At 44.3% G+C, this 72,089-nt stretch overlaps 3 non-coding genes across 3 annotated transcripts; all 3 read right to left on the minus strand.

The window, feature by feature from the left end:
• Positions 1-30,208: 30,208 nt before the first annotated feature.
• On the minus strand, positions 30,209-30,281 carry TRNAE-CUC (transfer RNA glutamic acid (anticodon CUC)). The gene has a single exon. It is a non-coding gene; the product is annotated as a tRNA-Glu (tRNA).
• A 28,513-nt stretch (positions 30,282-58,794) lies between these two features.
• Positions 58,795-58,867, minus strand: TRNAG-UCC (transfer RNA glycine (anticodon UCC)). Its single transcript has one exon. It is a non-coding gene; the product is annotated as a tRNA-Gly (tRNA).
• Positions 58,868-69,019: 10,152 nt separating this feature from the next.
• On the minus strand, positions 69,020-69,092 carry TRNAG-CCC (transfer RNA glycine (anticodon CCC)). Its single transcript has one exon. It is a non-coding gene; the product is annotated as a tRNA-Gly (tRNA).
• Positions 69,093-72,089: the final 2,997 nt, after the last annotated feature.

Here is a 72,089-nt window from a genome sequence, read left to right on the forward strand (position 1 = left end):
AAGTATATCCTGAAACTAGGCATTCATTCCTCTTTATTCCAGAATCTTATCCATGGTTATTTAGGCCAAGGTTTACCACAAAAGATTGATTTTCTGTTTATTCCTTTGGCTTTTATATTGATTGTACATTTGTCCTGTTGTACCAAATATGGTTACTTATATATATGTACATGAATAAAATATGTTTAATAAGCATGCATAAAATATATGAGCTTGAAAACTGTTCCCTGGTGGGACATTAGTGTCTTGGTTGAAATATCTAAGTGACTTCCAGAAGAAATCATTAGTTCCACTCTGGTGTACTTTGTTCCCGTGTAGGAGTTCATACTCGATACAACAATGATGCTTAATTTTTTGTCGTGTGGTTTTACAAGTCCCCTGAGGATTCTAGTGACTCTTATGTACAGGACAGAGTATGTGCTCAGTTGCTCAGTCATGTCCGACTCTCTGCAACCCCTTGGACTGTAGCCTGCCAGGCTCCTTCATCCATGGGGTTTTCCAAGCAAGAATACTGAAGTGGGTTGTCATTCCCTTCTCTAGGAAAGGATAGAATGGATTAAAACAAAAACAAAATCAGCTGTTGGGTTGGTTCCTGTCCTTTGATTCGATTCCATTATTATGGTGGAGGACCTTTACAATGAAGAAATAGTTCTGGGGGTAGATTGCAAAAAGGCTCCCTATTACCCACCTCTCTCTGTGTCTTCACCCCTTGTAAAGTGACTTGGCAACTCCTCTTGTTGAGAGATGAAGTCCCTTTCCCCATCTCTGAATTTGGACTGGCCTCATCACTCACTTTGCCTGTGCAATTTGGTAGAAATAATGGTTGTCAGTTTTGAACCATTAGGTCTCAAGAGTTCTTGGACTGTCAGCTATTCCTCTTTGGATTCTGTCTTCCACCCATGTAGTCAAGCCCAGACTAGCTTGCTGGAGGATGCAAAAGAGCATGGACTAGAACCAAGTCAGTCTGAACATTTCAGATGAGGCCACCAAAGATCAACAAAACTTTCCTCAGCGGCCAGCTATAGATACATGGGTGAGTGTAGCTAAGTTCTGATAAGCCAGACTCAGATCTGCAGAACCATTAACCTATAGACTCATGAACAATAGTAAATACGCATTGTTTTGAACAACTAAGTTTGGGGATATTTTGTTGTGCGGTGATAGCTAGCTGATACAGATAGAACCACAAAAAAGTGAGATTTTTGAGGGAAAGACTCATGTCTGATTCTCTAGTTATTATGTGCTTCTTGCATTCTATTATTAAATGTTCATTAAATTTGTGAATACAATGTGATTAATCAGATTTCCTGGGTTGGAGGTCTTTCTAGTGGCACAGTAGAGGGATGGCCATTTCCCTCACAAACCATGTGATTTCTATGGGAGAGGAATGGATTCTGTAGCGGAGGTGCTAGTTTTTTCATAACATCTGCCCCTCCTTTCTTAGTTCTAGGCCCTTAGTTTTCAGTTGGACATATGACTTCCTTAAATAAAGATTACATTTTCTGGCCTCTATCACAGATATCTGTATGACTAAGTTCTGGCCAATGGGATGTAAGTGAAAGAGAAGGGGCATGCTTTGTATTTCCTTCCCTCATTCCTGTCAGATGGGATGCAGATGTGTCAGCTGGCATAGGGCAACCATAGTGGAAATTGAGGAAGAAATATATGCTGAGGGTACAACGCAGCAAATATAAGGATGTTGAGTCTATGATCAGTGTTCTTGATTCCTGCCTCCCTCTTCCTTGTAGGAGAGAGAGCTCTTCATTCCCATTCAGTTATCTATGTCTGAATCAGGTGCATGTATATCCATGGACTTATTTCACATTTCCAGATAAGAATGGATAGGGGTGATGGCAGGCTAGGATGGACTCTTTCAATTCTCATTTCATTTTACATGGACTACCTGCTGTTTGCCTAGTTCTATTGTCCAAGGTACTAAGTTGAAAAAACAATGAGTCATGTTCTCTCTGGATATTAGAGATAAGATGTGTGCGTGTGGCCCAGGTAGTTAACGATGTAAGAGGTATAAGCCAAGTGGCAAAATGAACTCTCCTGGGCACTCCACATTCCCTAGGTCCAAGGGAAGGTGCGGAGTGGACTGCAGCCTCATGAATGAGGTAGACAGGTGTCCTGGATCTTGGGCTCCACCCTAGCTCTTGCCGTCTGCCCAACATGACTTTGTCTTGGTGGGAGAGGGCATCCTGCCAAAGAACAAGGGACTTCTGCAAGGCCGGTGGGGATGTACAGAAGGGACCTGCTGAACAGTAGTGAGGCCAACATGGGCAGGGGAGGTAAGATGGGCCCAGAGAGGAGTCCCTTCAGCACTAAGTTGAGGACTTTGAACCGGAACCCGTGGGTCTGGCCCTAGGGGTTTTAGAGGACAGCTGCAATCTAAGAACCTTATATTTTAGTGAGACTAGTTATGTGACTCTGTGAAGGAACTAGAATCAAGTGGGGCCGAAGGAGGAGGACAGAGACTTAGGTACCACAGGTAGGGGTGATGATGGTTCCAGCAACATGGCATTCTTATGAGATGGGGAGATGAGGAGGGATGGATTTTGCAAAGAAAGCTGCAAAACAGACCTGGTGCCTGGACATCAGGGCTTAAAAAGATGTAAGAGCTCAACTTGCCTTCTTTCTTTTGCTTTGTTCTTATTTTCTTTTCCTTTCTATTGGAGTATACTTGATTTACAATGTTGTGTTAGCATCTGCTGTACAGCAAAGTGAATCAGCTACACATATACATATAGCCACTCTTTTTTAGATTCTTTTCTCATACAGGCCATTACAGAGTATTAAGTACAGTTTGCTGTGCTATACAGTAGGTCCTTATGAAGTAGATGACTGATAAGGACCAACTTGCCTTCTTTTCACGCATGGAAATGGGAAGATTGGCATTGCCAATGACAGAAATGGGCCAGAGAGGCAGGATCCAGTCTGACGAGGATTGGGACTGATGTCTTTAGTCTAGAGACTCTTGTCTGTGCATCGCGACCTGACCATCCTCAGGGGATCTGTTCAGTGGGCGGTTGGCAGTGGAGGGTGGGGATGAAGCTGAGCATGGAAGTGGAGAGAGCTCCCTGACTGCTCAGCAGAGGCAAATGTACTGGCACCTGGATCATCTCTCCCTAGAATTAGACGGCCAAGTGATGGAATGCAATCAACAAGGGTAAAGACATGTTTATCTGCAAATCTTTTTGTTCACTGCTGATTATGTGGTACCAGGTGTGGAATAGCTGCCAGGCAGTATTCATCTCTGTCCTCACCCTACAGGGCAGCACACCCCAAAGAAAGACGGATGAAGAGAGGGAAAGCTTCAAAGTGGAGCATGCTCCGGCAAGGATGGGGTTGAACGGTTGAGAGGACCAGCTCTGTGACCTCGGGCAGCCACCGGAACATCTCTGAGGTTCTGTTTGCTCCACATAAAATAGATAAGAGTAGTGATAAATAAGGGTTTCCCTGGTAGCTCAGATGGTAAAGAATCTGCCTGCAATGCAGATCCGGGTTCTATCCCTCAGTTGGGAAGATCCCCTGGAGAAGGGAATGGCTACTCACTCCAATATTCTTGCCTGGAGAATCCCATGAACAGAGGAACCTGGCAGGCTACAGTCCATGGGGTCGCAAAGAGTCAGATACAACTGAGAGACTAACACTTCCACTTCCAGTGGTAAATAATAGTAGAATCATAAAAAAAATGGAAGTGGTATGATAGTAATTTCTATGCTCTGTATCTATCATGGCATGCATTACTTACAGCTTAATGTCTTAAAAGGCCGATGCTCATTTGTTGTATTTGTGAATCTGCAGTTTGGGCTGGGTCGGGGGCGGACAACGTGGCTCTGCTCCAGAAGATCCGAGTCCTGTGTTGGGTTGGCTGGAGAGGCTGGGTGGGTTGGGCACCCCTCTGCTTGGGGTCTGGGGGCCTGCCTGTGTGCTCCGTCCATCATGGCCCCTCAGAGGTCCAAGAGTGAGAGTTCCAGGAGACAGAAAGCAGAGGCTGCCGGTCTATTAAGGTCAAGGGCTGAGAGCTGGCATAGCTGTACTCCCACTGGGTTCAATCGGCCAAAGTAGCTCTTGATTCAGGGGAAGGAGACATACCCTTACCTCTCAACGGAGTGTCCCTCTTTTGTAGTTTTTTGTTTTTGTTTTTTTTTTAAATTTTTGGCTGCACCAGGTCTTCATTGTTGCATGTGGGACTTGTGCAAGCAGAGTTTACTCTCTAGTTATGGTGCTTGGGCTTCCCCTGTTGTGGAGCACGGCCTGTGGAGCACGGCCTGCAGAGCACGGGCTCAGTAGTTGCGGTGCACGGGCTTAGTTCCCGGACCAGGGATCGAGCTCGTGTCCCCTGCGTTGGCAGGTAGATTCTTAACCACTGGACCACCAGGAGTGTCCTGAAGTCCTCTTTAATTGTTGAAGAGTAAATACTTTAATGAACACGGAAGGCTTAACATCCCATGGAGAACATAAGAGCTCAGTAAACAGTGGCTATTGTCGTGACTCGAGGTCGTGTCAGGATTATCAGAGAGTTTCAGGATTGAGTAGAGGTGCTGGATCCAACGGCCAGGAGGCCACTGAATGAGCAAGATGGCCTTGCTTTCCTGGATGTGGCGGGAGTGGGGGGGTGGCCACGGTGCGGTGGTAAGGAGCGAGTTGGTGGCAACTCCAGAAAGGCAGCACATGGGTTGAGAAGTTGAGTTGCAGAAGGACAGGGAGAAACTGGAGAGTTGCTGTGGATGAGCAGGGGCAGGGTGGCCAGGCGTCCGGAGGATGCTTCTTCCATGGCTCAGGGACAGGGTGGCGCAGAGTGGGAGGCAGGCATGTGGGGAGGATGAGAAGAAGGAGAGGGAAGAGGAAGAGGGGAGAGGCAGAGGGACTGAGAAAAAGTGTGAATATCTGTGTGTTTTAAAGGCCAAGTTTATTCTAGGCAAGCTATTTATTTAAGATTTGCATGCAAATGAAAACAGCCAGGATATAAGCTCCTGAGAGGAGGGAGTCTGAGCGGAAGAAGGGTTTACAATTCTCATTTCAGGCTGGTAGATAGGCAGCTGTCTGGGCCAGGCTAAAGGCAAAGCTTCAGCTGGGAGGGCATCTCTTAGGGCAGATGGAGAAGTATTAAGCTTTTTGTTATTGGAAGCAGAGGGCGTGGGTTTGATCCCCGGTTGGGGAACTAAGATCCTGCATGCCACTTGGCGAGTCCTAAAATTAAAATAACATAGTCAGTAGTTGGGGACGTCAATTTTATACCTAAAAGTGAAAGATGACATACAATCCTCCACTCTTAAGAGTTAATATGAAACGAAGGCCATCTCAAGAGTCATTTTGGATACCCTAAGAGCCAAAATGTGTATGATTTTTCTTCTACTTAACTGAATAAAAAGAAAAAAAAAATTAAATTATAAAGTTAGTGTTAAGAAGTCAAGCCAAGTTCTGCCTTTCCACATGACCCTTAATGCTCCTTGTAAAATAGAAGCTGTGAATGTTTTAAAGAATGAAGTGTTGGCATCCTTGCTTTGTGTGAGCCTTAAGCCTGGACTTGGCTAGCCTGGAGGGCAGCCTGGTGTGGTGGGCTAGGCCCCGTGTCCTGAATGCTGGCCCCAGTGGGCGACACTGGTCCTGAAATTTCTCCATCACAGACTCAGCTTTTTGGATAAGGGTTCCTCCCAACACGCAGCCACCTTGGACAGACCTGGATCTTGCCTAGCTGCCTGCTGTCCTATTTGAATATCCCTGAGGGTTTCTCCCTGGGAATTAACCGTGTCTCTGACGCAGGCTTTTGTATGGTGGAGAATTTTTTGATTAGTTTGTTCCTTACTGTGTCCCCAGAGGCTGGCCAGGAGCTGGCACTGGATCATTTGTTGCACGAATGTAAGAGCGAAGCGGGAGGGACTTCCCTGTGGTACCGTGGTTAGGAGTGTGTGCTTCCAATGCAGGGGGTGCAGGGTTGATCCCTGGTTGGGGGACTGAGATCCCACCTGCCACATCGTGAGGCCTCTCAAATTAAAATAACATAAAAAGGTTAACACTGAAAAAAAATAAAGAGGAGAGGAGTTTCTTAAAAAAAAAAAAAAACAAAAAAACCCAGAAACAATGAAGGGGCATCATAAGGGGGCTAGGTGTGGAAGGGGAGCTCTGGGAGCAAATCCTGGGCATTTCACAGGCTTGTGGCAGCCTCTGTGGGGGTGCCTGTCTCAGGCTTCCCAGGTGGCCTAGGGTAAAGAACCCACCTGCCAATGCAGGAGATGTAAGAGACTCGGGTTCGATCCCTGGGTCGGGAAGATTCCCTGGAGAAGGGAATGGCAATCCACTCTAGTATTCTTGGCTGGAGAATGCTGTGGATGGAGGAGCCTGGCGGGCCACAGTCCAGGGAGCTGCAAAGAGTCAGACATGACCGAGCGACTGAGTATGCGCTTTAGAGGTCAGAGTGAAGCAGTTCAGATAAATAGATGGCCAAATCCTTGAAAAAGTGATTTCAGTGTCCTTGGGAGGAAACATGGAAGAAAGGAAGGGTTAGTTCCATGGATCCTGGGTAGTTTTTTTTTTTTTTTCCCCTTAAAACAACTGAGAAGTTTGTATTTCTATTTGAAATGCAGAATGAAACTGTGTATGGCCCTTTAAAAAAGTAGAACGTATTTACTTATGCACAGACCATATGGGACTTTGGAGTGGGTGTTGATGGGACCAAAATAAACTCCCTGGATTCACAGCCAGGAGCAGTAAGGCTGGAGCAAAGTTTCTCTTTCACCTTAGAAAACTTGAATTTATTTTAAACAATTTAAAATAGAGTGGGTTTTCCCATTATGAAATCAGTGCAGGCCTATTATAAAAATTTGGAAAAAACACAGAAAAGACAAAGTCTTGTGTGAACTTTGCTGGAGTGCAGGCAGGTTGCTGGATGGTGGCTGTGGGGATGATACTTGAGACCATGGGAAATCAGAACCTGGGGACATTTTGAGGGCAACCTTGAGAGGTGGGCTGTGGCAGGACCACCTCTATCTTCTGGGGTCTGTAGGTCCTCTGTTGGGCTTGGGAAGGGTCTGGACTTTCACTCTGTCCCTGTAACTCCAAGTCACAGTATTCGAGTTTCTACAATCCCCCACAGAAGACTGGGTCTCTCCTTGGGGGCAACAATGCAGACTGGTGTTCTGCAAAGAGCATCTATGTTCTGCAACAGCAGCAGCTTCTGGAGCGGGTGCAGGGACCACAGGGACAGCAAGGAAGCTGTAACCGACCCTGAAGGCCAAGAGGACTTATCCTTTCATGCAGTAGCTCCATAGGGGCCCTTCTCCATAGCGGGCCTTGAGCTGTGGGTACAGTGGTGCATGAATAGGCATGGTGCCTGCTTCCACGGATATTACGGTTTAGTTTCTGTTGGCTGAGTTTTATGCTGTAGTCTCACCATCTAGTCCTATCCAGCTCCATGTTTTAGGAAGGGGTCCTCATCACCTTCATTGACCCATTTCAGGATCTTTGGAGTTGTTCTTGAAATAGTCACTCAGTCATGTCTGACTCTCTGCAACCCCATGGACTGTAGCCCACACGGCTCCTCTGTCCATGGAATTCTCCAGGCAAGAATACTGGCGTGGATTGCCATTCCCTTGTCCAGGGGATCTTCTCGACCCAAGGATTGAACCTGTGTCTCCTGCATTGCAGGTGGATTCTTTACCATCTGAGTCATTAGTCATCCCGTATTTACTTTGCCCCAGAGGCAGATTGGAAGGAAGCAGCACAGAGTCTTGGTGGAGACGGGTAACGAATGCAGGCCCAGAGGTCCTTTCCCTGCTCGTGATGAGCAGGGTGGGGAAGCCGGGTCCAGCAGCAGGATGAGTGAGAGCCAGCCTAATTAGTGCCCCAGTCCTGCCCAGCATGGGACCCTTTGCATGTCCTCCGTGATTCTCTGTCCACAAGCCTCTCAGACAATTGGTGTTCTCATTATATCTCCTCTTTACCTCTCAGAAATCTTGAATGCGAAGGGGATAGTGACAGTTTAAACTGGTATCTTATCTAGGGGATTTACATCACAAGAAAGATCCAAACACCAAGGCTGGCTTCTCAGTGGTTAGGAGAGGATTTTGGAGACAATAGTTTGATGGAAGGAGACCCCTTCCCAGGTGGCACAGTGGTGAAGAATCTTCCTGCCAGGGCAGGAAATGCAAGAACATGGGTTCAATCTCTGGGTTGGGAAGATCCTCAGGAGAAAGAAATGGCAACGCACTCCAGTATTATTGCCTGGAAAATTCCATATCCAGAGGAGACTGGTGGGCTACAGTCCACGGGGTTGCAAAGAGTCAGACAAGACTGAGCACGCAAGCACGCACCAGAGAACTCTGGATGTAAAAGGTGGAGACTTGGGGGATAAGTTTTGTTCACAGTGAACTCATTGCCTCAGAAATTCAGCCCTAAGGAAGCACTTCAAGCATCTCCTGAGTTCCCCATTCCCGTTACAGCACTGTAATGATAGCTGTGACTGACACAACTCCTCAGCTCAGATTTCCTTTAACAACTCTCAAACTTTCTGTTGCATCATCCACACAAATCCTGAAAATATTTTAGAAGCACTGCCATTTTGGCATCTAAGTCCTACCACTCATTGTCTCATACCTAGAAGTAATGGAAAACTGTTTTGTCCGTTTATGTTCTATAGAGTTTGGAGAAATACAGCTATTGGATTTTTCGTATATAGCACCATGGGCAGCGCTTGGATCACCACCAAGGAAGGGCTATTTGCTGTGTGAATCAGAAGTCCTGGTTGTTCATAAGTCCTGAAATAGCTCCAGCTGCACATAGTCCATCCTGACCGTCAAATGCATAGGTTCTGAAGTTTGGTTTTGAAAATATATCTTCATAGCTGGGAGGCAGTTCGTGTTTTGTAGGGATGAGGACTTCATCCCTATTTCAGGCTTGCCAGGGGGACTTAGAGACACTGCCACTTCCATTCCAGAAATTGCTATGAGATTTCACACAGGGAAAGTGGGACTTGCCCTTTTCATTTATTATTTTTTCTTCTATAGTGACTGCATTTCTTTTCCCCCTCCTCTGAAGACAGAGGCTTTCGTGAGATTGAAATGCAGCAGTGGTTCAATTCAGACAAGAGCTTAGGAAATAAATGGAGACTCTGGTACCAGTTAAGCTAGAATCCAATCCTGGGATTGTTTCCTTGGGAAGGAAGATCCTTCCCTTGGTCAGGAGGTCAGCTCTCACTTGAGTGTGGGTCCTCTCACTGAGGTGGGTGGGCCTTGTGAGGCACTGCAGCTGACCCTAACCTATCAGTGGGTCATTCCCGAATTCCTCCTTATACCCCATTCTGGATGCCATTTTGGAAAGTATGTGAATCTACCAGGACTCCTGGTTTTGTTTTTGTTTTTTTTTTTTTCCCTTGAAAATTTATTATATAAATATTCTTGCAATAAAAGTTTAAGAAAGATGATGTGAAATTAAAAAATATATAATTATTGTTTCTAAACATTGTCATCATTTTTAGATATATCCTTCTAATCATTTTTTAAATGATTTTTTGGTGACTTTCGTGAATAGATATCATTTTATTTTATTTTTGTGAATTTTTTTTTTTTTTTTACCACATTGAGAGGTGTGCAGGATCTTAGTTCTTGACCAGAGATTGAACCCGGGCCCTGTGCATTGGGAGGGTGGAGTCTTAACCACTGGACCACAAGGGAAGTCCTCCTTCTAATCATCGTTATGTGCATGGACTTTGTTAACTTTTAAAACAATTTTGTCTCTACAGTAAATGCAATTTTCATTGTAAGTTTTTTTTTTACTAAACAGTATAGCATACTTTGTAACTAATATTTGTTACTGACTATTCTCTACTGGAATGCAAAAGTAGGAAGTCAAGAAACACCTGGAGTAACAGGCAAATTTGGCCTTGGAATACGGAATGAAGCAGGGCAAAGACTAATAGAGTTTTGCCAAGAAAATGCACTGGTCATAACAAACACCCTCTTCCAACAACACAAGAGAAGACTCTACACATGGACATCACCAGATGGTCAACACCGAAATCAGATTGATTATATTCTTTGCAGCCAAAGATGGAGAAGCTCTATACAGTCAGCAAAAATGAGACCAGGAGCTGACTGTGGCTCAGACCATGAACTCCTTATTGCCAAATTCAGACTTAAACTGAAGAAAGTAGGGAAAACCACTAGACCATTCAGGTATGACCTAAATCAAATCCCTTATGATTATACAGTGGAAGTGAGAAATAGATTTAAGGGCCTAGATCTGATAGATAGAGTGCCTGATGAGCTATGGACTGAGGTTCGTGACATTGTACAGGAGACAGGGATCAAGACCATCCCCATGGAAAAGAAATGCAAAAAAGCAAAATGGCTGTCTGGGGAGGCCTTACAAATAGCTGTGAAAAGAAGAGAAGCAAAAAGCAGAGGAGAAAAGGAAAGATATAAACATCTGAATGCAGAGTTCCAAAGAATAGCAAGAAGAGATAAGAAAGCCTTCTTCAGCAATCAGTGCAAAGAAATAGAGGAAAACAACAGAGTGGGAAAGGCTAGAGATCTCTTCAAGAAAATCAGTGATACCAAAGGAACATTTCATGCAAAGATGGGCTCGATAAAGGACAGAAATGGTATGGACATAACAGAAGCAGAAGATATTAAGAAGAGATGGCAAGAATACACAGAAGAACTGTACAAAAAAGATCTTCACGACCCAGATAATCACGATGGTGTCATCACTCACCTGGAGCCAGACATCCTGGAATGTGAAGTCAAGTGGGCCTTAGAAAGCATCACTATGAACAAAGCTAGTGGAGGTGATGGAATTCCAGTAGATCTATGCCAAATCCTGAAAGATGATTGCCGGAGCCAGCCGGCAAAGTCGATCAGGTCCCGAGAACGTGCACGGCGGGGCTAAGAAAGAAACTAAAGCAAGAGACTACAAAGATGGGGTCGAGAGGTTCAGACACGTCACCACGAAGGGACGCAGTCTGACACCAACTTTATTCAACATGTCATATTTGTACAGAAAAGCGTGAGAGAGACAAAACAGTTGACATTTTTTCTTGGTTAGCCTATACATCTTACAAACAGTCACAAGAAATCTTGAGAGCATGGGAATGGCTCCCTGTTATTATTTCTTACACCAGATAACATTTCTCTGTGCGTGAGAAGTTTGCACAGAACTCCAGGTGCCTGCAGTAAATAAGCGCCTAATCTCTGGGGTGGCGGGACAGAGAGCTATGTTTGCAAGCAAACCCTCAAGGACTGAGGCAGCTCCCAGAGCTGTGTCCTTCGGACAAAGGACCCCGTTCTCACGGGCAGCTCCCCGCAGATGATGCTGTGAAAGTGCTGCACTCAATATGCCAGCAGATTTGGAAAACTCAGCAGTGGCCACAGGACTGGAAAAGGTCAGTTTTCATTCCAATCCCAAAGAAAGACAATGCCAAAGAATGCTCAAACTACCACACAATTGCACTCATCTCACACGCTAGTAAAGTAATGCTCAAAATTCTCCAAGCTAGGCTTCAGCAATATGTGAACCATGAACTTCCTGATGTTCAAGCTGGTTTTAGAAAAGGCAGAGGAACCAGAGATCAAATTGCCAACATCTGCTGGATCATGGGAAAAGCAACAGCATTCCAGAAAAGCATCTATTTCTGCTTTATTGACTATGCCAAAGCCTTTGACTGTGTGGATCACAATAAACTGTGGAAAATTCTGAAAGAGATGGGAATACCAGACCACCTGATCTGCCTCTTGAGGAATTTGTATGCAGGTCAGGAAGCAACAGTTAGAACTGGACAAGGAACAACAGACTGGTTCCAAATAGGAAAAGGAGTACGTCAAGGCTGTATATTGTCACCCTGTTTATTTAACGTATATGCAGAGTATATCATGAGAAACGCTGGACTGGAAGAAACACAAACTGGAATCAAGATTGCCAGGAGAAATATCAATAACCTCAGATATGCAGATGACACCACCCTTATGGCAGAAAGTGAAGAGGAACTCAAAAGCCTCTTGATGAAAGTGAAAGTGGAGAGTGAAAAAGTTGGCTTCAAGCTCAACATTCAGAAAACGAAGATCATGGCATCCGGTCCCATCACTTCATGGGAAATAGATGGGGAAACAGTGGAAACAGTGTCAGACTTTATTTTTGGGGGCTCCAAAATCACTGCAGATGGTGACTGCAGCCATGAAATTAAAAGACGCTTGCTCCTTGGAAGGAAAGTTATGTCCAACCTAGATAGCATATTTAAAAGCAGAGACATTACTTTGCCAACAAAGGTCCATCTAGTCAAGGTTATGGTTTTTCCTGTGGTCATGTATGGATGTGAGAGTTGGACTGTGAAGAAGGCTGAGTGCCAAAGAATTGATGCTTTTGAACTGTGGTGTTGGAAAGACTCTTGAGAGTCCCTTGGACTGCAAGGAGATCCAACCAGTCCATTCTGAAGGAGATCAGCCCTGGGATTTCTTTGGAAGGAATGATGCTGAAGCTGAAACTCCAGTACTTTGGCCACCTCATGCGAAGAGTTGACTCATTGGAAAAGACTCTGATGGTGGGAGGGATTGGGGGCAGGAGGAGAAGGGGACGACAGAGGATGAGATGGCTGGATGGCATCACTGACTTGATGGACGTGAGTCTGAGTGAACTCCGGGAGTTGGTGATGGACAGGGAGGCCTGGCGTGCTCAGGGGTCGCAAAGAGTTGGACACGACTGAACGACTGATCTGATCTGATCTGATTCATGCTTACTAAATACTGTATTTACTTAAGTGTTCCTCAACTGAAGGTTATTCAAGTTGTTTCCAAATTATCATTATTATAACCTGTAATGAATGTCTTTGTGTACATTATGTTGTGACATTTAGGATGATTTCTTAAAAGATATATTCCTAGAGGTAAAAATTCAATAATCTATGGGTTATAGGTGCTTTACTGATGTTTAACATTAATAACATTAAAGTTCTGAATCGATAACATTTAATAACATTAGAAAGATTTCTTAAAGGATACGTCAATAACCTTAAAGTTCTTAATCAATAGCTCTAAATAAATAACATTAAAGTCCATGTTTAACAATTTGTAATTCCGGCTTACAAAGCTTTTTTGAGACCATGAATCACTGTGACATAGAACTCCATGACGGAATATATTAAGACCCTGCTTGTCCATTCATCGGAGAAGGCAATGGCACCCCACTCCAGTACTCTTGCCTGGAAAATCCCATGGATAAAGGAGCCTGGTAGGCTGCAGTCCATGGGATGGCTAGGAGTTGGACACGACTGAGCGACTTCCCTTTCTCTTTTCACTTTCATGCACTGGAGAAGGAAATGGCAACCCACTCCAGTGTTCTTGCCTGGAGAATCCCAGGGACAGGGGAGCCTGGTGGGCTGCCGTCTATGGGGTCACACAGAGTCGGACACGACTGAAGTGACTTAGCAGTAGCAGCAGTGTCCATTCATTTTCATGCTGGGTAAATTGGGAGAAGAGAGAGCCCTTTCTTAGCCAGATGCTCTTCTCCTTGGAATCTCCAAGCTCACCCACAGGTCTCCTGAGGTCCATGCCCAGTTCTGCCCAGACAGATGGCTTTTGCTCTCCAGTTATTTGGCAGAAAATGTAACTGGAAACTCGGCCGCCCAAATCTTGTCCAAGGCCTGGTGTTTTCAGATTGCTCAAAGGATATTATCATGGACTCGATGCTTGTGTCCCTCCAGAATTCATATGTTGAAGCTCTAGCTGCCAGCGTGATGATACGTATGTGGAGGTGAGGCCTTTGGGAGGTGGTTATGTGTATGTCAGGTCGTGGGAGTGGAGCCCTCAAGACGGGTTTGGTGCCCCTGTGGGAAGAGAAGGCAGCCTGTTTTCTTTCCATGTGAGGATACAGTGCAAGCCAGGAAAGGGACCCTCATCAAGAACCAAATCTCTGACTTTTCAGCCTTCAGAACAGCGAGAATAAAGGTTTGTTGTTTAAGCACCCAGTGTATGGGATTCTGTCAGAGCAGCCTGAGCTAAGGCGAGTATGCAGGTCTTCCATGCCTTTAGGAGTTCTCCATTTTATTCTTGGATGGAGTGGGACCACCACAGCTTACACCAACTTGTGCTGGGTCTCTCTAGTTATTTTTTTATTGAAAAAATTTCATTGAAGAATAGTTGATTTACAAGGTTGGGCCAACCTGTGCTGTACAGCAAAATGATACACATATATGCATTCTTTCTTTTATATTCTTTTCTGTTCTGGTTTATCATAGGATAATCATTGAATAGATATCATTGAATCTAGTTCCCTGTGCTATGCTGCTGCTGCTGCTGCTGCTCAGTCACTTCAGTCGTGTCTGACTCTGTGCGACCCCATAGACGGCAGCCCACCAGGCTCCGCCGTCCCTGGGATTCTCCAGGCAAGAACACTGGAGTGGGTTGCCATTTCCTTTTCCAATGCATGAAAGTGAAAAGTGAAAATGAAGTCGCTCAGTCGTGTCTGACTCTTTGCGACCCCATGGACTGCAGCCCACCAGGCTCCTCTGTTCATGGGATTTTCCAGGCAAGAGTGCTGGGGTGGGGTGCCATCACCTTCTCCGCCTGTGCCATGCAGTAGGACCTTATTGTTTTTGGTCTGATTCCTTTAAAATGACTCTGAGTTGTGTTTAGCGTGTTGCTCCTAGCCCCCTGGGGAGAAGAGGCTCTGGCTTTCCTGTGCTTCCTCAGGCCACAGCCTCTGGAGCAGCTTTGCCACTTCTCGGCCACCGTCTTGTTTTCATTGATGATACCCAACACGGTGTTGCTTAACCAGCCAGAGTTCTCCCCAAAGTTAGATCATCTTTAGCAGTGGCATTAAACCTCATATCTTTTTGTCCTTTTTATGCAGTCCATGCAGATCTCATGGCAAGGATACTGGGGTGGTTTGCCATTCCCTCCTCCAGTGGACCACATTTTGTCAGAACCCTCTCCTAAGACCCATGTGTCTTGGGTGGCCCTGCATGGCATGGCTCATAGCTTCATTGAGCTATGCAAGCCCCTTCACCACGATAAGGCAGTGATCCGTGAAGGGGGACATGGACATGAATTTGGGCAAACTTTGGGAGATGGTGAGGGACAGACAGGCCTGGCATGCTGCAGTCCATGGAGTTGCAGAGTCGAACGTGACTGGGTAATGGAAAAACAACAACATAAAACCTCAGTAGACTCGGTTATCCACCAGATCCTTCATACACAGTTAGTCCCGAAGACTTATTGCTTTTTCATTTTCTGTATACCCATGGAGAATTTAATAGCAGGACATCTAGAGAAGGAGCTATTTTCCTCTCAATGCAGGATGTACATTTTGTGTTTGGTCTAGTATTGTCTGTGTGAATTGCCTGCCTGGGGATGGGGGACTCTAAAGGCCTTTATCTGGCCTCTTCTTACAGCGACTTTTGTAAACTCACCTTATTCCTGCCTTTATGTTGTCTTTATTTTGTCTCAAATTGTTGATTTATTTAGTTTGATTTGCTGAATAATAAGCACTCTTGTAAGCCGCCTCCAGTAATTTGGGAAACTAGATGGGATCCAAGCATGTCCCATAAAAAGTGTGATTTATTGGGTCAAAAGATGTGAATGCTTTTGAGGCTGTTCTTACATTCTGCCAATTAGCTTTCCTTTTCCTGATGACTTCCCAGGGCTGTCATCTGTTTTTTTTTTTTTTTTTCTTGGACTTTAGGCTGGGGCTAATGTAAGCAGCCTTTAGTGAACTGATACTAATGGGTCTTAAAAAACTCTTAGCCATGGAATAAGTGAATTAGTGTAGACTGACTTGATTGGAAGAGGCCATGAATGTCAGGTCAGTTTTTTTTTTAATCCATCTCTGTCTCTCCTCTTTGCAGGGGAAAGAGGGCTCCCTGGGAAGCTTGCCCTGCTGCTGACTGATGCAGGGGGCTTTCTAGGAAGTGCTCTTGGGATCCATACCTGTGGAAGGGCAGGAGCAGGGCTGGGCAGAGGGGGAAGCTGAGCTGCGATGAAGTGTCAGTGATCCTCAGGATGGTGCCTCAGGTAGCTCTGAAGCTGGGATCGCCCCTCAGAGTTGTCCCAAGATTGAAAGAGAAGGTTCAGAAGGATCGGCCAGTGGAGTCAGCTGCTCTCAAAAGTAGGCGTGACCATGGGCAAGGCAGTCGCCACAGGGGCCTGAGTGCTGAGCGTGGCCTGCCGGGAGCTCTCCTCCACGCAGTTGGGGGAATGTGTACATTAGTCCTACAGGGAGACAGTGTCTCCCAAAGGAAGCCTTCAGAGATCGACTGATTTGGGGGCATTGCTAGGCCCATGGGGGATTTTTTTGCAAGAGCATTTCACCTGCATTTGTGAAGGTTTTCCCTTCCATCGGCACTTGCTGCCACCGCCACCTGCGATTTAGGAAATCTGCCTCATGCTTAGCCTTCTGATTTTATAATTACCTTTCCATAATAATAACCCCGTCCAGGTGTTTTGTAACACAAAACAGCAAGGGAAATTAATTTCAATTAGAAGGGGAAAAATACAAATTGAAGTGGAGTTGTGGAAAGAAGCAAACAAAAAAAGCCCAACATGCCTTTCTTTGAGTGTACTTCATTTACGTAATTAAATGCCCGCAATGCGACGGAAACATTGGCAGTGGTGCCCTTTAAAGATCGACATTTAAAAAATACATAACTCCATGGAATTTGGAGCTGTGCTGGCTGCCCGGTGCACATCTGGAGATAAAAGGGATGGGGAGGCAGGAAGGCTGAGTGGGAGCCTCAGAGACACGAACAAGCGCCCTTCTTTTGTGTTCTCACACTTGAATTTTTTTTCTTAGCATAAGAAAATGAGCCTTATAAAAACGAATTCAAGTTAGTTTCCAGCATTTTGAAGGGATATTGAGAGAACTGAGGGAAAATGTTGACTTATGGGCTTTATTGAACGAGAAAAATTTCAAGTTCTTGTCTTCTCTCTCTCTTAAATGAGGAAATCCTGGATCGTGTTTTCTCTGGCTGGCCTGGCTGAATTTCAGAGATCATGTATCACTGGGCAGACGGAGCCCTCCTCTTGAGGAGCTGGCAAAGCTGGCAGGAAGCAAGAGAGAGATAAGCTCATAAAGGAAAAGATGGACCCATTTCTCAACCAAGACCCATGTCACTAAGAAGCAGCTGGTCCTCGGGCTTCTGGAAGGGGCGGTGGGTAGCATGCCCAAAGCTTTGGGCCGTGCTTAACGTTCCAGATGAGCTGACCCATTTGTAGATCGAGTGCTCAGGAAAGCTTGGCATGACCAAAGCCTGTTTTATTTATTTTTTAAAATTTTATTGCAGTACAGTTAATTTACAAGTTAATTTCTGGCACATAGCAAAGTGACTAGTTATACACATATGTATGCATTCTTTCTCATTATGGTTTATTACAGGATATTGAATATAGCTCCCTGTGCTATACAGTATGACCTTGTTGTTTATCCATTCTATTAATATATATATATTAGTTTACCTCTGCGAATCCTAAACTTCGACTCCATCCCTCCCCCCTAATCCCCTTTGGCAGCCACAAATCTGTTCTCTATGTCCATTGAGTCTGTTTTTAGATATATGCACTTGTGTTTTATTTTAGAATCCTCATAGAAGTGATAGGAGTTGTTCTTTTAAACGGTTAAGTCTCCAGGAGGCTGCCACACCATCTCTCAAACAATTACACAGACTTCTTCCCTGGAGACTTTTTCTGACTTTCCAGTTCTGGTCTTAGACAGGAAACTGAAAACTGTCAAATTTATTCTTCTCGATCTGCCCCAAATGTTCCATTCTAACATTAGCTCACACGTAACGAGGGGAGTGCTGACATAGGGAAAGCATTAAGGGTACAAGGAACTGGGCTTCTCTCCCTGTGGTTAATACTAACAGCTGGGGAGTGGTCTGACCTGGAAGGACACACACGTGTAAGTCATGCAGAAGACGAGTCCCCTTAGCTGAAGTTTTGTGGGTTGATTTGGGCTTCCTCATGTTTTTGCAAAGGGCAGAAAGCCCACTTTATGCTCTGTATAGGTTCCTATATTTTTTATTAAAAAAAAATTAAAAGAGAATTTTTTTTTTGACTTTGTTGCATGGTATGTGGGATCTTAGTTCCCCAAACCAGGGATTGACCTGTGCCCTCCTACATTGGAAGCATGGGGTCTTTACCACTGGACACCAGGGAAGTTACAAGGTCCCTACATTTTTTGATGCTTGTCATTATTCTATGAGTTTAAGAATATCGATTGACCATTTTGGAGCTTTTTGCACACCTGTGCACCAATCTGTGTAACAGGGCATTGACTAACTTCAGTGCTACCAGAACACATTTACCTTCTCATTCCTTTGAAAACAAGACCTATCACAAACCTGACTTAACACAGATCAAGCTAGATGCTATGATGTACTCATGATGGGGACCTATATTCTTGCCTGGAAAATCCCATGGACAGAGGAGCTTGGCAGGCTACAGTCCCTGGGGTCGCAAAGAGCTGGACATGACTTAGTGACTGAGTATGCATGTATAGCACAGGCTGCTACTGCTGCTAAGTTGCTTCAGTCGTGTCCGACTCTGTGTGACCCCACAGATGGCAGCCCACCAGGCTCCCCCATCCCTAGGATTCCCTAGGCAAGAACACTGGAGTGGGTTGCCATTTCCTTCTCCAATGCATGAAAGTGAAAAGGGAAAGTGAAGTCGCTCAGTCCTGTCTGACTCTTCGCGACCCCATGGACCGCAGCCCACCAGGCTCCTCCGTCCATGGGATTTTCCAGGCAAGAGTACTGGAGTGGGGTAGCACAGGGGACCCTACTTAATACTATATAATGACCTACATGCAAAATAATCTAAAATAGAGTGGATATGTGTATATCCACTGTGATTCACTGTGCTGTACACCTGAAGCTAACACAACATTGTAAATCCACCATACTCAAATAAAATAGAGATCTTTGCAACTCTGAAAAAATAAAAGACGGTGAGAGCATATTCCACTTTGCAAATAACCTGTCCATATGGTCAGGGTCTTTTTCTCAAAGTGTGGATTCTACTCATCTGTCATTCTCTAGTAGAGAGGTCATAAGAAACTTCGGGGCTGTATTCACACTGTCTTCGATGTCTGTGGTCCCTTCCTGCCCTAATACCCACAGGCACATGGGAAAGACCGAGGTCCATTTTTCTAGTTAATCAGGATATGTATCCATCACTGTCAGCCACGATTTAATCTAATTTAAAGCCGTAGGCTCTTAGGCCTTTAGTCCAACTTTTTCTTTTTTTTAAACAAATGAACTGAGTGATTAATTAAACTGTCTTTATCCTGAAATCTGGATCAGCACTTCCTTTCATGCATTACCTTGCATATTCATCTTAGTTCATTTATTCAAAAATATTTTTGAGTGTTTATTCTTTACTGTGAATGTCCTAAACTTGCCATACATTTGGGATTTCACACTCACATGGACCCGATAGTCTTAGAACCTCTACAGTTGGGAGTTATGAATTCTCCGGGAGCAGGCTTTTTGAATAAACATGGTTTCCTCACTCAGTTAGGAATTTGCTAACATTTTCCTAGCTCAGTCTCTGGTGGTACCAAGGGAGAAGCTGCCCACAGAATGCGTTTCTTTACTTTCTGATTATATTTTTTCAGATTGTTTGCATCAGGACCGAAGACTTTTCTCCTATAATGGCCATTTGCTTTGCAATTACATATACATATTCTTCTTAGTAAATAATCTCTGTGAGCATTGGAAGAGCAAAGTTTCTGAGTTGATCTAATTTTATTTTCTTATTTATTTTATTTATTTGACTGTACCAGGTCTTAGTTGTGGCATGTGGGATCTTGCATGTGGGATCTAGTTCCCCAACCAGGGATTGAACCAGGGCGCCTGCATTGGGGTTGTGGAGTCTTAACCACTGCACCCCCAGGGAAGTCCCTAACTGACTGATTTTTGTAGATGCACAAACTGTTCCCAGAGAGATTAAGTAACCTGGCAATGGGTCACACAGTGGTGAGTGGAGAATCTGATCTCTCAGCTTTGGGTTTGAAGTGACTTGTACTCTTCCTCCTTAGGACAAATTTTATAAAACTTTCTAGAAACAACTTATGAGAGGTTTTTTTTTTTTTGGTATTGTATTAGTTACTCTTACTTTATCATTTCTCCCTCCTTTATAGCTTCTTGAATTTTTCTACCTTTAGTTGCACAATCAGTTCAGTTCAGTTCAGTTGCTCAGTCATGTCCGACTCTTTGCGATCCCATGGACTGCAGCACGCCAGGCTGCCCTGTCCATCATCAACTCCTGGAGTTTACTCAAACTCATGTCCAATCGAGTCGGTGATGCCATCCAACCATCTCATCCTCTGTCGTCCCCTTCTCCTCCTGCCTTCAATCTTTCTCAGCATCAGGGTCTTTTCCAATGAGTCAGTTCTTCACATCAGGTGGTCAAAGTATTGGAGTTTCAGCTTCAACATCAGTCCTTCCAATGAATATTCTGGACTGATTTCCTTTAGGATAGACTGGTTGGATCTCCTTGCAGTCCAAGGGACTCTCAAGAGTCTTCTCCAACACCACAGGTCAAAAGCATCAATTCTTCGGCACTCAGCTTTCCTTATAGTCCAAATCTCGCATCCATACATGACCACTGGAAAAACCATAGCTTTGACTAGAAAGACATTACTTTGTTGGCAAAGTAACATCTCTGCTTTTTAATATGCTTTATAGATTGGTCATAACTTTTCTTCCAAGGAGCAAGGGTCTTTTAATTTCAAGCCTGCAGTCACCATCTGCAGTGATTTTGGAGCCCCCCAAAATAAAGTCTCTCACTGTTTCCATCGTTTTCCATCTATTTGCCATGAAGTAATGGGACCGGATGCCATGACCTTAGTTTTCTGAATGTTGAGCTTTAAGCCAACTTTTTCACTCTCCTCTTTCACTTTCATCAGGAGACTCTTTAGTTCTTCTTCACTTTCTGCCATAAGGGTGGTGTCCTCTGCATATCTGAGGTTATTGATATTTCTCCTGGCAATCTTGATTCCAGCTAGTGCTTCATCCAGTCCAGCATTTCTCATGATGTACTCTGCATATAAGTTAAATAACCAGGGTGACAATATACAGCCTTGATGTACTCCTTTCCCAATTTGGAACCAGTTGCACAGTGAAGCTCATTAATTTCTAATCTTCCTTTATTTCTAATATAGACTTTTAAGACCATAGAATCACCATTTTCTTAGTACTTCTGTAACTTTGGATATGCAGTATTTTTGTCATCTTTTTTTCTAAAGATCTTATTATGTGCATTGCAGTTTGTCCTTTGACCATTAATATAGTTTAAAGTGTTTTCAGAATTTCCAAATATATAGGTTATTTGGGGTTATCTTTTTGGTATTGATTTGTAGTTTAATTACACTGTAGTTAGAGATCATAGCCTCTTTGCTGTTCATTCTCTGGGATTTATAGAGCGAATGGCTTTGCAACCTTTCATATGATCTATTTTTATAAATGTTTCATGCTGCTTGAAAAGAATATGTGTTCTCTAATTGTTGGGAATGATGCCTTATATATAGAGCCAGTAAGTCAAGTATTTTAATTGTGTTCTATATCTTCACTAATTTTTTATTAGCTTAATTAGATACTGAGGCATGCATATTAAATTTTCTATTATGATTGTGAATTTGCTAATTTCCTTTGAAGTTCTGTAAGTGGGTGCTTCATATATTTTGAAGTCATGCTGTTAGCAAAAAATGCAGAGTTTAGACCCTGGAGCCAGACTGGCTGGGTTTGAATGGTGACTATATTGTTGATGAGCTCTGGATCTTCCCTATAATTCAGTATTCTCATCTGTATAATGGGCAATGCTTTGGGGATGATTGTGAAGATTAAATAAATTAATACATATAAAAAGTGCTTAGAGGGAATCCCCTCATCCAGTCGCTACAACTCCACACTCCCAATGCAGGGAGTTCAGGTTCAATCCCTGGTCTAGCCACTAGAGCCCACATGCAGCAACTAAAGAGATCCCGTATGCCATAACAAAGATTGAAGGTCCTAAGACCTGGCACAGATAAATAAATAAATTAAAATGAAATTAAAAAACACTTAGAATAGTGTCTGGCACATTGTAAGTGCTCCATAAGTGTGAGTTATTATTCTTACTTGTGAATTTCCCCTTTTATCCTTTGTAAATGATAACAACTCTGTCTAAATAAGTATATCTCTATATCTGTATTTTTTTGTTTAGTCTTCCTTTTATGATACTCATGTTGTTACACCAGCATTCTTTGAGTTGAATATGCCCAGCATATCTTTCCCATTCATAGACTTCTAACATTTATATGTCATTGTGTTTCAGATGAGTCTGTGGTAAATAGCATATGGTCAAATGGATAAGCATTCAATCAGCGAATTTCTGTTTCATACATTTAATCTGATTAATTTATAAGATTGTGAATCTATTTGAAGTTATACCAACCATCTTATTTTCTGTTTTCTATTTACCATGCCTTTTCTCTGCTGTTTTTCTTCCCTGCTTTCTTTTAGGTTAATAAAATATTCTTTATTGCCCTTTTTAGCTTCAACTGTTTTGAAATTTATTCATTCTATTTCTATTCTTTTATTGGTTACACTTTAATTTTTAACGTGCATAGTTAATTAAAACAACAGCTACAACAATAACCTTATCCTGAATAATTCAAGGACTTTAGAACATTTTAATTCTGATCTTTCCTTTCCCCATGCCCGTGTTTCTTTTTTATAGAATTTTAGTTCTACTCGTTTTCAGTCCTCCAAATAAGTCCTTACTATTGTTACTCCTTTTATTTTTTCATTCAATGCTTGCATAATTTTACTCATTTATTTACCTGTTTCCTTACTTATCCTTGCTTCTTTCCTCCCACTGTTGTCTTAGGGTTCATTTCCCCGCCCCTGTATTATTCCCTTTAGTAGATATGGCTACCCACTCCAGTATTCTTGCCTGGAGAATTCCATGGACAGAAGAGCCTGGAGGGCTATAGTCCACGGAGTCACAAAGAGTTGGGCACGGCTGAGTGACTGTTTCAAGGACAACTCCAGAGATTCTGAAATGGGTCAGTGAAGGTGATGAGGACCCCTCCCTAACAGATGGAACTGGGTAGGACTAGATGGTGGGACCACAGTGTAAACTCAGCCAACAGAAACTGAACCGTGATGTCCGTGGAAGCAGGAATCACGCCAGTATATCTTGCCTGGAGAATTCCATGGACAGAAGAGCCTGGTGATCTAGTTCAGGGGTCACAAAGAGTCAGACACAACTGAGCGACTAACACTTTCACTTTACTTTTTTTTACTTTTCTGTTATGATACGTAAATCTCAGTCTTTAATCTGAAAGTGACTATTTCTCCCTCCTCCTTGAGGCATGTATAAGCTGCATATGGAATTCTGGGGTGATATATAATTTCACTTAGTCATTTAAAGGTTTTTGTTAATTGTGTTCTCGCTTCTGTTGTCACTGGTGAGAAGTCTGCTGTCAGTTTAATTATTGTTCTTTGTTCTTACAGATCATCTGTTTTTCCCCTCAAGTCTCTTTTATGGCATTTCATTTTGACTTTGATGTTCTGGTTTCATTATATGAGCCTATGGGTAGGGTTTTAAAAATGTATCATTTTTAAAGCTCATTATACTTTAACTGAAGATTCATGTCTTTCATTAATTCTGGAAGAGTCTCATCTATTATCTCTTAAAATATTACTTTTTTTCCTTTTTTGGCAGTGCCACCTGGCGTGTGGGATCTTAGTTCTCCAACCGGGAATCAAACCCATAGGCCCTGCAGTGGAAGTTGAGTGTCTTAACCACTGGACTGCCAGGGAAGTTCCTACTTTTATTTTCCACTCTCCTTTTAAAAAGTTCTATCAGACATTTTCTGCCTCTTTGTCTCATTAATTTCTTCATTTCTCCTCCTCCAGTTCATTAACTTTTCAGTTACGTTCAGTCTTATGTTGATCTTGTACAGTAAAATTTTAGGTTCTAAAAGTTCATTTGCCAATAAGTTTTTTCATATTTTTCGATTTTTGTAGATTTGTATTTCTTCTTTTTAATCATTTAAAAGATAATCACCCAGGAGTCTTTTAAGACTGTTCTTTATCACAAGTTCAGCTGTGCCCATTTTTTCTGTATACTGTAACAGTAAATAGTGAGTGTGGCTTGTCATTTTGGATTTTGAGCACATTTTCAGCAAAACTTTTTCTTACTTTTTCTTTCTTTCCTCTTGTGTCAGTTTCATGGGTTATTGATTGTGAAAGAGTTGCTACAGAGTATATTTTCATTTAAGAGCCAGTCTTCTCTTTTATGAAGTTAACAGTTTTTCCATGGTCTGGTGTTAGGGAATAAGTTCTGCTTTTGCTCTCTGCTTTCTGTAGATTTAAAGCTTATCACCCACTCTTATGTAACTATTAAAACACAAGACCCTTAAGGCCCGTGTTCAGTTTGACATGCCTCTCAAGTGTCACGACTCTGCACATGGTTTTATCCTACTCCTTCGTTTTTGGCACCAAGGAATTTCTCTTGTCTTTTAACTTAAGCTGTATATTTAATTTTATTCTTTTGGTCTATAATTTCTATGTGGATTGTATAGAGTGGAGCTGGGAGAAGGCCTTAGTTTACCCAGTTTCCAGAACCCAAAGTCCTGAAATTTATTTTTTATTACAGAAATACTAAAAAAGAAGCCATAAAAATGTAGCAGGCAAATGACAAAGGAGTATGCTATACAAGATAGAATGGTGATGTCTTTCAATGAGAAAGAGCTCTATAATCTAACAAAAAAAGATGGACAACCTCACAACAAATTGGATGATTTTAATAAGAAGAAAAGTTTGAAAAAACTCAATCTTCGTGGTAAACACATGCACATTCAAATAGCGAAAGACCTTATTTTGGCTATCAGATTGAAAAAAAATTTGAACATAATGTTAAGAGTTGTTTAAGAGGTGAGAAGGTGAGCATTTGAGTACTGTTGATGGCAGATCAATGGCAAATGACTCTGAGAGTCATTTTTTGGAAGGACAGTTGGGCAATATGACCTAGAATACTTAACAAATGAAAAGTATTCTTTGACACTATCATTTCTAGGATTTTTTATTAGTAAATGAATAGAGTATGCATATAAAGATTTATGTATAAAGATGGAACATTGTTAATAGTGGCAATTAATTGAAGCCAGTTAAATATATGAAAAAGAATAGCATAGTCTGTTCATACAATGAAATATGATAATTAACTAAAATAATAGCAAAGAAAAACAAGTATTAGAAACAAAAAATATTTAGTATACATTATTTAAACATTTTTTACCTTTAAACTTTTTATTTTGTATTGGGAGCATAGCTGATCAACAAGTTGTGGTTGTTAAGATGACAAAGTAAGAAATAAAGAATCCACATTTATCTTTATTTGTACTTTTGTGCTCTTAAAAAAATCTAGAGAGGCAATTACCAATATGCTGACTTGGTGTTGGCAGAATGCGTGATTCTTATTTGTTTTTTTCTCTTTTTAAATATGTACTTCAAATATTGCTTGTGTAATGAAATGAAGTCAATTACTACAGGGTGTCCATAGAATGAAATTTTTTGTGGCTATTAAAATCTGTGATTCCCTGGTGGTCCTGTGGCTAAGACTCTTCGCTCCCATTGCAGGGGTCCCTGATCAACGAACTCATGGCAGGAGTGGAGGAGGCCAGGGATGGGCCTCCTGTCTGGTTTGTCTCCCAGACATTCCTCTTCCTTCCTGGGAATCCTATAAACTTAAGCAGTTAAAGCTTTTTACAATTTCTATCTGCAAATGAATGCAATTTATTCTCAGAGACTATTTGAAATGAGAATTGTAAAGACATCTGAAAATTATGAAACATTTGCTTTTTAAAATGCCCATGTAAATTCACCCTACCACAAAGGTTTGTGGAGGAAAGGTAGAAACTTGGATGAAGTGATCCAGGCGTCATTGCCCTGGGTTTGTTAAGATTTGCTTTAGTGGTTTCAGGGGAACCAGGAGGGCTCTGAGTGGAACATGGGGATTTCAGTAAAATATGGATCTAGGCTGCATATTTAAGCTTTCTTCATTTGGAGATGACTGCTTGCCTGACAGCTCAAGAGAATTCTGAGAGCTTCCTGGACTTAAGGGCTTCCCTGATGGCTCAGTTGGTAAAGAATCTGGCTGCAATGCAGGAGACCCCAGTACTATTCCTGGGTTGGGAAGATCTGCTGAAGAAGGGATAGGCTACCCACTCCAGTATCCTTGGGCTTCCCTTATGGCTCAGCTGGTAAAGAATCTGTCTGCAATGTGGGAGACCTGGGTTCGATCCCTGGGTTGGGAAGATCCCCTGGAGAAGGGAAAGGCTATCCACTCTAGTATTATGGCCTGGAGAATTCCATGGACTGTATAGTCCTTGGGGTTGCAAGGAGTCGAATATGACTGAGTGGCTTTCACTTTTCACTTTCCTGCACTTAAGTGGTTTGTGAGGCTGGCAAGCAGAAGACTGGGTAGCCCATGTGTGGAGGGCTGGGGGGAGGCTCTCATTCACCAATGTAGTTATTTTATTAGCTCTAGTGGCTCTCTACCCAGGGGGGTGTTTGTTTCACTGAATATTAGGGGCTGTGCAGAGGCATATAGCTGGTTCCTAGAGCTGTGGGTAGGGCCCACCTGGGTCAGCACTCCAAACCACGAGACATCTGTTAAAAAATTGAGTTTTCCAACTTGTAGGCATTCCTGATGGCTGATAGAGAGCTGCCAGACTTCCTTTAATCATTCCATGGGACTCATTTGACATGAGTACTTTGACTTTTGGAATTCAAATGGATGTTCTTGATCTGCTTGATTTGTAAATGCGTGTATTCTTAACCATTTGCCTGGCAGTTTTGTGTTTTAGAACAGTCTTCATCAATCATGAATCACAGAAGGGAAACTGTTTCTCTACTGTAGTTGAATTAACAGCAGTTGTAGATGGATGCTTGGAGAAGGCAATGGCACCCCACTCCAGTATGCTTGCCTAGAAAATCCCATGGGCGAAGGAGCCTGGTGGGCTGCAGTCCATGGGGTCATGAAGAGTTGGACACGACTGAGTGACTTCACTTTCACTTTTCACTTTCCCGCGTTGGAGAAGGAAATGGCAACCCACTCCAGTGTTCTTGCCTGGAGAATCCCAGGGACGGGGGAGCCTGGTGGGCTGCCGTCTCTGGGGTCGCAAAGAGTCGGACACGACTGAAGTGACTTAGCAGCAGCAGCAGCAGATGGATGCTACAACTGGTAGGCTTGGGAGGAAGTCAGCCTGGCGACTGGTGCACATGCCCAGGTCTCTGGCAGGAGTAGGGAGTCATTCTCTGCAGGAATGCTGTGGAAGGGGCAGGGTGGGGCCAGGTCCACAGGGCATCATCGGGCTGTTAGTAAAGGGAAACTGAGTGATCGGGTGAGGTGATACCTCATTGTAGTTTTGATATGCATTTCTCTAATAATGAGGAATGTTGAGCATCTTTTCATGTGTTTATTGACTATCTGTATGTCTTCTTTAGAGAAATGTCTGTTTAGGTATCCTGCCCATTTTTTTTTTTTTTTAAATTGGGATGTTTGTTTTTCTGATATTGAGTTATATGAGCTGCTTATATTTATTGGAGATTATCCTCCAATAAAAAAAATGAGAGAAGCTGACTAGAGATTGGTCAGCCACTGTGCCTCTTGGGGAGACTCGCAGGGTGGATAGGCCTGAGCTCTGCACTGGCCCCTGAAGCACTATCTGGATGCCCACTTCCAGTCTCAAAGCTTCTGTTGGATGTACTTAGAATATGTTCTCTTCTTTGCCAACACATACTATGAAGAAAGTTGAAGTCTTCCTATTGAAGGCAACAGAAAGCATAAGAAATACTATTAGTCAACTGATGAGACTGTATAGAGTATCTTTGAAGTTCTCTTTGGTATTTTCCCCACACTGAAATTGTACCTTAGACAAAATTGTGTCGGTTATGCCAAATTAAGAAGTGAATACACCCACATGTTTGGCACACATGGGGCTTTTATTTCACAATCTGTTTAATCTTCTTGTGTTTTCCAAGGGAGGCTTGTTGTAGGAGTGTGTATATATCTTTGACTTTCAGTCAGGTTATAAAAAAAATCTAGGTCTAGAGTTTGAAAGTACAGAAATAAAAATACTTGAAAAAAAAAAAACCAGGATAGCAAACTTACAAGGCAAGAAAGTGTTGGTTTCAATTTTAATTTTAATTTAACCATTTTAATTTTCTTGCAGAGTTTATAGAGTTCCAAATATCTAGCTCAAAGTATTCATCACATTATGTATATGACTATAGGAATCCACACCATTCTATTTCACGTAAAGCTGAAAATTAAATTTCAAGTAAAAGTTTATATTTTATTATTTGGTGACACCTCACTCACCATAGCACATAATCCATAATTTAATAAATTATAGTGAATTAATTATACAAATTAATAAAGATAAGTTATCTTTATCTGCTTTTTCCCTACATGTGGGTCACACTTGTCTATTTCTTTTTATGTCTTATCATTTTTTTGTTGAAACCTTGAAATTTTAGGTACTATATAGTAGCAAAATTGGATTCTGAATTCCCCCCTCAGGGTTTTTGTTTGTTTAGTAACTTTCTTATGAATTCTATCTCATTTGTGGTATGTGGCTATATTTTCTCACTTAAGAAAACATATATGAGTATAACAATAAATTAACATGTTACTGTGTTATTTCTAAGCTTGGTTTCCCAGGTCTTGTTTTTGTGTCTGCATGATTTAGTGGCCAGCAAGTGATTCTTCAGAGACTGTGTTTATACACTTTTAGCCAGACAGGTTTCTACCTGCTGCTGATGGATCTGTGTGCTGTTTTAAGGATGCTCTGGCTTTTGTTCTTCATAAGCCCCCCTCTGGTCCCACCCCCACCCCACCATGTCCACCAACTCCAGGTCAGCCAGAGATAGGTGGAATGTACCTCTGTGTGTGCTCACTTCTTGCATTTCCCTATTAAATTTCTGGCTAGTCCACTAGGCTGATGTTTGCACCAAATAGAATCGCCACCTTGAAGACTGTTGAAATGTCTGACCTTCCTTGTGTGGTCACCACTGAGATTGTTGCCTGTCATCCACTGAGCACCAGGTTTTCACCTTTAGCTCCAAACTAAACCATCCCTTTCTGGCAGTGAAGCTGCTGGTCATCCAGTCTGTTCCGCCTGTTAGAACTAACTGTGCTAACTGATCTGAGAGGGTGCGGGAGCTTGATGGGATCAGCCCTGGGAAAATACACTGTAGATTCCAACTGTTCTCCAAAAGCACAGGTTTTTGACGCATCAGTCTGTTGTTTGCTTTCGGTTGCTGTCCAGGGTCTTGAAATAGCTGTTACTAGCGTTCTGTATTTTAGTTGCTTTCAGGGAGAGGCTTTGGTGACCTCCTCTCATGCCAGAGGTCTACCTTACCTCAATTATTTTTGTATCCTGAGAAACTATTTTCTCATTTGTTGCACAAAGAGTTCTTGGTGTATAATAATTGACCTCTGATATTTAAAATGTGATTTTCCTTGAAGGTCAATTTCAGGCAAACTCCTTAGGAGGAGAATTTGCCTTCAGAGAAAAAATAGTAGTGGGTCCTCTTTTAAAAAACCTTGACTCAACCAATTCACTACATCAATCCATAATTTAATTAAATATTATGTAAACCAATGAACATTGAGTATGAAAAGAGAGCTATTTCTATGAAAACAAAATTGCATGCTTTGAAAAGACTCAATAAATGTGAGTTGATAAAAAATTGCTATTGAATTGGGTGTGGGTGAGACAACTATAAATGACTGCAGAAATACAAAACAATTTGGAAGGATTGTGTGTTCAGATTACCTCATAATTGTCCTTAAAATTTTACTTTGCTTGAAAGTAATGGAAACTGGAAATTGTGGATGTGAATTATGAATGTGGCTTTTGAAGAAATTGATGGAGAACTTTTATCAGTGTTCTAATATTCAAATAAAACATCTTGGCTCCACATTAAAAGTTAGCAGGAAAAAAGCATGTTTATATTTTAAGTTACAATGAGCTATTTAGGGTGTTTGTATCACTTCTTAAAAAGCAATTCCCTGCTTTAGCTCAGTTTTTTTTTTTTTTTTTTAAATATTTATTTATTTGGCTGTGCTGGGTCTTAGTTGCAGCATCAGGATATTTGATCTTTGTTGTGGCCTAAGGGATCTTTCACTGTGACTTGTGAACTTTGGTTGCGGCATGTGAGATCTAGTTCCCTGACCAGGGATCGAACCTGGGCCCCCTGCATTGAGAGTGTGGAGTCTTAACCACTGGACCATCAGGGAAGTCCCTAGCTAAGTTTTTGATTGGCCGAATTATTACCAGTACCAGTCAGAAAGGTAATTTTTCTATGCTTCTATTACTCAGTTAAGACCTTAACTGAAGGCTTAGTAAAGCTCGCTGCCAACTCCCTGCCTCAGATCCTCCCCAAGACCCTGCTGTTGACCTTTTGAGTTAGATCAAGGCTCACCACTTCGTCTCCCACTCCACAATGGAGGGAGATAAGTAGACTAGGCTGGGGATCCTGAGGAGTCTAGAGTCACTGTGTTAAGCCAGGGAAACTTTATAGAGGGGAGCAAAGAACTTCACAATCTTTCAGCTGTTTGGAAACTCTTGGTGCTTCCCTGTTGACTGAAACTGCTCCTGGTCCCATCCTGGGAGGACCCAGGAGTGAGCAGCTTGATACCTTGGGGACAAATATTATCATTCCCTTGACTCTCAAGGGTCAGATGTGAGCATTCTGATGACTGAATTCTGATGCATATAATGGGGGACAGAAATACTCCTATCTGTCCACTGTTGTATGCAGCAGAATTTATGCATCCCGTGTCCCATTTCCTTGTGCTAAATTGTTTCCATCATGTCTGACTCTTTGTGACCCTATGGACTGTAGCCCGCCGGGCTCCTCTGTCCATGGGATTCTCCAGGCAAGAATACTGGGGTGGGTTGTGACGCCCTCCTCCAGGGGATCTTCCTGACTGAGGGATCGAACCTGTGTCTCTTACAGTCCCCTGCATTGGCAGGCTGGTTCTTTACCACTAGCACCACTCGGGAAGCTAATCTGAAAATGGATTCCCACTGAGAAGTTAGAGAAGATTGCCCTAACTTCTGACTTTTTGAATAGACCTTTTGAAGACAGAAAGGGATTACACAAATGCGGGGTTTTAGGCACGTATATTAGTTGATAGGGGAGAACATTTTAGTTGGCAAGACTTTCACTGCTACTCAAACAATATTACAGAGGAAGTTGCTCAGTCTTTCTAGACTCCCGACTGAGGCAGCTAACTGTCCTGGCCACCACAAAAAGAATGAAACTCAGAGAAAGTGTGTAAGATTGCAATACTTTTGAAAATCTGCTTATTTTGATAATGGATTGAGAGATCACAGGAAACTTTTTTATGTTTTGTTGAAAGCATTGTGCTTGTTGAAACCTATACTTACACATCCATTAAAAAAAAAAAGAGTGGCTGAGGAGAATTTGAAAGTTCCTTGCCTTATTGAAAGTTTTGTAGTTTAGCTGGAATAAGCTTGGTGCTTCTTATTAGCTCCTTGAGTCTGAATCTGGACCTTGATGCTCACACTTGCATCCACAGCAGGGAAACTGATGAAGATTCGAATGAACAAGTGACTTTGGGAGGACAATGGGATCCCTCTCCCTTCCGAGGCACTGGGCTCAGGAGAAAAATCTTAATAAGAGTGCTGAGATCCTGAAGGGTGTATGGATAAGAGGGTCACAGATCAAGAGGCTTGAAGTTTTCTGTCGAGAATCAGAGCAGGGCCTTTCTGTTTCGTGGGGAGAGAGGAAAAGAGAAATGATTTGATTCACCTCCTGAGACCCCCCTTTCACCTCCTGCCTTATTCTGTATGTCTCCCCCCAACCCTTCCTTTCTAGCTTTTTGCAACATTACCCAATGAAGAGGGAGAGAAAAAGCCAGTAGAAGAGAAGGGGGCTGCATGAACTCCTCCCTCCTTCCTGACATGAGAGCCCTCCCTTAAAGGAAACAATGCCATCCCCCTGTCCTGTCTAAAGGCTGCTTTCTGTCAAGCATCATCCTTTCACCCCATCACTGTTTGTGTTTCCCTTACGGCTTGCTATTGATAGAAGGTATTTTTATTCTTTCTTTCTCTCCAGCTCTGTCTCCCTCTTTCTCTCTCTAGCTTCTAGCTTTCGTCTGGTCCTGCTGAGAGAACATAATACCACCTTATTTGTGACTCTGCAGTCATTTCCATGGCAACCGATCCGTGGCCCAGGTATGAGTCTGTGCCTTCGCAGTGGGATGGTGCAAGAGAACGTCCTTTGTTAAAGCCGAGAGGCAGCAGGTTTCTTCCTGCAGCCGCAGCCCCGGGGAGGAACTTCTGCAGGAGTCAGAGGAGGGATGCAGCAATTCCAAGCAGGGTTCCCCACTTTATCACATTTCCCTGAGCATATGTGAAGTACCTGTAGACCAGTACACATACAAGTGCACGTGTACACACACACACACACACACACACACACACACACACACACCTTCTACTTCTGGACCTTTAGCCACATAGCATTTTTCCCTTTGAAGGGACTCAGCTTCTATGCTGTGGCCAGGAACAAAAGCTTGTGTTTGAAATGAGGGCTTCAGCTTCCTGTGTATAGAATGGGGATGGGGGTGGGGGGTTGACAGCAGGGACAAGGATGGATAAAAGGTCACGAGGGTGGTGATGTGGGAATGAGGAAGACATTTCAGAGCTCCTAATTCAATGATGACTAAGAGAGAGAGGAGGGGAAAGAAGGTTTCAGCTGGGGAGTTCTTAACACAGATGCTCAGACAGTACTCATTACTGTGCAGTGGGATTTATACACAATAAAATGATATGAAATGGCAAGAGAGCCTCATCTTTCTCCTCACTCATCTCTCCTTTCTTTTTTCTATCCCTTTCCTGTGGATCTCTGCTTTTTGTTCTGTTCCATTTGAGTTTGGGTCAAGGGAATACCATTTTTTGGTTACCTAGTTGCTTAGTCATGTCTGACACTTTACAGCCTCATGGACTGTATAGCCTGCCAGGCTCCTCTGTCCATGGAATTTTCCAGGCAAGAATACTGGAGTAGGGTGCCATTTCCTCCTCCAGGGAATCCTTGCAACCCTGGGATTGAACCTGGGTCTCTTGCATCTCCTGCATTGGCAGGTGGGCTCTTTACCACTAGTGCCACCTGGGAAGCCCTCACCATTTGGGGAAGATGCTAGAATAATCCTAGTCAAAGTCCTAAGGCCCCTCTTTGTGTTTCTGCCCTCTCTTCAACAGAGCTCTTGAACTCAGATGAAGAGAAGGGAAGGGAAGGGGTCTCTTGCCCGTTGCTCCTGAGAAACGTCTGCTCGTGGAAAACAAATAGGACAGGCTGGTGTCTGGAGTCAAGAGGGTAGCCCAGGTTTGCACTGCAACCTGGAGGAGTTTATCTTTATTAAGCAGATGTATAGAGGCCCGGCTCGTTCCCAAACATCTCCACGGTCATCTGCTCCCCATTTCTTTTATTGATCTGCCTGTCTAAATGAGTACTTCTAAACTCGGTGGGAGTTTTCCAATTAGATAAAAGGCAATTCATGTCGCCTGCTGCCTCCACGCTGCACTAACAGCCCCAAACCAAGAGAGCATATTCAAGGCTTCTTGGCAGAACAACCTGCTTTAATCAAGGCGGCCCCCTCCTGGGCACCCTCGTCTGCAGGACATTTCTCTTCCCATGCAGAGGCTTTTCTTTATTGGAGGTGGAGGAAAATGGGCTCCTTCTCCAGGAGTAGGGTTTCCAGGTGAGCTGTGTAGTTACTGGAGAAGAGGCGGCACTCGCTCCCTGGGCTGGCGCTGTCGAAAAGGCCGACTGGCAATTATTTTTAGGTCAAGCAGTGACTCAAGGGTTTCGTGATCTCTGAGACTCCTGCTGGGAGCTCTGGCCTTGGGCCTCCCCAGCATCCTGCCTGTCCCCAGATAGGTCTTGGGGAACCCAGTGTTCTCTGGGCTCTTCCCCGTGACAGGAGGGTTGAAGAGAGGATGGGGGATGGGAGGGTGCCCCAGAGGTGGGCCCTCCCATCCCGGATGTGTATCACTTGTCCATGGGTGAATACAGGTGGCCCGGAGTCTGGAACTCCGCAGGGGCCTCCCGTGGCCTCTGGTAGCCGGCCCAACCCTTCCACCTGAGTTCAAGGTCCTTTTGGCAAGGCAACCTCATTTCTCCTGCCTCTTCATCCTTTTCATTCTGGCCTGGTTCATCTTCCACATGGCCAGGTGACCATATTTTCTGGGTTTTGGTCATCCTTTTCTTCTGACTAAAAAAGCTGTTCTCAGCTGAGAATGGGTATCCTTTCTCAGCCAGCATCTTTCTCCTTCATCCAGACTCCTCTCACACTGTTGGTATTGCTTGCTTGCTGTTTCATCACTAATTAGAGTGACTGTCCTTTATTGGGTACACTCCCTGTGCCCTGGGCAGGGTGGTTTCCATGCAATTAACAAAGTCAAACCCTCACAGTGTGACCCTGAAAGAGGTGCTATTACTACCCCCCATTTTACCCATAAGGAAACTGAGGCTCAGCACCTTGCTCAAGGCGTGGAAACATCTGGATCCACACCCGTGTGATGTCAAAACTCTCAGGTTTTTACATGCACAGTCAAGGGCGAATAATAATCACAATGGTGATGAAAGTAAGTTATTTGTTTTAGAAGCCACATGGCACGGTTCTGTTTGCATGACAAGTCAGACATGATTTAACGACTAAATAACAACAGCAATGGTTTAGTCACAGTGATCTTTGACTCTGGGATAGGCTCATTTCCCAGATAGAATGACTCGGGTCCCAGTCTCTTCTGTCTCTAAAGCATCTGTGCTCTTGTGGGAGCCCAGGAAGCTTTCCTAGAGCTACTGAGGATGCAGGTCTCTGTGTTAGGGCCTGGGGACCCTATTTGGTGGGGAGCAGAGAAGGTCTAGTTGGGCTGTGATTGGCAGAGGATTTGTACCTCTGTTATGGCTTCTCAAGGGAAAACCTTGGGCCCTTAGACTTTCTTAAAGCTTTCTTAAAGAAAAGCTTAAAGCTCTTTCAAGGAACTGGGACCAAATACTGCCCTCACAAGTGGTCATCTCTGGACTTCCATGATAGCTCCGTGGTTAAGAATCTGCCTGCCAGTGCATAGGACATGGGTTTCATCCCTAGTCCATGAAGATCTCACATGCCACAGAGCAACTAAGCCTGTGTGCCACAACTATTGAGCCTGTGCTCTGCAACAAGAGAATCCACCGCAGTGAGAAGCCTGTGCCTGCAGTGAAGAGTAGCCCTCACTAACTGCAACTACAGAGAGCCTGAGCAATATTAATGAAGACCCAGTGCAGCCCAAAATAAAATTATTTCCAAAAAATGGTCATCTCTGCCAAACTTAAACCAATGTTTCAGGAAAGAGCCCAGACTGCTGAGTTCAGGTCTCCCCTGCCTTCTAGATAAGTCTCTTCTCCTATTTATATTTTTCCCAAAGACAGGAGATGTCTTTGTTCACTCTATTTTTTCAAGAATCGTTCACACATGAGTCCACAAAACTGCCCTTTGCCATTTTTCCTAGGAGGGCAGATAGGTTTTGTGAAAATAGGTGTTTGGAATGATGCTCCAATAAAAATTAGTCATAAAGAAGATTTTTGGCGTCCCGGGCAAGTAGGTCTGACCTATCGAGTCTGGTGTGATGATTGAGTGCTTTTAAAAGTAATTATTTCTTTATTTTTGGCCGTGCTGGGTCTTCGTTGCTGTGCAGGCTTTCTCTGGTTGCAGTGAGTGGGGGCTTTTCTGTAGTTGTGGTTCATGGGCTTCTCACGGCAGTGGCTTCTCTTGCTGCAGAGCGTGGCTCTAGGCGCGCCGGTTCAGTTAGTTGCGGCCCGTGGACTTAGCTGTCCCTTGGCATGTGGAATCTTCCCGAACCAGGGATCAAATCTGTGTTCCCTGCATTGGAAGGTGGATTCTCAACCACTGGACCACCAGGAAAGTCCAAGGTGCCTTCTTTACACTTTCACTGCAAGAAGATGGTCTTGGCTGGCTCGGTGGGACTTTGAAGGTAGGGGAGGTGGCCCGGCTCTTCTGTAGCTCCCACGGTCCGGAGCTGGGCTGGTCTTGCAGATGTCCAGTAGCCACTGTCCGCGTCTGTGCATCGTGAACTCAGGACCAAGCTAATGGCTAAGGAAAGGGATGTGGCAGGGGGTCACTGACAGTGAGATGATGGCTTTGCCTGGAGCCCCCCTCCCTCACCTGCATTCCTGCTCCCTGCTCTGCGTTTGCATAATCTGAGCCACCTGTGCTGTCTGGATCCCTAGAGGAGTCTCTGTTAGCTCTCTCCTCCTGTCTCCCCCTTCTCCCCCTCGCAGCGCAAGCTCAGAGGACAGGCACAGCTTGGCCCCCACTCGCCTGTGTGGCTTGCGTGGACAACGCTAGGTCCTTCTCTGACCCATGATAACCACACTGTCAGCAGGAGGGAGATGGGATGCCGAGGAGTAGACGTCTTGTGAATACTGAGTTTCTGGGTCCTGACTTCTCAGCGGTGGCATCTCCTCTCACATCAAGCCTTGTCACAGCATCATTTCAGCTGCGCCTGGGGAGGCAGAGCCGGAGAGTGATGGAGCCACATTGTTCAGAAGCCTGAGGCAGCTGCTGCTCTGAATCTCCATGTAACCACTGTGGAAGGCTCTGGAAAGAGGCACTTCACCTTCCCTTACTTGAGAAGAGAGAAGAGCCAGGGACGAGTGTTAGAGTTAGAGCCCATTCTGGCTGGAGGGGTTCACCTTTGCTCTCTGGCAGAAAAGGAAGTGTTTGAAAATTCAATAAAGCTGCCTTTCATTATCCAACCCCAGCAGGACTTTATGATAATTTTTAGAACTTCTTCATTCAAAACTCTGGGTGCTTTGAAGGTTAATCACTTGTGTTTATCGAAACTTCCCTTCAAGGAACTTAGAGAGCTTTGTAGACATTATCTAATTCAGCAGCACTGCAGGACCAGGAAACGGGGAACAGGGAGAGGATGAACAGACGAGATTATTCCAATTTAGGAGAACTGATAATATTAATAGTTCCCACAGGGAGTTTAAGTGAGTTTTTGAAAATCACCAAATAAGTTGTGAGCCTTCCAGGAGAGGACCTCTTCACACCCCAGCCTGAGGTCAGCCTCTGGCTTGACCACTGTGAGCTGGCAGTACTGACTTCTCCGTCTCAGTTCCTCACCTGTAAAATGGGACAGTAAGCCATACCTCTTGGTGCCGTGTGGCACTGAGTGTCACAGGAGAGTGACGGCACCAGCACCATGATTGGTGCATCACCGGTGCCCCCTGAATATCACCTCCCCTCTCATTTTTTTTGGTCACATGGCTTGTGGCATCTTAAGGTCAGTCCCCTGACTAAGGATTGAGCCCATGACCCCGGCAGTGAAATCTCAGAGTCCTAACCACTGGACTGCCAGGGAAATCCCCTCTCCCATCTTCTGAAGGAGCAAAAGAATATCTCCCTGGTGGACTGGAGGGTCCACTGCGTGTCTCATCTGAGCAAGAGGAAGGGGAGAGGGAGGCAGGGGGCTGTCTGGGGATGAGGGACAGGTGGTGTCTCTCTTCTCTGAAGCTCTGACATCTGAAAGGTACAGCCTAGATTTATGAGCAGACTGACACTCTGTTCCCAAAATCTGGAACAAGAGGAATGCATATCCTTGAGTGAATGTGAAATGGAGATTTGAAGCAATTTTATAGTTAATCAGGGGTAAAAAAAAAATGCCTCTAGTGAAATTGTCTTTTGGGGGTTGAGTCATTTGTGGAGGTTTACACGCATCAGCAAGTGACTCCAAATTTCCCTCTGGCTCTTGCTGGAGAGGAAGCTTCTATGAGAGGGCACGTGGCCTGTGTCTGCTTTCGACTCCAAGATGGCAGGACATTTCCACCTGCAGAGCAGGACATGGCCTGAGAGATTTCTCTCCCCAGACCCCAACCCACCTGCACTTGTCTTTAGAAGCAATGTCCTTTTTAGGTCTTAAAATTGTATGGAGAAGAGAAACGGAAAGATTCGTACAACTGGGAGCTCCTTAGGAACTTCCTGGGTGTCCTGGTGACGGTTACATGGAGGGCAGGGCGTGTGCTGTCCCAGGTTTACTACTACACGTTCTGAGCAGGAACTGGGGAAGAAAGAAAAGGATTCATCTCTTGCTTCCTCTGTCTGTCTCCTACCAGCTTCAGGTCCTGTCCAACCACGGGGATCCATGGGATGACTGTGAGAGGCCAGAGGCTTTTGACTTGCAGTCAGAGGTCTAGGTCCCTCTGGTTCCCCTTCCTGAGTCTATCTCTTTTTGGCAGTGCTAGCCTTGGAAGGCTTTGTTAGATATCTTGTCATCAGTGGTGTTACTTGAATTCATCTTCTCTTGTCCTGCATCTCAGAGCAAGTGAATTTTGGACTTACACAATTTGCATATGTCAACCGGTGTAAAGAGAAAGGCAGACAGTGCCAAGGAAAAGGAGATGGTGGACCACCACCAGATGAAGAAATGGCAACTAGGAAGTGGCTCTCATGGTACTTAATCTTGGGGCCAACTCGTCTAAAAAGAGCACAGAATATTTTCCCTCAATTCCAGTGGGCTCCACTATCAGCAGCAAGACCATGTCACTGATGTGTGTGCACATGTGCTCAGCTGCTAAGTCGTGTCTGACTCTTTGGGACCCCATGGACTGTAGCCCTCCAGGCTCCCGTCCTTGGGATTTTCCAGGCAAGAATACTGGAGTGGGTAGCCACTCCCTTCTCCAGGGGAATCTTCCCAACTCAGGGATCGAACCTGCGTCTCCTGCCTTGGCAGATGAATTCTTTACTGCTAAGCCACTGGGAAGCCCACATGTTACTGACACCACATTCTAAACCTGGTGTAGACACAGAAGAGGGTGAGCCCAACTTTGTTTATAGATAACTAGACCCTTCCTCTTCTCTGCAGATGAGAATTAATGCTCAAAGCGTAAAAGAGGAAGCAAAACGTGTCTGCATTCTCCAGCCTCATCTTGGAGCCACACGGATTGCTCTGTCACCCCTCCAGACACATTTCTTTCCTGGGTATCACCAGGAGAGAGATGAGAGCTGCCTTCCTGGGTTCTGAGCTGAGGCCTCGAAGCCAGGCTGAAAGCTGTCCTGGGACACTCACCTTTGAATGTCTCAGTTCCAGGGGTTTTAAATCTCAGCCATAAATGTTTCAGAAGCGCGCTTTTATTTTTGGCACTGAATGTACATCACTGGATGTCAGTGATTTAATGACAAGCCCTGTGACCTGGTATTGCTGTTGCTGTCAAACGAATAGTTCTCCATTTGCAGGTGGGCTTTGTTTTTCGCTATTTTCCGAGGCTTTCACCAGGGAATGTTTCATGGACTGGCTTAACGCACAGGTTCTCAGGACCCACCAAGCAAGTAGGTGGGAGACCCAGGTTTGTTGTTATTTAGTCTCTCCGCTGCGTCCCACTCTTTGTGACCCCATGGATTGCAGCACACCAGGCTTCCCCGTCCATCACCAACTCCCGGAGCTTGCTCAAACTCGGGTGCATCAAGTCGGTGATGCCATCCAACCATCTCATCCTCTGCCATCCCCTTCTCCTCCTGGCTTCAGTCTTTCCCAGGTCTTTCCCAGTGAGTCAGTTCTTTGCATCAGGTGGCCAAAGTATTGGGGCTTCATCTTCAGCATCAGTCCTCCCAGTGAATGTTCAGGTTACCATCCAACAGAGATGCCCTCCCCAGCTAAGGGTTGAGAGGAGGCTGAGTGAAGAGCAGGACCTGACTCCTCATCTAATGGGCAGTAGGTTAGACTAAACATACAGCGAGTTGCAGTACCTGTGAAAAGCGGGGAGAAAACCCCAGGAAGTTCCAGGCCAGTTCTGAGAATGCGCTGGCAATGCTGCTGGCCCATGAGCGTGGCCAAGTTTAGTTGCCTGGTCTCAGGTCCACTGTCTGACTGGTCAGGGAGAATCACCCCATATCTGTTTGCAAGGTGCTTTCCTAGACCCTGGACTCTGTGTGAGGACCTGTGTGTCCTCTGGGTGAGTCCCTGGCTTGGTGGCCACTGACTTGTCCTGAGGGAGAGAGATTTACAAGGCAAGACACCTGTGAGGACTCCTCTCTTCCCACAAGTTCTTTTTTATTAGTTTAGAAAAATATTTATTTATTTGGCTGCTCCAGGTTTTAGTTGCAGCATATGGGATCTAGTTCCCTGACCAGGGATGGAACCCAGACCCCCTGAATTGGGAGCTTGGAGTCTTAACACCTGGACCACCAGGGAAGTCCCCTTCCCACTATTTCCTGATTGCTTTCAAAAGAATTAGATGTGGTTTCCCAAAGAAGTTACTATACCTTCACTTATTCACTTATTTATCAAACACCTTTTGAAAGCCAGGTATGGGACAAAGTATTGGGAATGGAGTGATAAGCAGGTGCTCAGTGAAAGAGGCAGAGCATCTATATTTGCTTCCCACCTGAGAAGGGCAGTTGCTAGGATGGAAGCTGGTACATACAAAGGGAAGAGTTTTATGCAGACTCTCTCTGTGTGTGTCTGTGTGCTTTCCAGGGAAGTTTTCCACTGAGAGGTAATGAGTCTCAAAGGGTAAGAGGGAGTTAAAGGAAGGGAGGACCTGGACACAACCTAAATGTCCACTGACAGATGAATGGATGAAGATGTGGTTCAGATATACAACGGAATACTACTCAGCCATAAAAAAGAATGAAATTGGATCATTTGTAGAGAGGTGGCTGGACCTCTAGACTGTCATACAGAGTGAAGTAAGTCAGAAAGAGAAAAAAATACCATGTATTAATGTGTGTGTGTGGCATCTAAAAACGTGGTACAGGTGAACCTATCTGCACAGCAGGAATAGAGACAGAAGTAGGGAACGAACGTGTAGACACTGGGGTGGGGGATAAATTGAGAGAGAGTACTGACATCTACACACTAGCAAGAGTGGGATAGCTAGCTAGTGTGAAGCTGCTATGTGTAGCACAGGGAGCTCATCTCGGTGCTTTGTGACGCCCTAGAGGAGTGGGATGGGGGTGGTGGGACGGAGTTCCAAGAGGGAGAGGATATATGTATACATATGGCTGATTCACATTGTTGTATGGCAGAAACTAAGACAGTATTGTAAAAGCATTTATACTCTGATTTTTGAAAAAAGGAGGGTGGGAAGCTAGAGGTAGGGATGGTACTGTATTTGTTGTTGTTGTTCAGTCACTAAGTTGTGCCTGACTCTTTGCCACCCTGTGGACTGCAGCATGCCAGGCTTCCCTGTCCTTCACTATCTCCCTGAGTTTGCTTAAACTCATGCCCATTGAGTCAACTCCTCGCATCAGGTGGTCAGAATATTGGAGCTTCAGCTTCAGCATCAGTCCTTCCAATGAATGTTCAGGTTGATTTCCTTTAGGATTGGCTGACTTGACCTCCTTGCTGTCCAAGGGACTCTCAACGGTCTTCTCCAGCACCACAGTTTGAAAGCATTATTCTTCAGTGCTCAGCCTTCTTTGTGGGCCAACTCTCTCATCTGTACATGACTACTGGAAAAACCGTAGCTTTGGCTATGTAGACCTTTGTCGGCAAAGTGACGTCTCTGCTTTTTGATATGTTCTCTAGGTTTGTCATAGCATTTCTTCCAAGGAGCAAGTGTCTTTTAATTTCGTGACTGCAGTCACCATCCTCAGTGATTTTGGAGCCCAAGAAAATAAAGTCTGTCACTGTTTCTATTGTTTCCCCATCTATTTTACAAAGAGTCAAAGCAAATAGAATAAAGACATAGGCCTATTATCCAAGTGAGCAAAGCCTTGAGCCTTGGGAGGTATCCTGGACCTTTCCAAGAAAGCAGCAGCAGGACCCTGTTCTCACAAATGACAGGGTATGGGGAAGCTTTGCTTGGCTTGCTCCAAGGAACGGGTTGAGTCCACGGTAGAGATGCCAAGTTGAGCAAATAAAAATACAGGATGCCCAATTAAATTTGAATTTCAGATGAACAGCAAATAATTTTTTTTTTTAGAATAAGCATGTCCTAGGCAGTATTCGAGATTTGCTTACCCTAGAAAATGACTCATTGTTTATCTGAAATTCAAATTTAACTGGATACCCTGAGTTTTATCTGGCAACCCGGTCTTCAGGCATCTGAGGATTGAAGATATGGAGGAGGCCCTGAGGGTTTGGATGTCCCAGGGGCAGCCACCTTGGCAAGAAGGTGGCCAGAGGTTTTCTGGGTTGTCATTCCCAATCCTGAAGACAGATTTGCAATTTTTATCATTATAGCGCAAATGAAAGCATGTCATGTTACATAATTTATAGGGCTAATTTATTCATACATTCACTTTTAATTCAGTCACAAATATTTAATAGGCTCTAGGCTCTGTGCCAGGCACAGTATACACGGTGTGAGCAAAACACAGACTTGGGCCGGTCTTTGAGGCGTTTTCACATACTTTTGACAAATCTATCACATTTCAAGCAGTTGCCATATTTTCCCTGCTGGAACCAAGGAAGACACTTCCTCTCCTGATCTCCCCCATCCCCTCCCCCCAACCCCCGTGTTGTCCCCACATTGACCCCACGCTCTTTCCCACTCTCCTGTTCCAGCTGCAGTCCTGGTTTGAGTGAGTTAAATGCGGTGACCTCATGGCTAAGTTTGCATCAGAACCACCTGTAGGGTTTGTTCCACCCTGGCTCCTGGGGTCTTTCCCCAGTGTTTGATTCCATAGGTTTGGTGTGAGAACCAAGAATTTGTTTTTCTAGCATTTTTTTAAGTTTTTTTTTGTTGTTGTTGTTGCAGATCATTTTTTTTTAACTCTTTATTGAATTTGTTACAATATTGTTTCTGTTGTTTGCATTTTGGTTTTTTGGGTCACCAGGCATTGGAGAGGGCAGTGGCACCCCACTCCAGTACTCTTGCCTGGAGGATCCTATGGATGGAGGAGACTGGTGGGCTGCAGTCCATGGGGTTGCTGAGGGTCGGACGCGACTGAGCGGCTTCACTTTCACTTTTCACTTTCATGCATTGGAGATGGAAATGGCAACCCACCCCAGTGTTCTTGCCTGGAGAATCCCAGGGATGACGGAGCCTGGTGGGCTGCTGTCTATGGGGTTGCACAGAGTCGGACACGACTGAAGCGACTTAGCAGCAGCAGGCATGTGGGATCTTAGTTCCCTGACTAGGGATCAAACCTGCATCCCCTGCATTGGAAGGTGAAGTCTTAACCACTGGACCTCCAGGGAAGTCCCTCTAACGTCTTTTTAGGTGAGGACACTGGGGAGGACAGTGGTCTTCTGTGATGGATTCCTGCAAGGACCTGGGAGAGGAATTAGCCCTGCTGCCCCAAGGCCATCTCCTCTCTGCCATCTCCCACACATCAGCTTCATGCTGATCACTCTGGATTCCCAAGAGCTGAGGGAGAAACAGGCTAATCTGATATTTGGCAGATCACAGGGGCCACTGTTTTGGGGATGAGGATTTCTGGCTAACTAGTTCCTGGTGACTGAGTGGTAAAGAACCTGCTTGTCAATGTAGGTGATGCAGGTTCGATTGCTGGGTCAGGAAGATCCCCTGGAGTAGGAAGGGGCAACCCACTCCAGTATTCTTGCCTGGGAAATGCCATGGACAGAGGAACCTTGCAGACCATAGTCCATGGGCTCACAAAGAGTCAGACACAACTTAGCAACTGATACAACAGTGATAACCATTAGAAAGTGAGTTTTTCTGGGATAGATTTCTAAAAATAGTATAAACAAATATTAAAATTATATATGTAATAAAAATTGAATGTAGAAAATCTAGAACAATCCAAAGAGAGAGTTAAACTAAGAAGATTAAAAAATTATTCACAGTTCTATTAGTATGGAGGTGAAAGTGTCAGTTGCCCAGTTGTGTCCAACTCTTTGTGATCCTGTGGACTACAGCCCTGGAGTGGGTTGCCATGCCCGTCTCCTGGGGATCTTCCCAACCCAGGGATTGACTCTGGGTCTTCTGCATTGCAGGCAGATTCTTTACCATCTGAGCCGCCAGGGAAGCCCTTTCATTGGTATGCATGTTGTGGCTAGGTCGCTTTAGTCGTGTCTGACTCTTTGCAACCCTATGAACTGTAGCCTGCCAGGCTCCTCTGTCCATGAGATTCTCCAGGGAAGAATATTGGAGTGGGTTACCATGCCCTCCCCCAGGGAATCTTCCTGACCCAGGGACTGAAGCTGCATCTCTTATGTGTCCTGCATTGGCAGGCAGGTTCTTTACCACTAGCGCCACTTGGGAAGCCCCTCTCCATTGGTATAGTCCCTCTAAATATTTTATCTGTATTAAGACCATCCCCAACAAAAAGAAATGCAAAAAGGCAAAATGGTTGTCTGAGGAGGCCTTACAAATAGCTGAGAAAAGAAGAGAAGCTAAAGGCAAAGGAGAAAAGGAAATATACCCATTTGAATTCAGGATTCCAAAGAATAGCAAGGAAAGATAAGAAAGCCTTCCTCAGTGATCAATTGAAAGAAATAGAGGAAAACAATAGAATGGGAAAGACTAGAGATCTCTTCAAGAAAATCAGAGATACCAAGGAAACATTTCATGTAAAGATGGGCACAATAAAGGACAGAAACAGAAGATATTAAGAAGAGGTGGCAAGAATACACAGAACTATACAAAAAAGATCTTCATGACCCAGATAACCACGATGGTGTGATCATGCACCTAGAGACAGACATCCTGAAATGAAAAATCAAGTGGGGCTTAGGAAGCATCACAATGAACAAAGTTAGTGGAGGTGGTGGAATTCCAGAAGAGCTATTTCAAATCCTAAAAGATGATACTGTGAAAGTGCTGCACTCAATGTGTCAGTGAATTTGGAAGACTCAGCAGTGGCCACAGGACTGGAAAAGGTCAGTTTTCATTCCAAGTCCTAAGAAAGGCAATGCCAAAGAATGTTCAAACTATCACACAATTGTACTGATCTCACACGCTAGCAAAGTAATGCTCAAAATTCTCCAAGTCAGGCTTCAACAGTACATGAACTGTGAACTTCCAGATGTTCAAGCTGGATTTAGAAAAGGCAGAGATGTTGGCAAATTGCCAACATCCGTTGGATCGTCAAAAAAGCAAGAGAGTTCCAGAAAAACATCTATTTCTGCTTTATTGACTATGCCAAAGCCTTTGACTGTGTGGATCACAATAAACTGTGGAAAATTCTAAAAGAGATGGGAACACCAGACCACCAGACCTGCCTCCTGAGAAATCTGTATTCAGGTCAAGAAGCAACAGTTAGAACTGAACATGGAACACCAGACTGGTTCCAAATTGGGAAAAGAGTACGTCAAAGCTGTATATTGTCACCCTGTTTATTTAACTTATATGCAGAGTACATCATGAGAAACTCTGGGCTGGAGGAAGCACAAGCTGGAATCAAGATTGCCGGGAGAAATATCAATAACCTCAGATATGCAGATGACACTACCCTTATGGCAGAAAGCAAAGAGGAACTAAAGAGCCTCTTGATGAAAGTGAAATAGGATAGTGAAAAAGTTGGCTTAAAGCTCAACATTCAGAAAACTAAGATCATGGCATCCTGTCCCATCACTTCATTGCAAATAGATGGGGAAAGAATGGAAACAATGACAGACTTTATTTTGGGGGGGCTCCAAATCACTGAAGATGGTGACTGCAGCCATGAAATTAAAAGATGCTTACTCCTTAGAAGAAAAGCTATGACAAACCTAGGCAGCATATTAAAAAGCAGAGACATTACTTTGCCAGTAAAGGTCCATCTAGTCAAAGCTATGGTTTTTCCAGTAGTCATGTATGGATGTGAGAGGTGGACTATAAGGAAAGCTGAACACCAAAGAATTGATGCTTTGAACCGTGGTGTTGGAGAAGACTCTCGAGAGTCCCTTGGACTGCAAGGACAGCCAACCAGTCCATCCCAAAGGGAATCAGTCCTGAATATTCATTGAAAGGACTGATGCTGAAGCTGAAACTCCAATACTTTGGCCACCTGATGTGAAGAACTGACTCATTTGAAAAGACCCTGATGCTGGGAAAGATTGAAGGTGGGAGGAGAAGGGGACGACAGAGGATGAGATGGTTGGATGGCATCACCGACTCAAAGGACATGAGTTTGACCAAGCTCTTGGAGTTGGTGAAGGACAGGGAAGCCTGGAGTTCTGCAGTCCATGGGGTTGCAAAGAGTCAGACATGACTGAGTGACTGAACTGATGCATAAATATATTTATATATTTCATTCATTTATTCATTCATGCATTCACTTGATCAACATATACTGAGTTCCTTCTTTGTATCAGACACTGTATTAGGAACTGGAGTTTTAGTAATGGTAGGGGGGACCCGGAAAGATTCCCTCCTTCCAGAAGCCTACATTCTATTGGAAGAAACAGACCATATGTAAGAATTTAAGTTAAATATTTTAGGTAGTGACAAATACTAAAGGATAAAAAAGTTAAATCAGGGAGTGTTTGGGACTTCCAGATGCAAACTGTTATATACAGAATAAATATTAAACAACAAGGTCCCACTGTACAGCTCAGGGAATGATATTCAATATCCTATAATAAACCATAATGGAAAAGAATGCTAAACAGAATATATATATTTGTATAAAATCACTTTGCTTTATGGCACAAACTAACAAAACATTATAAATCGACTATATTTCAATAAAATAAATTTTAAAAGAGTTAAATTGGGAAAGAGGAGTATGAAATGAGGGAGTGGGAGGGTTTGAGGTGATGAGGGAAATTGTCACTGAGAAGGTGATTTTTAAGCTGAGATGGGATGGAAGTAAAGGGGTAGGTGGGGACCAGGCCTCCCTGAGTGTCGAGGGCAGTGTGGCTGTCATGGCAGCGGTAAGGGAGGGGCTTGAGGGTAAGACCCCAGGTTACTCAGGGCATTATGGTTTCTAAGGACCTTGGCTTCCCTCTGCATGAGATGGGGCCATTGGAACAGAGGAGGGATACTGTTCCTCCTCCTAAGCAGGACCCCTTGGGCAGATTTGGGGGGACCAAGTTTAACTCAAGGAGACCACTTGGGAAGTCACTGCAGTATTCCAGGCAAGAATATTGTGGTTTTCTTACATCCTGTTTTGAAATAACTTCACAGGTCATTTAAGTATCAGTTGAATAATCCATCAACAGATTAAAATTTCAGAATGTTATATTTGAAAGAAAATTCATAGGTCATTGACTCAAACCATTTCATTTCATAGATCCCCAAGGTGAGCTGTATCATTCATTCACTTATTCAACGATTGTTGAGTGCCTTCTATAGGTCATGTACTATTAACTGACAGGTATGATGGCACCTGAGCATAGCAGTGAATGAAACAGAAACAATCTATGCTTTTTTAGCACTCCCATTCTAGTTGAGGGATGCAAACAATAAACAAAAAAAGAAAAAGAAAGGGGAAAAAAAAAAAAGAAAACTATGGTTTGGATCAGGATGGTGGTTCTCGAAGAATGAGAAGTAGTCCAGTTCTGCCTTCTATTTTGAGGTAGATCCAAGAGGATTTGCTGATGGACTGGAGATGGAGTGAGGGAGAGATCAAATTCGAGCCCCTGGGCGAGTCGAATCAAGCATTCACAGAGAAGGGAAGACGCAGAAGGAGCAGGTTTGGGATCAGGTGCTGGGTGTGGGGCAAATTCAGTTTCAGTTACCTGGAGATGTTGGGTGGGTCATAGGGTTTCTGAGTCTGCAGTTATGGGGAGAGATATGGCTAGAGATAGGAACCCGATGTTGTCAGCATGCAAGTGGTATTCCAGGTCTGTTGGTGCCTCTGACCCCCTTGACTGGGGATCCCAGAGCCCCAGAACCAAATCTTCAGCCGCTGTGAACTTCGGCTGCTAATGGCACACAGGTGCCCCTGCTCTTAGAGAGTTGTCCTCTGTCGCTGGGGCCACCTCCCCTGGTAGACATGAGAACCCACTCATCCCTGCACCACTGGAGAACAGTCTCCGGTGAATGACTGACCATCTGTGATGTAATTCCTGCTCCAGAGATTTCTGCAGGATAAGGCTAGCACTTGTGTCAAGCTGAGACCACAGACATCCTTCCTGCCTTCCCGTGACCTCTCTGTTCTCCTCGCTCCCCGAGAGTTCCTTCCAAGAGTACCCTCTCAATAAACCCACACCACCCCACATCTCCCTCCCAGGCTCCTCTGGGGCACCCATCTAATGAGAGAGTTCCTTTTAGGTTCTGATGCACGGAGGTGAGTGTGCAACCCGCCTTTGCGCACCATCCTTCGGGAAGTGTCTGGGCTTCTCAAGTTGTGTATTATTTGATTGCATGATGAGTCAGGTGGGATTTGAGATGCCACCAGCCTCCCAGCACCCTGTCGTTAGCAATGCAGGGCTTGTCGTGGGTACAGGCGGGAGGGTGGGCTTGTCCTGGGGGGAGGCGAGTCATTATTTCTGCCTGGGTGCATTCTAATCATATTTCCTTCCATCAAACCGAGCGGTACTTTCCATCTTCCTGCAGTCTCTGCTTTCCTTCTGCTCCGATCAGAAACAGATCAGTGTGATCAAGTCTGGCAGTAGATCATTTAGAGATTTTCATCTTTATTAGTAGCCGCGAGCTGGCAGCAGCTTTCGTGTGTGTGTGTGAATACACGTGTGCCTTTTGCTTTTAAATAGTAGATGGCACTGCCTCTCATTTTGAAATGTTGTCTGTTTTTGTGCTTTCATGTTCAAGATGTATTGAGGTCACAGAGAAGGACAAATCCACATAGAACACAGTTCATAACAGTGAATCTGCCCAGCATAGTGATTCAGGTGTCTGGCTAGTCTTTTATAGTTTTCCTTTATTAATTTATATTTTATTTATTTTTATTCAGCTTATTTAAGCTAAAAAGGGAAAAAAAAGATCAGTCCACCCATTTCTTATTCCTTACCGCCTCTGGCAACCAATGTTCTCTGTACCTATGAACTTTCTTTTTTTTTCATTTTTAAGATTCTATGTATGAGAGATCGTACAGTATTTGTCTCTCTGTCTGACTTATTTCACTTAGCACAATGCCCTTGAGGTCCATCCATGCTGTTGCAAGTGGCAAGGTTTCGTTCTTTTTTATGACTGAATAAGGTGGCTCAGGTGGTATAAGGAATCTGCCTGCAGTGAGGGAGACCCAGCTTTGATCCCTGGTTTGGGAAGATCCCCTGGAGAAGGGAACGGCTACCCACTCCAGTATTGTTGCCTGGAGAATCCCATGGGCAAAAACGCCTGGTGGGCCAGAGTTCATGGGGTCACAAAGAGTTGGACACGCCTGATCGACTAAAACAATACACAATTGTATGTACACACACACACACACACAAAGCAGTTTCTCTATCCATTCATCCACTGATGGAAACTCAGATTGTTTCTGTAACTTGGCTGTCGTAAATAGCGCTGCAATGAGTACGGTGGTGCATTCGACTCAGTGCTTGAAGTTTCTTTGGAAAAATACCCAGCAGTGGAGTTGCTGGATCACATGGTAGTCCCACTTTTAGTGTTTTGAGGAATCACCATGCTGTTTTCCATAGTGAGGTGATATCTCTTTATGGTTTTGATTTCCCTTTCCCTGATGATTAATGACGCAGATAATCTTTTTATGTACCTCTTTGCCATCTGTATATGTTCTTTGAAAAATGTCTGTTCAGATTTTCTTCTTGCTTGAAAATTGGTTTGCTTTTTTTTTTTTGCTATTGAGTTGAGTTGTATGGGATCATTATATATTTTGGATACTAACCCCTTATTATATATGATTTGCAAATATTTTCTTCCATTGTGTAAGTTGCCTTTTCATTTTGTTGACGGTTTCCTTTGCTGGGTAGAAGCTTTTTAGTTTAATGTAGTCCCTCTTGTTTATTGTTGCTCTTCTTGCTTTTGCTTTTGATGTCAGATTTAAAAAATTACCAAGACTTTATTGCTTATGTTTTCTTCTAGGTTTTATGGTTTCCAGTCTTATGTCCAAGTTTTTAATTCATTTGTATTTAATTTTTGTGTATTCTGTGAGATAGTGGTCCAGTTGCAGTCTTTTGAAGGTGGCTGCCCAGTTTTTCTCACACCATTTGTTAAAGAGACTTCTAAATTGAAGTGTTACAGACATACACTAAAGCAGATGCACTATGTAGATAACTAATTATAAAGCTGAACGCATTTTTACATATGTGAATGTCCAGGTACCCACTGCTTAGACCAAGACAGGAAGCCCCTTCAGCATCCTAGACTGTTTCTCTTGTACTTCTTCCCAGTCAATCCTTGCCCTCACCCCAAGTAGCCACTCTTTTGATTTCTGTCACCAGAGATTCATTTTTCTGTTTTTGAACCTCAGAGGTTAAAGCATCTGCCTGCAATGCAGGAGACCTGGGTTCAATCCCTGGGTAGGGAAGATCCCCTGGAGAAGGAAATGGCAACCCACTCCAGTATTCTTGCCTGGAGAATCCCATGGAAGGAGGAGCCTGGTGGGCTACAGTCCTCGGGGTCGCAAAGAGTCGGACACAACTGAGAGACTTCACTTTCATTTATACATAAAATCATGCAACCCATAGCCTTTTATACCTGGCTTCTCTGATGCATTATTTTGTTGGTAAAACTCATGCATCTATGGTATGTTGCAGTTGTTTGTTCTGTTAAAATTTCCATGTAGTATTTCATGGTATGAATGTACCATTCCACTGTTATTAGACTGGTTCCAGTTTTGGCCACCTTAACATTTCCAAAACTATCTTAGTGTCTATAAACTGATTTAATATCCCTCTCTCCCACAAGGAGCCTGCATAGTAGACTAGATGGGAATTTACAGTCTTATCTTTATCTTCATTTTATGGATGAGAAAACTTCACGGGGAATTTCAAGAACTCATCTAAGGGCACACAGCCCTGTAGGGACAGACCCAGGACCTAAATTAAGGTTTCTTGACTGCCGGTCCAGTGATCTTTTTCCAGATCCCTGCTAGCAATGCCCCTGAAACTCTTGGCATCCAGAGAGCTAAGTGAAGGGACCTCTTAACTCCTGGGGATGATGATAACAACTGCCTTCCTGCTTGCTGAGATCCTGCTGAGGCCCCTCATTTAGCTGGATCCCCTTTCCTGTTTGAATGAGTGCCATTTTCCCAAAAGCCCTCCAGCCTAGAGAGATGCACTCGACACTCAGATAGCAACAACAATTAAGTCTCTGTCAAAAGGAAGCTGCTGAAACCTCCGCTTGACAGTGTGTGGCAACCAAGCAGTGGTAAAGCTTACAGCTGTTAGGCTCAGGCAGAGAGCAAGAACACGCAGGGTGGGTGTCACCCGTGAGAGCACCTGGACGTGGATGCCCTCAGGGCCGCGCTCTGGCTCCAGGGGGCTGGGCAACCGTGACAGGATGCAACCTCGCCCTCCACCTTCCAGCTCTCTGGAACTGGCGCCAGTGGGGGTGGGGGGTGTGCTAATATTTAGGGAGAAAGAGGAAAAGAAGGGTCTCAGAGCAGACGGTGCTCTGAGCTCGTTTCTGATGACTTCTGAGCTGAGTGCCCCGAGAAGTAGTCATTTTTATTCTGTCACGCTGCCCCATGTCTCACAGTCATTACTGAAGCCATGCAGGATTCCTGCAGGATTCAGGAGCGCCCTGAGATAGCGGGCTGCTGGCTGTTGTTGCTGCTTCTGCTTTTCCCTTTTCCTCATTGTTCTTCAATTCTTTCCCCATCTCTGGGGCTTTCCTGCTTATTTTTCCTTTCTCTTATTATTCTCTTAAGAAAGCAAGGCAGCGTCTCCAGGCTGGAGTAGGGAGGATTTACAACATTTCTGGCACCAGCGAGGCCTCCCATCTTTACCATCTTTGTGTCTCCATGCATGTTAGGTCTCCTCACTCCATTTCCAGACAGACAGATGGGAGCAGGGAGTTTAAGTCAGGGTGGCAGGGGCAGTGAGTTCGTCCTGATTTTCCTGGGACATTTTGGTTTTGGCCCTTGCTGTCCTGCAGCAGGACATCCTTAAGGATCCTGGGAATCCTTCTGTTGTTGTTGTTCAGTCGCTTAGTCATGTCTAACTCTTTGCGACCCCAGGGACTGTAGCACGCAAGGCCTCCCTGTCCCTCACTATATCCTGGAGTTTTCCCAAGCTTGTGTCCATTGACTCCGCTATGCTATCTAACCGTCTTATCCTCTTGCCCTCTTCTCCTTTTGCCTTCAATCTTTCCTAGCATCAGGGTCTTTTCCAATGAGTCGACTCTTCGCATCAGGTGGCCAAAGTATTGGAGTTTCAGCATCAGTTCTTCCAATGAGTATTCAGAGTGGATTTCCTTTTGCTTGCAGACAAACAGGGACGGTTGGTTACCAGAAGGCTGAGTGAGTGCCTCAGCTCACAAGCCTGGGACTTTCAGGTCTGAGATTTGAATGGAAGCCTCTCTGTTTTCCATAGAGCTGTCTTCTCACCTTCCCAACACTGACTTTCCCTAACGATCGGTTCAAAACAACGTAGAAGATGCTTTGAGGGATAAGCATGCTGGAGCTTAGCAGAGGCTGGAGGTGATGGGCACAGCCTTGAGGTTTGCTTCATTCTCAGGCAGTCTCAGATGTGCGCCCCCAACTCTCAGCCCACCTGCATGATTGCCCAGACTCAGGCTAGGGAGAGAAAAAAGCCTATTTATTTAGGTCTTGCCGATGAAAAGCGAGTGATGGAAGTGTGTTCAACCTCTGCTCTTACTGATTTCCCAATCTTGATTCAGTTTGGGAATTCCCAAGGTTTGATAAAGCTTGGTGGCTAGTGACCCTACCTGAGCGGTTGTGAAGTGGCAGAGGGAGCCTTTTGGAATATGACCTGCATGTTGTTAGATTCCTAATTTTTGGCCACCTTTTTGTGGCTGTTATCTGGGTTCGATGGGCCTCCAGGCCTTTTTTTTGGCACAAATTTGCTGTGCCCAGCAAAGCTCCACCCCTGTCAGGGGCTCAGCCCTTGTCCAGTGAGTTCCAAACCCTCTGGTTCACCAGGGAAAACCAGCATCTACATGGTCCTCCAAAGGCCAGCACGTCTTAATGGTGAACTTTCTTTCCTTTGAACGAGCTGTTCATATCCCAGAATCAAGCAGAATTTTACCCGTGGAGAACTTCCTTTCCTTTGAGCAAGCTTGTTCGTATCCCTGAATCAAGCAGAATTTTACCCATGACTTAAAACTTTCTCTATTAGGTTTTACTGTACTGTTGGTACAAAGTCATGTGGTTCACTTTCTGTTTTACGCCAAAGCCCGCTTCTCACCTGATCCCTGTACATTAGATGGTCCACTGGGGCTTTTCTGCAACAGGGAATCCACTACCCTCCCCCCCCGCCCCCACACATGAAGGCTGACATCTGCTTTTCTTTTCTGCCCCCAACCAAGCTTAGGTCATTCAAGTAGAATTTAAGGACACACCCTCTAGACACATTTAGGTATAGAGTGTAACACGGAATTACAGACAAGCCAGCCAAGGGTTATGTCATCTTTGTTTTGAAATTACTGGTTTGTGGAGGTGACGACATTGTCCACGGAGGGGAAAGTTGTGTGGGGAATGGGAAGAGGCTGGGAAGGGATCAGTGGATAGTCTCCCATGTGCCAGACGCACACTGATGTCCTCATGTTCAATCTTTATAACAAAACCTGTGAAATTCTAGGCTTACATGAATGGGTAGGTGACTGTCCCATGTCCCACAGAGTTATGAAATGGCAGAGCCAATAATCTTAACCAAGTCTGACTCCAAAGCCCACTTTTCCTAAAATGCTATAGGAAGAGGAATGAGGGATTTAGAAAAAATTCATTGAGGAATCCTACCATTGGAGGACATTAGGAGATATGTCTATATACTGAAATATATCCCTATGTTGTTCTTCTTTTTTACTTAAATTTATTTTTTAAATAAGGGAAAATTGCTTTACTATGTTGGGTTGGTTTCCACCATACAACAACGCAAATCAGCCATAATTCTACAGATAGCCCCGCCCTGTTGAACTTCCTGTCCCCGCTCCACCACCATCCCACCCCTCTAGGTCATCACGGAGCACCAGGCTGGGTTCCCTGTGTTATACGGCAAATTCCAGCAGCTATCTATTACACAGGATGGGGTATGTATGTCTGCTGCTTGCTCCATCTGTCCCACCCTCTTCTCTCCCTGCTGGACCCACGAGTCTTTTCTCTACAGATAAATGGATAAAGAAGATGTGGTACATGCACCCCGTGGAATATTACTCAGCCATAAAAATGAACAAATCTGAGTCAGGGGTAGTGAGGTGGATGAACCTACAGCCTGTTATATAGAGTAAAGTAAGACAGAAGGAGAAAACAAGTATCGTATATTAACTAACGCATACATATGGAATCTAGAAAAATAGTACTGATGAACCTACTTGCAGGGAAGGAATGGAGATGCAGATGTAGAAAATAGACTTGATTTTCTGTCTTTTAGAGTAGAGAATACTCCTTGAAGTACTTCTTAATATTTATTTTTAAAAACAAAAGGCTTTTAACAAAATTTGCAAATATGGACTAGACCATGAGCTGGCTTACACAAGCAAATTTTTCTTATTTATTTTTTATTGAGATACAGTCGATTTACATTGCTAATTCCTATTTTACATCAAATGATTTGGTTGTACGCATACATGCATTCTTTTTTAAAATAGTCTTTTCCAGTATGGTTTATCATAGGATTTTTTTTTTTTGGTGGTGGTGGTGTTGTAGTCATTAAGTCATGTCCAACTCTTGTAACCCCATGGACTGTAGCTGCCAGGCTCCTTTGTCCATGGGATTTTCCAGGCAAGAATACTGGAGTGGATTGCCATTTCCTTCTCCAGGGGATCTTCCCAACCCAGGAATCAAACCCAGGTCTCCTGCAGTGCAGGCAGATGCTTTACCGACTGAGCTATGAGGGAAGCAATGGAAGACAATCGCTTTACAACATCGTGTTAGTTTCTGCTGTGCAACAAATAATTTTAAACACAGGGTGGGAAGGATGGTTAATATTCCAAATCCAGGGCTAGTCAAATTTATTCTTCTGGGTAAAAAACAATATAGAACCATTTAAAAATATATTTATTTATTTTAGTTTATTTATCTGGCTGTGCCAGGTCTCAGCTGTGGCATGTGGGATCTTTAACTGTGGCATGTGAACTTTTAGTTGTGGAAGTGGGATGGCGTTCCCTGACCAGGGACTGAACCCGGGCCCCCTACTTTGCGAGTGCAGAGTCTTAGCCACTGGACTACTAGGGAAGTCTCTAGTATCACTGATGTGAGTGTGAATTCTGATGGCATCTGACAAGTTGAGTGGTCTAAGGCCAGTTCCCAAGCCTCTCTGAGGCTGTTTCATCATCTATAAAATGCGACTCATAGCCCCTACTTTGCAGATTTGGCAATTTTTCAGTTGCAGAAAGTTGTCAGCAGATGCTAACTTCTTCCTTTCCCAGAATCCCTTGCTTCTTAGAAGCCAGTCTTCTGGTGCTGGTCAATGTGAAGAGCCGTTTCATGGAGCACCAGTCAGGGAAGGAGATGAGCTGCCTGTGCTCCCTGAAGAGTTTCCTATGAGGGATGATTTTTGTACTCAGCTCATCCACACCCAGCCTTCTCTTCACTTTCCCTTTTCCTGGCCATCTTTTGGGTCCCTTATGCCCCCTCCATAGATGCTCAGCAAAGAGAGAAATCAATAAATCAATGCTACTGTGTCTTAGCCAGAGGGACATTTCCGTGGGCAGGGATTTGATCTGTTTGAGTATTTGTGTGTGTGTGTGTGTGTGTGCTAAGTCACTTCAGTCATGTCTGACTCTTTGCGACCCTATGGACTATAGCCTGACAGGCTCCTTTATCCATGGGATTTTCCAGGCAAGAACACTGGAGTTGATTGCCATGCCCTCCTCCAGGGGATCTTCTTGACCCAGGGATTGAATCCAAGTCTCTTATGTCTCCTGCATTTACAAGTGGGTTTTTTACCACTAGTACCACCTCGGATTGTGTGGGATTTCTTTTTGGACTCTCATCTTCACTTCCATCTCGAGCTGTGTGAACTTCCCTGACTTCTGCTGGTACTCTCGTCCCGACGAAACAGGGACTGGAACTCGCACCTCTGGTGGGATCACCCAGTCGGATGGGGGGAGGAGTCAGCACCCCAGCCATGCACATGTGTCCCCACGCAGGGTGGGGGGAATGGCTGGCGTCTCTGGGTGTCTGGTCCATGCCTTCCTGGCACTCAGTTCTCAGGACAGTGCCTCCCGTAAGCTGGTGGAGCCCAGTGCAGGCTTGGACTTGGGCTGAGCAAGAGTAGTAGGGGTGGGGATTCTGCGGCGTACTCCCTCCTGCCTTGCCTGGGGGCTCCCACCCTGTGCTGTCCACCCCAACTATTTGGTGGTTTCTGAGCAGTCATTCTTCACCCTGCTTGTGAAGAAGCACTTCACCTCCACTTTCTTTTTCTTTAATATTTGTTCATTTATTTGGCTGTGCTGGGTCTTAGGCACAGCACACATGATCTTTAGTTACGGCATGTGGAATCTTTTGGTTGCAGCATGTGAACTCTTGGTTGCGGCGTGTGGGATCTAGTTCCCTGACCAGGGATCCAACCTGGGCCCCCTGTACTAGGGGCTCGGAGTCCCTACCTTCTTGCCAGGCTCTGACTCATTCTTCACCACTCACCTATCATATGTCAAGTCCCTTCAGTAGTGTCTGACTCTTTTCGACCACATGGACTGTAGCCCGCCAGGCTCCTCTGTCCATGGGATTCTCCAGGCAAGAATACTGGAGTGGGTTGCCATTTCCTTCTCCAGGGGACCTTCCTGACCCAGGGATCGAACCTGTGCCTCATGTCTCCTGCATTGGCAGGTGGGTTCTTTACTGCTAGTGCCACCTGGTGCTAACATCTTGGGGATGCCTTTGCCACTTCCTTCCTGGCATCCTGCTTGGTGGAGGCAGCTGGCTTGCTCTGAGACTCCTTGGTGCCGAATCCTACCTTTTCTTGGTGTTCATCACATGCATTATGGGAGTCTGCTGAGCCCTTAAGGGAAAGGGTTTCACCTTGTCAATAGGAGCCCTCTCTTACCTGCATTTCTGGCCCTTGCTCATCTCCCTTGGAAGATGATCTCATCTCCCTGGGATTTTCCCCTTCTCTAGGTGGGCTGGTGCAGTTACCTCATACCGACTCTCCAAACCAACCACCTGAGTGTCCATCTAGAATCAGATCTGACTGTGCTGCTCCTTCCAGAGGCTTTCGAGGGCTCCCTCCTACCCACAGGAGGCTGCATCAGCCCGAGTAAGGTAGGGTGACCCTAAGACAGATAATTGAGTGCCAGTAGTTTCTTTGGGGGATGATGAGAACACAGGAGGAAAGGTGAGGACCTGAGATGGGGAAGGGGAGAATGTGCCTGTGAGCAGATCACCTGTGGGGCACCTGAGGGACTGTGGCATGTGCCACAGAATTGTTACTAAAAGGCTATAAACCCAGGTTTTCTCCCCAGATTCCCATTGGTCATTGGCTGAGTATATTCCCAGGGGTGGTAATTACCTGCCCTGCACCGTGCCCAGTGGGATCCACTGGCCTTGTGGGCAGAGAGCGCAGGTATGTGCAGGGAGAAACCCTAGGTGGAACAGCAGGTGCTGAGGGCAGTGGCAGGGTTGCTAACAGGATCCCCCGCAGCCTGGCTCCTGAGACCTCATATGATGCGACCATTTCCAGACTTCCTAGCTCCTCAACCTGCACCAGTGCCTGGGCTGCTACAGGTTCCTGCAGAGCTCAACTGCTTATTTTTTGCCTTCATGCTGTTGCTCATGACATACCTTCTGCTTTGGATGCCTTCTCTCACATCTTCATCTGGTTAACATCTACATTTTTTTCCAGATTCATCATCACCTTCTCCAGAAGTATTTCTGTTTTTTAAAAAAATGTGCTTTCAAATATGGTTTATCATAGGCTATTGAATGTAGTTCCCTGAGCTATATAGTAGGACCTTGGTGTTCATCCATTCTATATATAATCGTTTGCTAATCCCAAACTCCCAATCCATCCCTACCCCACCCCCCACCCACTTAGCAACCACAAGCCTGTTTTCTTTGTTTCTGGTTTATGGATGAGTTCATTTATATCATGTTTTAGACTCCACGTATAAGTGGTACCGTGGGATAGTTGTCTTTCTCTGACCTACTTCACTTGGTATGATAATCTGTAGGTACATCCACTTTGCTGCACACGGCATTATTTCATTCCTTTTTATGGCTGAGTAGTATTCCACTGCATATATGTACCACATCTTTATCCCTTCATCTGTTGATGGACATTGAGGTTGTTTTTGTGTCTTGGACATTTTGAATGGTGCTGCAGTGAACACTGGGGTGCAGGGATCTTTTTGAATTATGCTTTTCTCTGGATATGTGAACCAGAGTGGGATTGCTGGATCATATGTTAACTCTGTTTAGTTATTTAAGGAAAGTCCATACTGTCCTCTATAGTGACTACATCCAACCAGCAGTCTAGGAGGAGGATTCCCTTTTCCAGGAAACCCTTCTTGATGAACTTCTTCCCCAGCCTGATTTAGATTCCCCTTTTGTAGCAGCTTGCATGCATCTGCCTCCCTTACCAGACCTTGGGATCTATAGCACATGCACCCATCTGATTCCTCTTCGAGTCTCTTGTAATGAGTGAATACGTGGCCCAGTGCATAGGAGGCCCTTACTAAATAATTGTCAAATTGAACTGTTCATCTGCGGTTCATTGTTTAGCACACAGTTGAGACTCTATACTTGTGTCCTGAGTTGAATTAATCTCTGCCACACTTCCACTTTTCTTTCTTTCTTTAATTTTTTTTTTTTGGCTACACTAGTGGGCCTAGTGGGATCTTAGTTCCCTGAACAGGGATTGAACCCATGCCCTCTGCAGTGGAAATACAGAGTCCTAACCACTGGATCACCAGGGAGCTGCCTCGCCCCTCCCATGCACCCCACCCCACCCCGCCCCCACCAACACTTCCTCTTTTCAGAAGCAGAAAGGGAATAAACATGAGTTCTTCCCCTACTCCAGGGTGCTTTTCTACTTAGAGAGATTAAACTGAAATTGGTGACCAAGGAGAGGCCCAGAAGCCATAGGAGACAGAAAGCATCAGGGAAACACATACACACACAGACACACACAAACTCATGTGTGCATGTGCAGAGAAATGTAGACAGATTCCTCCCATCCCCCTACACACAGAGAACTCAGCAGACACATCGAGAGGGATTGGGCCCATGTTGTTGTTGTTCAACCTCTAAGTCGTGTCTGATTCTCTGTGACTCTATGGACTGCAGCACACCAGGTTTCCCAGTCTTCACTATCTCCCAGAGTTTGCTCAAACTCATGTCCATGAGTTGGTGATACATACCATCCAACCATCTCATCCTCTGTCGGCCCCTTCTCCTCTTGCCCTCAATCTTTCTCAGCCTCAGGGTCTTTTACAATGAGTTGGCCCATGAGAAAGGGAAAAATGGACTGACAGGAATGAATGGAAGGAAGGACAAAGGAGAGATAGAAAAAGAGAATAGAAGGTGGAGGAAGGAAGGAGAAAATTAGGGCCAATAGTGTGCTAATTAGGAAAGTAGTGAGTAAAAGCCCCACAAGGGAGGCTTCCCACCTCTCAGGGCAGCAGAGATGGAGGCTGGGGCCGTAGCTGTGAGTTCTTCATCCTGTGGCTGATCTAGGGGTGCAGGTAGATGCGGGGGGTGAGACACACCAGGGGCCTTCTGGAGCCACATGCCCTTGCACACAACTGGTGCCATGGGCATGGTGGCACCTCCTTCGGTTGCGGGTGGTGTGTGCTGTGCCCAGGGCCTTCTCTGCACCTTCTTTCAGAGGCTCAAATCCACAAGGAACAAGCAGAGGGAGGCGGAGGCTGCCACGTGTCTGCCCTTGGCCTCATGCTGTTGGATTTGCGGTGCCTCATGAAAGAATAATCACCTACATCAATTTTTAAAGCTGCCTAATGCTTCGCTCAGCCCAGCTGTCTAGAAGTTTGCAAAGTAGGCAGGCATCAAAGCTCCCTGCGAGAAAGCCAAGAGACACGACTGAGTGTCAGGTCCGTGGATGTTGTTGCCATAGCCCTGGGTGGTTCCTGGCTGTTGTCATGGAGTTGGGGAGGGCAGAGAAGTGGTCCCACCCATTGTCTGGGTCAGAGGGCAGGAGCTGAGAGACCAGAACCTCATGAGGACTGAAGGCCCCATATCCTAGCAACCAGTCCCATTTCTGGCCATTCTGGAAGCTCACTTAGTTATCGCCTTAAGAATTTTATATCAAGATAACAAGTCTTTATAATAAAATTTCTCTGTTAGAATACTGGAGTGGTCTCTGTCTCCTGACGGGAACCTGGCACATGCTCACATGGAATTCTTGGGAAGCAATGTTAAATCAGAGTGTCTATTACTTGTGGAGAAAATCCATAATGTTCCACTAAGGAGTATTACCTTGTTTTATTACTGCTATTTTGATCACTAAGGCTATAGCAGCAGCTGCTGCTCGGGTGATAACAATTCCTCACATACCAACAGCATCTCATGGTTCCAAACCCTGCTGGCCCCCTTTCCTCTCTTGTTTTCCATGACAGCTCTGTGTGCTAAGAAATGTTATCTGCAGTGACTTCCGGGAAGGACAGTGACTTGCCCACAGTCATAGCTAGTCACAGATGACTGGGTTCCAAAGTAATTTTTTAAAAGAAATTCCAGTTCTTTTTACCTTCTGGTTTTTCTTGAGTTGAATTCACCTGCAGGCAAGCAAAAGTTACTTTCCTTTTCTTTTTAGCTTCCTACCTGGCCTCCCCAGCTTTCTGCTCTCTAATCTTTTGAACATTATTTAGCTTTCCTGAATGAAAATGGACACAGAGATGCTTGGTCTAGGGGACTAGTTTCTCTGGATCCTGTCCACTCAGCCAGACACCTCCTTAATGCTGGCAGGTCTCACATTTCCAATGAGTTTGCATTTAAACTAAAAGCTTTCTAGAGCCTTGGGCTTAGACCTGGTGCACTTAAAAGGCACTTCCCAGAACACTCAATTTTATTAATACCGTAAAACAATCTACATTAAATAGCTGGATCATTTCACATTCAGAAGCCATCTCTAATTTGAACTGCTTTATTTGGATGGTGCCTAAGTATTCCTGTAAATGGTGTTGCTGGTTGCATTGAGGGGGCATGCCGGGAAGATGGAGGCCCCTCATTCTTTCTTCTCTTCTACCCTCCTTCCCTTCTTCCCTCTCTCTTTCATTCTCTGTCTCTCTCCCTCCCTCCCTCTATCTTTCTTTTTCTTTCTGCTTTATTGTGATATAGGTGATATAAAAACCACATATATTTAGTGTATACAAGTTGATGAGTTTGCACATATGATAACACCCTGTGACAGCATTACTACCAAAAAGTAAGGTGTGTGTTTAAAAGATTTGTTCTCTTGTGTTTCTTCGAGTCTCTTTAATTTTCTGTTGTTGTAGGAATGCTTAACATGAAATCTACTCTTGTAAATTTTTAAGTGCAAAACACAGTATGTTACTTGTTGGCACTATGTTGACCAGAGATCTCTGGAACATGTTCATCTTGTATAACTTTAACTTTGTACCATTGAACAACAACTCCCCATTTCCCACTTCCCCTGTCCTCTGGAAACCACCATTTGATATAGCTATTTATTTTCTTACAATTTTGTGGGTCGGCTGAGCTCAGCTGGGAAGTTCTTCTGCTTTACATGGTGTTGGCTGGGGTCACCATGTGTCTTTGTTCAGCTGGGGGTTTAGCTGCAGCCAGCACGTCCAAGGTAGGCTCCCTAATGTGTCTGGTGCCTCAGCTCAGGCATCTAGAGTGGCTGGCAGCCGGTGAGGGCTCACTCTCCAGGCGTTCACTCGTCATTTCTTCACACAGCTGTTGGATCCTAAGAGAATGAAAATGGAAACCATCAGATCTCTTGAGGCCTGGACTCCAGAGTTTGTATAACATTACTTTTGTCATGGTATAATGGTTGGAAGATGTCCCAGGGCCAGACTCAAGTTTAAAGGAAATAGAATGCCCCTCTTGATAGGAGGAGTGCCATCTGGGATGGGCAGACAGCTGGCTGTCATCACTGCAGACAGTTGACCCTAGCTGCACACTTATCCTCCTGCTCCATGTGGAAAGCAAGTTTCATTTCAACCATGTAGCATCTGAGGTCATCCAAGAAAATGAAAGGGACTTCGTAGGGGGTTTGAAGGCTTTACCAACACTCAGAGGCTATGTTCCCACTGAAAGCCATGACATTTTTGCCACAAAATCTGCCAATCTCAGCTCGAGGAAAAGCAAGTAAAAGCAGCTTGCTTGGCTCTAGACAGCACATTTTATTTATTTCTGAGAAGTCAGCTAGAAATGGAACACCATAGAATGTGAAAACATGTCTTTAAATGTGGTGCACTTAAATCCAAAGGCAGGTAATGAATTTTGCTTCATCAGTAAAGCTTGAATCTCTTTGATGAGCACTTGCAACAAAAACAGAAAACAAAAGACATAAAATTACCATGGTGATGGCTAATTGTGGTGAGTCTGCTTCAGTTCACAGAACTGCAAATAACATTCCGGTAGGCTAAAGTGCTAAGATACAGAAAGGATTGTTCTAAAATGTGGTGAAAATCACCGTCTGCTCTGATTAAGATAACATTAAAAATATTAGCAAATTAAGCATTGTTTAACAGTCAAGAGGAAAAGAAAATCATTTTCCCCCAAGGCTATTTGGGAATCTGATTTATGAAGATGGTGTGAGGGGCTGGAATGTGGTTGATATTTGCTCTGTTCTGGAGAGACATTTGAATCATAGTATGGATCTTTGGGGTCCTCCTAGCTCCCTCTCAGCAGCTCTTTTTACGATGGCATCCTCTTTCCCAGATGCCCAGACATCTCCTTAGTAACTGGCATCATTAGGGGAACTAGAAGGAAAACAAAGAGACAGACCCTACCTGTCAGGAGAAATACCAGCCTGAACTTTACTGTCGTGCCCAGGAGGCCTTGACACCTGCCAACTTTGGGCAAACAGTTTCCCTCTGTGAAATTGGTAAGAGCTGTAACACAAATAACACTCTCACCAGTAGTTACAGAAAGTATTGTTCTGTTGAAAAGATTGTGAAAAATAGTCAGCTCTATGAGACTTAATCTCTTCCTTTGTAAAATGGGGAGACTATGTACCTTGAATAGATAAGTGGATATCAAGCATCCAGTACATAACTGTTGATATTGGAAAATGATATTGATATTGGAAAAGGCCAGTGTACGTGAAGCAATGGAAGAGTGAGGGAGGCCCTATAGTGGTGTGCCCAACTATGGTTTAGATTTTAAGTTCTGGAAAGAGTTAGGGACTTTCCTGGAGGCCCAGTGGTTAGGACCTTGCCTTCCAATGCAGGGGGTGTGGGTTCGATCCCTGATGGGGGAACTAAGGTTCCCACATGCCTTGAGGCTGAAAAACCAAAACATAAAATAGAAGCAATATTGTAACGAAGTCAATAAAGAATTTAAATATGGTCCTCATGAAAAAAATTATCAAAATAAATTTAGAAAAGAAGAGGCTTGAGCTGGGCTTGACAGGTGGTGGAGAGGATGCTCTCAGAAGGTATCTTCGGAGGGGAGACTTGGGGCTAGAATACAGCATGCTGATGGGCAATGGAGAGACTTTAATGATTTGTATGAACGAAATGGAGACTCATGTTGGGGTCTGGGGCCAGGAAACCCAGACCCAGGAGTCTACCTAACAAGGAGACTTCACTCTGAATGCCCTTAGGAGACTGTGTCTCTTCTCAGCTCTTTAAGATTTGTGTGATGTTACCTCCCGCCCCACTCCTGCACCAAAGCCATTTCAGTTTCCCTTTTTCTCTCTTTTTCCAAACCACTGTCTCATCTTCACTCTGTAGTGGGCTGTTTATTTCCAAGTGCAATTAAAGGACTGGGCCAGAAAACAAATAGAGCACATCTTGCCAACTCTACCTGTAAATGCATTACATTTGCTTAACTGTGACTCTGATTTGGAATGACCTGAAAAGGAAGGGGTGGCGGTGATTGGGTGGTGGCAGTGCCATCCGTTACCTTGCTGGGAGCCAGGAAAGGGAGCCAGTGGAACTCTTTGTGGAAGGATGAACCATAAAGCAAACAGTAATTCGAGATGAATACTTGTTCTTCATGCCTGGGTTGTGATTTACAAGTGTTTCGAACGCTCTCACAGCCAGGAACTCATGTAATTTTTAGGGCAACCCTATGAGGTTGTGAAAGTGAATGGTGTCCTTATTTTACACATGAGGGAGCTGAAATGGGAAGAAAAAGAGGGCTCGCCCAAAGTTACACAGCACGCAGAGGGCGGAGGGAAATGGAGATTCAGGACGTCTGTTACTTCACCCATCACATGTCTGTTGGGTGTTTACTGGCCCCCTGCCTCCCTGTCCTGGTGGTGGGCCAGAAGATGCTGCATTAGAGAGGGAGTGATTGGGAAACCAGTCAGAAGGCTTTTTAAAGAAAATTATTTATGTATTTGGCTGATCTGGGTCTTAGTTGTGGCACTCAGGATCTTTGATCATTGTTGTGGCGTTAGAACTCTTAGGTGTGTCATGCGGGATCTAGTTCCCTGACCAGGGATTGAACCTGGGCCCCCTTCATTGGGAGCTCGGAATCTTAGCCACTGGACCACCAGGGAAGTCCTCAGAGGCTTTCTTGGTGACCCAGACATGAGGTGAGGAAGGATCATGTGATTCTAGACCTTCACTCGCTCCCACAAGCCCTCTGGCCACTGTTTCCTCAGCCTCCTCCCTTACTTCTGCCCCCTCCTTAAGCACCAACATCTCTCAATGTTTGCTCCTGTTTCTAGTTTCTTTTCAATCTCCGTGGGTGATGCCACCTCCAGCCTGGCTTTTATCCTCAATTCCAAATTCACATCCTCAGCTGGACACATCTCCCAAGCTCAAGATCCATTCAAGACACTTGCATGACTCACAAATCTCACCCTTTCTCTTATGAATCATATAGTATCCCTGATTTCTTCTCTCTCCTGAATTCTAATTCTCCCTCTCCAGGTGAATCCTTCTCATTAATGTTTAAAATGCTCAAATTTCTCCTACTAAAACTAAGACATCTAGGACCTATTATATAGCACAGAGGATTATACTCAATATCTTGTAATAACCTAATAATCCTGGACTCTCCACCTAAGTGAATGGCCTGACTGACTACCAGTTGCTCCACTAGAAATCTCTGTGTCGTCACTGATTCTTCACTTCCCACCACATGTGTGTGTTAGCCGCTCAGTCGTGTCCAACTCTTTGTGACCCCATGGATTGTAACTCACCAAGCATCTCTGTCCATGGAATTATTCAGGCAAGAATATTGGAGTGGGTAGTCATTCCCACCTCCAGGGGATCTTCCTGACCCAGGGATTGAATCCAGGTCTCCCATATTGCAGGCAGATTCTTCACCGTCTGAGCCACCAGTGAAGCCGAGTCCCATCTCCTTAATAGCTTTTGGATGTATGCTCTTCTTCTGGACCCCGCTTTACCTATCTTAGTCAAGAGATTCTTTTGTTGGAAGCCTGCCACCCGTTTCTAATTTGTGTTCCTGACTCCAACCTCTTCTTCCTTTCCCTTTCTACAATACTAATAGCCATATTGTTTCCTTTTCAAAGTTTCCATGGTCTTCTATTTGGGTGAAATATCAAATCTAAAACTCTTAGCATTCCTCTCATGCAGATCATTGCTAACAAGTCCCATTTTCTCTTCCTCTTTTGCTCTCCCCCCTCTCTGTTCCTGACACAATGATGCTCTTCCTATGGTCCTCAAATGTTGCTAGGCTTGCTTGGGCCACTGTATTTTTATCAAAGCTATAGTTTTTTTTTCTAGTAGTCATGTATGGATGTGAGAGTTGGACCATAAAGAAGGCTGAGTGCCAAAGAATTGATGCTTCAAACTGTGGTGCTGGAGAAGACTCTTGAGAATCCCTTGGACTGCAAGGAGATCCAACCAGTCAATCCAAAGAAAATCAACCTGAATATTCATTGGAAGGACTGATGCTAAAGCTGAAGCTTCAATACTTTGGTCACTTGATGCAAAGAGCTGACTCATTTGAGAAGACCCTGATGCTGGGAAAGATTGAGGGCAGGAGGAGAAGGGGACAGCAGAGGATAAGATAATTAGATAGCATCATTGACTCAATGGACATGAGTTTGAGCAAACTCTGGTAGATAGTGAAGGACAGGGGAGCCTGGGATGCTGCAGTCCATGGGGTCACAGAGTTGGACACAACTTAGCAACTGAACAGCAACAACGGCTTCATTCTCCCTGGGGTGACCTTCTTGTCGACCTGCAAACATTTCCCTATCCTTCTAGCTGAGCTTCCTCACACCATCTCCTTTTCCTGGGGAGCTTTTTTGTCCCCCAACCCCAACTCCCACCCCATAGGCATATTGCACGGTACCTCTTTTCAGTTCCTCTGAACACTTTTTATATACCTGTTTTAAAATGAGTACTTATTTCTGAGTTTGAATTCCCAGTAGAAGGGTATCACTTAGTACAGTTATGCCTGACTGGCATTCAATCAGTGATTTTTTAAAATATTTTTTTTGACATTACCCATTTGGAAAGACTTCATTGAATCTGTTACAATATTGCTTCTGTAGTTTATGTTCTGTTTTTTTTTTTTTTTTTTTTTTGGCCATGAGGTATGTGGCATCTTATCTCTCTGACCAGGGATCAAACCCGCACCTCCTGCATTAGGAGGTGAAGTCTTAACCACTGGACCTCCAGGAAAGTTCCGTGATTTGTAAATATATGGATATGTTTTCCTCAAATGAGGTCATTGGTTGTGAGCTAGAGGAACTCACCCACTTAAGGCTAATTTGTGTAAACAGGGTTTGTGGAAAGGTTCCTGGGAAATCCCATGAAACCGAACTCTAGGTGGGTCAGCTGGGCTTTGCAATGTCTTAGAAGTCATCAGGCAGCTGCTTTCTCTTTTTCCGGAGCTTCATTCCTTTTCTTTTAAATTAGGACCCTAAACTTTCATTCTGAAATTATCTCTGGCCATGGTAATAAAATGCAACAAATATTCACTGAATAGCCTTCCTCCTGTCATCAGCTGTGGAATACATACAGTGTCATAGAACTGGCCACTAGAATTAAAAACCGCTAGAACATCTTTTATGTTAACTGGTGAGAGCAGCATGTCACAGAAATTTTTACAGGCATATATACACAGCCCGCATTCAGCCATCTTCGCATGTGGAGCTGTGTCCTTTCTCGTCTGCTCCTATCTGCACATCTTTGCTCACGTCCTTGGCTAGTCTGGAAGTCTCTGAAGCTCCATAACTCTGACCTGCACCCAACTTCGGTCACTGTCTGTCCTTGTCACATGCCGCAGTACCAACTTCTGGGACCTTCAACAGTCCCTGTATCTCACTCCAAATTGTCTAGAAAAGTTGGTTCGTGGCCAGCCAGTGGCATGGCTAGCTTTGAATTGGTTCTGTTCAAAGTCTCTTGGCCTGAAGCTATTGGTTGGCATGAAAACTCTGAGAAGGGATGTACGAGGGACAGGAAAACTGATTGGCTGCGAAAGTTGGAGCAGAATCCTAGTTTCGTGACTTGCTTATCAGGACCACTGCAGCTACGAGGGATGTGAACAGCTGAAGCCACAGACAGTCAGTTCTCCAAGCCTTCAGAGTGTCAGAGTCTGATGTTGATCTTGGCCCTACACCAACTCCAGCTGCTTCATCCTATCTCTAGCCTTAAGGTCTTTCAACCCAGCAGAACAGCCTCACATATGACATCCAATAGAAATCAACTGGTAGCTCAACAAGGGTGTGGCTAGACTTTCAGGTGTTCATTTGAACTGGGTTGACTTATCCAAAAGTGATTCTGGGAAGACAGCGTGCTTTGTCCTTTTGTAAAATTAAAAAAATATTTATTTATTTTGCTGCATCAGGTCTTAGGTGCAACCTGTGGGATCTTTAGTTGCGGCATGTGGGATTTAGTTCCCTGACCAGGGATTGAACATAGGCCTCCTGCATTGGGAGTGTGGAATCTTAGCCACTGGATCACCAGAGAATCTCAGTGTGTTTTGTCCCAAATTGTCATTTCTGGCAGAATTAGCTCTAAATACAGGTACAAGAAGAGGCTTCACTCTCTGGCTGGACCTTGTGTTCTCCAACTTTTCCCCAGGGAGTCACTTTTCTGGATTTGAAAGTATCAAGAAGTGGCATGGAGTAGAAAGACCATAGCTGTGGAGTCTGTTTCTCTTTTACTGAGAATCTTTGCATACCTCTATTTTTCCTTCTCTGATTATGCAGAGTAATTTCTGAGGGAACACATTTAGAGAGCTGAGTTTTCTAGGTCCATTTTAGGCTTCTGGTGCAAACAAATCCTGGGACATTTCATTTATTGCCTCCAGCCAGTAAGCAAGTGTGTCTTTTGACTCAGGGCATCCTGAGCCTCTAGGCTATCAGATAAGGACAAAAAAAAAAAAAAAAAAGGTATGTGTTTGAGGTCCTGGTACTGGTACTGGTACTGGTAAGTCGCTTCAATCGTGTCCGACTCTGTGCAACCCCATAGACAACAGCCTACCAGGCTCCCCCGTCCCTGGGATTCTCCAGGCAAGAATATTGGAGTGGGTTGCCATTTCTTCCTCCAATGCATGAAAGTGAAAAGTGAAAGTGAAGTCGCTCAGTCGTGTCCGACTCTTAGCGACCCCACGGACTGCAGCCCACCAGGCTCCTCCGTCCATGGGATTTTCCAGGCAAGAGTACTGGAATGGGGTGCCATCGCCTTCTCCAGTTTGAGGTCCAGATGTGGTGAAATTGATGTTACCAAGCTCTAGGTGGACATTTGGATGTAGGGCTTTACATCCAATTAAAGAACTGGCTTTTGGATATTATTTGGGCATCGAGGGGCAGGAGAATCAGGCTGAAAAGAAAACTTTTCAGGGAAAATTCCTGAACCTTTCAGATTCTCAGTTTCTTCCTTTCTCTCTCCCTCCCTCCCTTTCTTTCTTTTAAAAATATTTCTATATTTGACTGCACTGGTCTTAGTTGTGGCACATAGGATCTTTTACTTGCATCGTGTGGGATCTAGTTCCCTGACCAGGGGTTGAACCCAGGCCCCCTGCGTTGGGAGCACAGAGTCTTAGCCACTAGACCACCAGGGACATCCCAACAGTTTGTTTCCTTATGAATTGTGGGCCATCAGGAATATAACGTCTCAGGCGTGGTAGCTGTAATAAAGTCAGCTGAAAAAGATGAAGAATGCTGCTGTTCCTTCAACTGTCCCTGGTAATCAACGTGGTGAAAACTGTGCTGATTCCCAGGACACCAGAGGACCGGTGAACACACTGAAGGAGAAGCTTGAAATCTGGCCATCTCCACACTGCAGGCAAAAACCAAGCCTATCTGGGGGCTATGCCTGCTATGTTCTGTGGCCATGTAGATAGACCGAACTCTGCCCAGAAAGAAGTTAAGCAGGTTTTCTTGTAAGTAAAACAATTTTACTGCCACACGGGTCAGAAATTTTAATATGCTAATAATATTATTAAATCTGTAGGTGCATATAGTATCTAGTACTTACCATCCTTGTTTTGTGATACAATCTTTTTCCTTCATTTTATTACAACAACTTACAAGGCTGTCATTATATGAAACACAGACATAAAATAACTGTGGAACAACTGAGTTCAATTGCAGGAGATGAGACAGCATTTGGGTACCAGGCAGAACTCCTTTAGAGGTAAGAGAGAGGGTAGAGATTAAGACCTGGCTTTAGCTGGCCTAAGTTAAAAATGAAATCTGTTGACTTAGGGGACTTGGAAGACTGAGGAGTGTTCTGGCTTTCGGTGTAACATAATCAAGGTGTTCAGAGAACATAGTTGGGTTTCTCTGTTCTTTTTATCATGAGACAAGCTCTGTTCATGCACCAACTATCTTAAGTTGGGACCCCAAGAAGCAGATTTTTTCTTTTAGGATTTGCTTTTCCTTTTTTAAAAAACTTATTTTTAATTGTAGGATCATTGCTTTCCAATGTTGTGTCGGTTTCTGCTGTACAACAATGTGAATCAGCTGCAAGTGTATATATATCCCCTTCTTGAGCCTCCCTCCCACCCTACCCCCATTCCACCCCTCTAGGTCATCAGAGCTGAGCTCCCTGATTATACAGCAGCTTCCCAGAAGCTGTCTATGTTACACACGATAGCGTATAAATGGCAATGCTACTCTCTCAATTTGTCCCACCCTCTCCTTCCCCTGGAAGCAGACTCTTGAATGGAGAGTTGAATAAAGATTTATTGGGCAGAGCTCTTGGAACCTGTACCTGTGGGGAACTGAGAAAGCCATGACTAGGCAAATAAAGATGCTCACATCTGAAGGAGTTGCAAACTGAAGCCTTGCCTAATCCTACAGGATGCTCTAGAAGCCTTCAAAGTGGTCTCCATATTGAAGCAAAGAATCTATGGCATTGTATCTGTCTATTAGCAGGGCATTGGTTATGAGCCACTCTCTGGAAAGAGACATAACTTTGATGAAGTGTTTCATTGTGGCTGAGAGCAATTCCAGGTGATCAATTCCAGCTCTGAGCAATCAGCAGCCAACACTCTGGCAGTTGGGGAAATGAGTGGCTTTGCTTGGAAAGGGTAGCTGGACAACGCATCACAGGTCCACTAAACTCAACCAACATGGCCTGCCAGCTCAGGACAGAACCTTCTTAGTATTTCAGAGGGAGAGATTTTCCTTTCAGGTGCTGTTTGTGAAAAGGGAATTTCGTTGCTCAGCCTGGGTTCTTACTGCCCTTGTGATGGAGGAAGTGAAGTCATGTGATTGATGCACCATATGAGGGAGAGAAAATCCCCAAGAGGAATACATATACATAGATAGTAAAGGGACAAAAAAGGAATGAATTATAGCCTTCAAAGTCTTATTGTTCCAAAGGATGAGAAAGCATATCCACAAGTGATGAGGAATAGCACAAAAGATTTTATGGCAGATACTTCTAAAAAGTATGACCAAGGGTCACTTAGACTTCTTGTTTTATTGGTTAAGATGGAGAAGGGAAATTTGTTTCTAATTTGCAATTGCACTTACTTCTAAATCTTTATTATAAGTTTTAATTGTGAAGATAATTCTACATATACCATAGTGTAGGCTGGTTTTGAGTTGGTAATGCTATCTATCTAACCATCTCATCCTCTGCCGCCCCCTTGTTCTTTTTCCTTCAGTCTTTCCCACATCAGGGTCTTTTCCAATGAGTTGGCCCTTTGAATCAGTTGTCCAAAGTATTGGAGCTTCAGCTTCAGCAACAGTACTGCAATGAATATTCAGGGTTGATTTCTTTTAGGATTGAGTCTTCTCCAGTACCACAATTTGAAAGCATCAGTTCTTCAGTGCTCAGCCTTCTTTATGGTCCAACTATCACATCCATACATAACTATTAGAAAAGCCATGTCTTTGACTTGATGGACCTTTGTTGGCAAAGTGATATCTCTGCTTTTTAATACGCTGTCTGGGTTTGTCATAGCTTTCTTTCTAAGGAGCAAACATCTTTAAATTTCATGACTGTAGTCACCATATGCAGTGATTTTGGAGTCCAAGAAAATAAAATCTGTAACTGCTTCTGCTTTTCCCCTTTTATTTGTCATGAAGTGATGAGACTGGATGCCATGATCTTAGTTTTTTAAATGTTGAGTTTCAAGCCAGCTTTTTCACTCACCTCTTTCACCTTCATCAAGAAGTCACTCAGTCATGTCTGACTCTTTCCGACCCCATGGACTGTAGCCTACCAGGCTCCTCCATCCATGGGATTTTCCAGGCAAGAAAACTGGAGTGGGTTACCATTTCCTTTTCCACACACTTTCTTTCTTTCACCTTCATCAAAAGCTCTTTAGTTCCTCCTCACTTTCTGCTGTGAGAGTTGTATCATATGCATGGACTTCCCTGGTGGCTTAGACAGTAAAGATTCTGCCTGCAATTCTGGAGACCTGATTTTGATCTCTGGGTCGAGAAGATCCTCTGGAGGATCCTTTGGCTGCTCACTTCAGTATTCTTGCCTGGAGAATCCCGTGGACAGAGGAGCCTGGTGAGCTACAATCCATGGGTTTGAAAAGAGTAAGTCATGACTGAGGGACTAACACACACACACACACACACACACACACACACAC

Source organism: Bos taurus, chromosome 22 (genome assembly GCF_002263795.3).
Source record: "Bos taurus isolate L1 Dominette 01449 registration number 42190680 breed Hereford chromosome 22, ARS-UCD2.0, whole genome shotgun sequence".
Classification (NCBI taxonomy): Eukaryota; Metazoa; Chordata; class Mammalia; order Artiodactyla; family Bovidae; genus Bos; species Bos taurus.